This window comes from Schistocerca gregaria, chromosome 6, assembly GCF_023897955.1.
Source record: "Schistocerca gregaria isolate iqSchGreg1 chromosome 6, iqSchGreg1.2, whole genome shotgun sequence".
Lineage (NCBI taxonomy): Eukaryota > Metazoa > Arthropoda > Insecta > Orthoptera > Acrididae > Schistocerca > Schistocerca gregaria.
This window is the reverse complement of record NC_064925.1, coordinates 148,371,620-148,443,708: the sequence shown is the minus strand read 5'-3', so window position 1 is coordinate 148,443,708 and position 72,089 is coordinate 148,371,620.

Genomic DNA, 72,089 nt, shown 5'->3' with positions numbered 1-72,089 from the left:
ACAGAGATCTAAGTTTTAAATAGAATATCATGGCAATTAATCAAACACAGATACACGCTCGTACCGAAAAAAAAAACGGCATAAAGGACCTACACCACTGCTGTAAAGTGCCTACAGCCAGCATCGAATGTATCAATGGGAAAAATTAAGTAATACATTTCAGAGGTAATGATGTCCTACGATGTTGTGTTGACGTATGATGGAGGGTGCTAAAGAGCTAAGTCGTCTGCGATTAAGTCCTAACAAGTATCTCGAGTAACAAGCAACTGTCATATGGGCCTTAGTCCCGATTTACAACCGGAAGAAACAACTTCCAGGACAACTAAACTGTCTTTAAGACCAATCTTAAATTTACTTATGTAATCTAAATCTAAACAGATGTGAGCTGGTAGGGTGACAACTTACTTCAAGCAATCAGTGCAACAGACAGGGAGTAGCCGGTAATAGTCACTTAAAATAACGGCCAAATGGTTCTTTATATTAGGGGATAAACAATCAGACAGTTACCTGTATCTATTTTTGGTATGTAAGGGGAACAGTATATTATTTTAATGTTTTTAGCCGCCCACTAGATGAGGTTGATAATGCTGGTTACCTCAAGAAGAGATACATCAGAGGCAATTTTCCCTTCTGGAAAACCTTATCCCTCCCCCAACACCTCCCTATGAACCACGAACGTTACCACTGTTTGGGAGGCTTGTCAGCCTCAGCAATACAGATAGCTGTACTGTAGGTGCAACTACGACGGAGGAGTATCTGCGGAGAGGCCAAACAAATGTTTGATCCCTGAAGAAGGGTAGCACCATTTGCAGTACTTGCAGGGCAACAGTCTCGATGATTGACTGACAGGTCGACCGAAGCGTCCGATCCCACCCGTCGGCTTTGACCCGTGACATAAGGCTGTTGTGGTGTGTGACGTCACGACGGCGCGGAATTTAGTTTGTGAGAGTGGCGTGTTTGTATGTGTCGTTTTGACGCCATCGGTGATTCTCTCTGCTGGTGTCTTAGGTGATGTTTTTGGTTTAGTTTGCTAGTGTGGCGTCGTGAATGAATTTTGGTACATTGTTTTCTTTGTGTCTTTGGTAGGTATGTATATGACTGACACGGTCAACAGTTTTCGGTTGTCGGCTAAGATTTCGTTGTCGTAAAGAAATGAGGCTTACTTAAAGTTCCGGCGTCTCGGGTCAGCGACGGCTGTATGTGGAGATGTAATGATAACAGATCAAGGGAAGTTTTCGTTCCCAATGTGTGGCTGTGAATGTTGGTATTGCTATCGGAAGATGTTTCTGAGCTATATAGGTAAGGGAGGTGTGCAATTCCAGATGATAGTGTGTTTAGTGGTATTTGGGGAGTTTTGGGATGTCGATTTTTTCCGTCGTTTTGCTTGGTTTTGTATGGGGGTGGGTATCTAAGTTTGTTTATATTTAGTTTGTCCTCACCCAAAATCCCCTATTTCTGGTGCTTGTCCCGTTAGTGCGATTAGGCTTTTTGTGGAACGTGTGTGTGTTTTTTTTGATGTATTTTCGTCCTCATAATGTGTATGTAACGAATATATATGCGCCATATTGGAATCGTGGGTTATGGTCGTTTCCGCCATATTAGTTAAGTCATGGGTCAAAGCACACGGGGGGGATCGGACGCTTCCATATTTCCGACTGACTTGTCCTTGTAACGTCAGCTGGAAATGCCTTGCTGTCATGGTACTATGAACGACTGAAAGCAAAGGGAATCTACAGACGTAACATTTCCCGAGCGTATTCGGCTTTATTGTATGGACGAATGATGATGGCGTCATCTTGGGAAAAGTATTCCGGAGGTGTAAGATCCCCAATTTCGATCTCCAGGTGGGGTCTATCAGGACGACGTCGCTATCAAGAGAGAAAAAAACGGGCAGTCTACAGATCAGAGCACGGAATGTCAGATAGCTTAATCGGGCATGTAGGTTAGAAAATCTAAAAAGGGAAATGGATAAATTAAAGTTAGACATAGTGGCAATTAGTGAAGATCGATATCACGAGCAGAAAGAGCTCTGGTCAGCTGAATACAGTGTTATAAATACAAATTCGGATTGGGGCAATGCAGGTGCATGTTTAATAATAGATTTAAAATGAATAGGACGGCGGATAAGCTACTACTTAGAGCATAGTGAATGCATTATTGTAATCAAGGTAGAAAAGAAACCCACGCGTACATAGTAGTACAAGTTTATATGCCATCTACCTCTGCAGATGAAGTGATTGAAGAAATATATGATGCGATAAAATATTGAGTTAATTATGGGAGAAGAAAATTTAATAGTAATGCGTGCTGGAATTCGATATTAGAACATGGAGCAGATGGAAAAGTGGTACTTGAATGTAGAGTGAAGGTGAGGAATGAAAGAGAAAGCCGCATGGAAGAATTTTACATTTGCCTAACCTAATAGTAGCTAACACTCAGTTTAAGAATCATGACAGACGATTGTATACATGGAATGGACATGGAGACATTGGAAGCTTTCAGATAGATAGTATAATGTAAGACATTGATTTACGAACAAGGTTTTAAATCTTAAGACATTTCCGGGGGCAGATGTGGACTGACCACAATTCATGGTTATCAATTGGATATTGAAACCGAAAAACTGGAAGAAGGTAGGAATCTGCGGAGATAAGAGGTTGTGAAGACCTTCAGATCTAGCATTAGGGAAAGATTGACAACTGCAGTACAAGAAACACAGTAAGAGAAGAATGGGTAGGTTTAAGAAATGTGAGGGCAGCAGAGGATCAAGCAGTAAAAAGATGTAGGTCATTAGACATCCTTGAGTAACAGACGAGATATTGAATTTCGTTGATGAAAGGTGAAAGTAAAAATGCAGTAAATGAAACAGGTGAAAACGAATAACAACCACAGAAAAATGACCTCAACAGAAAGTGCAAAATGGCTCAGCAAGACAAGCTCGAGGTCAAATGTAAGGTCGCACAGGCATAAATCACTAAGGGTAATATAGATAATGCCTACAGGAAAATTAAAGAGACATTTGGAGAAAAGAGACCCACCTGCATGAAAATAAAGAGTTCAGATGGGAAAGCAGTTCTAAGCAAGGAAAGGAAAGCAGAAAAGTAGAAGTGATGTATAGATGGTATATGCAAGAGCGATATACTTGAGGATGTATATCAAGATGAAATTGGTGTATGATGTTGCATGAAGAATTTGACATAGCAATGGAAGAGCTAAGTCATAACAAGACCCGGGAGTAGACAACTTTACATTTGAACTACTGATGGCCTTGGTTGAGCCAGCACTGACAAAACCCTTCTGGTGTGCGACATGTATGACACCGGCGAAATACCCACAGACTTCAAGAAGAATATAATAATTCCAATCCCAAAGCAAGCAGGTGGTGGCAGGAGCGAAAATTACCGAACTATCCGTTTAGCAAGTCACAGTTTCAATATATTAACACGTATTCTTAACAGACGAATGGAATAACTGATAGAAGCCAGCCTCGGGGATGATCAGTTTGAATTCCGTAGAAATGTTGGAACACGTGAGATAATGCTGACCATACGAATTATCTAAGAAGTTAAGGAAAGGCAAACCCACTTTTCTAGTATTAATAAACTTAGAGGAAGCTTTTGACAATGTTAACTGTAATACATTCTTTAAATTCTGAGGGTGGCATGGTTGACATTCAGGGAGTGGAAGGCTACTTACAATTTGTACAGAGACCAAATGGCAGTCATAAGGGTCGAGGGGCAGAAAGGGAAGCAGTGTTTGAGAAGGAAGAATGAGACAGGGTTGTAGCATATCCCCCATGTTATTCGATCTGCATATTGATCAAGTAATAGAAGAAACAGAAGGAAAATTATGAATTAAGATCCACTGAGAAGGAATTAAAACGTTGAGATTTGCTGATGCTTTATAATTTTCTGAGAGACAGGCAAAGGACCTGGAAGAGCAGTGAAACGGAATAGACATTGTTTTCTAAGAAGGATATAATATAAGTATCAACTAAGGGAAAACAAAGATAATGGAGTGCAATCGAATTACGTCAGCTGATGTTGAGTGTATTAGATTAGGAAATGAGACACTTAAAATAATCTATGAGGTTTGCTATTTGGGAGGCAAAATCACTGCTGATGATCGAAGTAGACAGGATACATAATGCAGAATGGCTAATGCAAAGAAAGCTTTACTAAAGAAGAGAATATCATGTATAGATTTAAGTGTCAGGAATTCCAATCTCAAAGTATTTGTATGGAGGTTGGCCAGATTAAACAAGAAGATAATAGAAGCTTTCGAAATGTACTGCGACCGCAGAATGCTGAAGATTAGATGGGTACATCATGTAACTAATGAGGAAGTACTGAATAAAATTTGGGAGAAAAGGAATTTGTGGTACAACTTGTCTTAAAGAAGCGATCAGTTGATAGGATACATTCTGAGGCACCAAGGGATATACAACTTTGTATTGGAGGGATACGTGGAGGGCAAAATGTGAGAGACCAATATATGAATACACTAAGCAGGTAAGAAGGAAGCATGTAGTAGTATCTATTCGGAGATGAAATTTGCACAGAATAGAGTAGAGTGGAGAGCTGCATGAAATCAGTCTGAGTACTAAAGACAGCAACAACGACAACAACAACACCTTATGGACAGCGATAACTCACAGCCCTTTTTAAGTTTGAGAAAAGTAAGTGACCCAACACTATAAGTAACAACAGTGTCGAATACAGCCATATAGTAACGGATTGCTGCTACTGACGTTGCGAGATTTCAGTATGTGACCGCAACAAAAGATGAACAATTTTGTGGTATTCCACCTTTGAAATGAATGAGGCACAACAGTATGTGAAAAAGTCATGTGGAGGAAAATGTGTCTCAACGCAAACAAGTAATGACACAGCCAGTGAACACATGTAATAATGACGATTGCGTGGCGCCTGCGTATGAAAACACAGCCCCGAAGCGTAGCACATATGACTCACCCAAATCAGCTAGTGGCTTACCCTCAAAACTTACGAAGAACTAGCCTAAACATACCCGATTAATTGATGGTAAATGGCAAACAAACATTCATTTTTTAAGAAATTGGCAGCCACGACAGATAAATAGCCTTAGTACATAGTAAAAAAGACCACTCCTTTGTACCATTCACGGCTATGATTGTTCAGGGCGGCCGGAGTGGACGAGCGGTTCTAGGCGACACAGTCTGGAACCGCGCGACCGCTATGGTCGCAGGTTCGAATCCTACCTTGGGCATGGATGTGTGTGATGTCCTTAGGTTAGTTAGCTTTAAGTAGTTCTAAGTTCTAGAGGACTGATGACCTCAGAAGTTAAGTCCCACAGTGCTCAGAGCCATTGAAACAATTGTATGATAGTTCAGAAACTTGATGCCGTGCACGTCTGAAACATACTGCACAATACTACAATAAATATTGTGTCCCAAACGATATCATCGCCATACGCACACGCAGAAAATACAGCTGCTCACTACATGTATGAACGTATTACAATAACAAAACAAAACAACAAAACAAATTAATATGTCCTGAAACTCCACTAACGTGTGTGCTTCTTCTCTATTCAGTGTACACAACAATGGTACCTGGTGAATGCTGAGTTATTTGTTGTCAGTAAGCACAAATTTCAGTCATGGACGAGGCCACATTGCCTCTGCTCAAGGGTACTTCATTCAAACTTAAGAGCCACAAATCGCAGTTCCCAGAGTCAGCTGCCACCATCGGCACTGCCCAGCCAAACGTGTAAAACAGCCATTGCCACCACCTCTTGCCCGCAGTCACACAGCGTCACAGTTGTTTACACTCACAGCACATCTCTGGCCCCACTCCAACTATCATCTGCCAATTATCCCCATCTCTCACGCCGGTCGCCCTCCACAGAAGATGTTCAATGCTACCGCTTTTTTTACACTAACTTCTAAAGATATCTTTGTGTATGGTACACGGTACCGAGTGGCATAAACGCCACAATCAAATTCAAAAGCTACTGTATCAACGGTTTTTGATCCTTTGTAAAATAATCGCAGTTCGACTAATTTTTACTCTGAAATATCATGATCGTGAGAAGTTTCTCGTCGCAGTGATGTTTTGTGTCTAACTTGGGGACAGCACGTTCATCAGCGCTCTTGCAGAAATGTCAGACCGAAGGTGATTTTCGCAACGTATGGCGGAAAATCAAGAAACTGGAAAACTACCTGTGATCCCACCACAGGCAATGTAAAGCAGTCACAAGAAAGTGAGGCTCAGGAAAGGCCATAATAAAACCCCAGCGTGACACAGAGGGATGACTAAAAATAATGATGGATAAAATACCAGTAAAGTCGCTGTTAAAAAGTGACAAATAACGGAGGCTGGATGACGACGTAGAAATAATACGTGACCCAGCCACTCGGTGACACATTAAGATCTCACACCAAGGATTTTGAAAAGAATTCCGGACACCACACAAAACCTTAAGACACGAGCAACACTCGTCTCCTTTTTAATATTCTGTCTGGAATCTAGTACTAGCAATGCTTCCTAACAGAGGCTCTAAGCTACACATTAATAAACGTTTTTTTTTAGTTTAAAAGTCCTTTGTGATAACACTGAAGTTGCCACTGCTACGCACGTCTCTGCCCATTGTACCGTTTGGCGGCGCTGTTGAAGGACTGTGAGTATGGGGCTCCTATAAGAAGATGCCTCCCCCCATGAACCATGGACCTTGCCGTTGGTGGGGAGGCTTGCGTGCCTCAGCGATACAGATGGCCGTACCGTAGGTGCAACCACAACGGAGGGGTATCTGTTGAGAGGCCAGACAAACGTGTGGTTCCTGAAGAGGGGCAGCAGCCTTTTCAGTAGTTGCAGGGGCAACAGTCTGGATGATTGACTGATTTGGCCTTGCAACATTAACCAAAACGGCCTTGCTGTGCTGGTACTGCGAACGGCTGAAAGCAAGGGGAAACTACAGCCGTAATTTTTCCCGAGGACATGCAGCTTTACTGTATGATTAAATGATGATGGCATCCTCTTGGGTAAAAAAATTCCGGAGGTAAAATAGTCCCCCATTCGGATCTCCGGGCGGGGACTACTCAGGAGGATGTCGTTATCAGGAGAAAGAAAACTGGCGTTCTACGGATCGGAGCGTGGAATGTCAGATCCCTTAATCGGGCAGGTAGGTTAGAAAATTTAAAAAGGGAAATGGATAGGTTAAAGTTAGATATAGTGGGAATTAGTGAAGTTCGGTGGCAGGAGGAACAAGACTTCTGGTCAGGTGACTACAGGGTTATAAACACAAAATCAAATAGGGGTAATGCAGGAGTAGGTTTAATAATGAATAGGAAAATAGGAATGCGGGTAAGCTACTACAAACAGCATAGTGAACGCATTATTGTGGCCAAGATAGATACGAAGCCCACACCTACTACAGTAGTACAAGTTTATATGCCAACTAGCTCTGCAGATGATGAAGAAATTGAAGAAATGTACGATGAAATAAAAGAAATTATTCAGATAGTGAAGGGTGACGAAAATTTAATAGTAATGGGTGACTGGAATTCGAGTGTAGGAAAAGGGAGAGAAGGAAACATCGTAGGTGAATATGGATTGGGGCTAAGAAATGAAAGAGGAAGCCGCCTAGTAGAATTTTGCACAGAGCACAGCTTAATCATAGCTAACACTTGGTTTAAGAATCATGAAAGAAGGTTGTATACGTGGAAGAACCCTGGAGATACTAAAAGGTATCAGATAGATTATATAATGGTAAGACAGAGATTTAGGAACCAGGTTTTAAGTTGTAAGACATTTCCAGGGGCAGATGTGGACTCTGACCACAATCTATTGGTTATGACCTGTAGATTAAAACTGAAGAAACTGCAAAAATGTGGGAAATTAAGGAGATGGGACCTGGATAAACTGAAAGAACCAGAGGTAGTACAGAGTTTCAGAGAGAGCATAAGGGAACAATTGACAGGAATAGGGGAAAGAAATACAGTAGGAGAAGAATGGGTAGCTCTGAGGGATGTAGTAGTGAAGGCAGCAGAGGATAAAGTAGGTACAAAGATGAGGGCTGCTAGAAATCCTTGGGTAACAGAAGAAATATTGAATTTAATTGATGAAAGGAGAAAATATAAAAATGCAGTAAATGAAGCAGGCAAAAAGGAATACAAACGTCTCAAAAATGAGATCGACAGGAAGTGCAAAATGGCTAAACAGGGATGGCTAGAGGACAAATGTAAGGATGTAGAAGCTTATCTCACTAGGGGTAAGATAGATACTGCCTACAGGAAAATTAAAGAGACCTTTGGAGAGAAGAGAACCACGTGTATGAATATCAAGAGCTCAGATGGCAGCCCAGTTCTAAGCAAAGAAGCGAAGGCAGAAAGGTGGAAGGAGTATATAGAAGGTTTATACAAGGGCGATGTACTTGAGGACAATATTATGGAAATAGAAGAGGATGTAGATGAAGACGAAATGGGAGATACGATACTGCGTGAAGTGTTTGACAGAGCACTGAAAGACCTGAGTCGAAACAAGGCCCCCGGAGTAGACAACATTCCATTAGAACTACTGACGGCCTTGGGAGAGCCAGTCATGACAAAACTCTACGAGCTGGTGAGCAAGATGTATGAGACAGGCGAAATACCCTCAGACTTCAAGAAGAATATAATAATTCCAATCCCAAAGAAAGCAGGTGCTGACAGATGTGAAAATTACCGAACTATCAGTTTAATAAGCCACGGCTGCAAAATACTAACGCAAATTCTTTACAGACGAATGGAAAAACTGGTAGATGCAGACCTTGGGGAGGATCAGTTTGGATTCCGTCGAAATGTTGGAACACGTGAGGCAATACTGACCTTACGACTTATCTTAGAAGAAAGATTAAGAAAAGGCAAACCTACGTTTCTAGCATTTGTAGACTTAGAGAAAGCTTTTGACAATGTTGACTGGAATACTCTTTTTCAAATTCTAAAGGTGGCAGGGGTAAAATACAGGGAGCGAAAGGCTATTTATAATTTGTACAGAAACCAGATGGCAGTGATAAGAGTCGAGGGGCATGAAAGGGAAGCAGTGGTTGGGAAAGGAGTGAGACAGGGTTGTAGCCTCTCCCCGATGTTATTCAATCTGTATATTGAGCAAGCAGTAAAGGAAACAAAAGAAAAATTTGGAGTAGGTATTAAAATTCATGGAGACGAAGTAAAAACTTTGAGGTTCGCCGATGACATTGTAATTCTGTCAGAGACGGCAAAGGACTTGGAAGAGCAGTTGAACGGAATGGACAGTGTCTTGAAAGGAGGATATAAGATGAACATTAACAAAAGCAAATCGAGGATAATGGAATGTAGTCAAATTAAATCGGGTGATGCTGAGGGAATTAGATTAGGAAATGAGACACTTAAAGTAGTAAAGGAGTTTTGCTATTTAGGAAGTAAAATAACTGATGATGGTCGAAGTAGAGAGGATATAAAATGTAGACTGGCAATGGCAAGGAAAGCGTTTCTGAAGAAGAGAAATTTGTTAACATCGAATATAGATTTATGTATCAGGAAGTCGTTTCTGAAAGTATTTGTTTGGAGTGTAGCCATGTATGGAAGTGAAACATGGACGATAACTAGTTTGGACAAGAAGAGAATAGAAGCTTTCGAAATGTGGTGCTACAGAAGAATACTGAAGATAAGGTGGACAGATCACGTAACTAATGAGGAGGTATTGAATAGGATTGGGGAGAAGAGAAGTTTGTGGCACAACTTGACTAGAAGAAGGGATCGGTTGGTAGGACATGTTTTGAGGCATCAAGGGATCACAAATTTAGCATTGGAGGGCAGCGTGGAGGGTAAAAATCGTAGAGGGAGACCGAGAGATGAGTACACTAAGCAGATTCAGAAGGATGTAGGTTGCAGTAGGTACTGGGAGATGAAGCAGCTTGCACAGGATAGAGTAGCATGGAGAGCTGCATCAAACCAGTCTCAGGACTGAAGACAACAACAACAATAAGAAGATGCCTACCGTTTGCTGCCAAGTGTCAACACGAGTTGTCTTCTGCCACCAGCTTGGGGCCTGCAGAGACCATCGGTGGAGTGTTCTCCAGTGTAGCTATGGCTGGACATCTTTCTCACTGTCATCAAACCGTACGGAGGACTTTGTAACTGTGGGAAGTTTTCGTCCGCAGAATTATATCAATGGTCTACTTAGCTTGAACAGAGCGAGGGAGGGAAGTCAGCTACTACTTGGTCTAGGACCAGATTGCTAGGTGATCACTACTATTAAACCTGTGATGCAGAGCACCTACGTTCGCACACATACAGCATTTACCTGTGTCACTAACCCCGATAGGACACAGACGCTCGTTGATGGATATGAAATTTTCAATAAATGTGCGATGCATGGAAGGTCTCTGGAAGAAAAGAATGATGGTTTTGTGTTCTCTCACATTTCTGTCACGTTCCATACTGGTCACTGTTGTTCCGAAGTTTTTGAGGATTAACGCGACTATGCAGCTCGCCCAAGGTGCACCAGATTTTCAAACGGACGGAAGAGGCTTTACTACGAGAAGGGATTCAGCAGACGCGCCGGGACCTGGCAAGCACAGACTGTAAGTTAATGACTCTCAATATTACTATCAGAAATAGATTGTGTAGCTGTGACTGGGATAGAATTGACAGCCTGTCGCACTATTCTATTAGGAAGCATATGTTGACAACGTCTACTAGACAGAAGAAGGAATTTCCTAACTTGCAACTTAATAAGAGGATTTACCATTTAGACCCTTTCCGCATGGTTATCAATTCATCCGAACGTTCGATATCTGACGACGAACGATCACTGCTTGGAAGGGTGGAAATTTTGCCATTAGCCCGTGAGTGGTGCCGGAAGAATTAATAGTCAGTGGAGAACAGCCATTCGTAGTGTGGACAGGGTTACAGCTAAAGAAATTCGTATATAAGCTGTAAGAGTACTGTCTCGTGCAAAGGCTCCACAAAGTTATTTAACTATGGGTCAGAGGAATGCCTAAAAACATCTGAACAAGGACGATAGTAATTCTTGAAGTTTTCCCGGCGGACATAATGTTCCGTCATCTTTCGGGCGTGCACTCGGGACAGCGACAATTCTTCTTGAAATATTTCGGCTTGAAACCTCCCAGCCATCTTCAAGACGTGTCAGAGACTGAGTTCATAGCGTTTGCGCGTGCCTATTTATACGGAGAGTCACGTGATACAAAGCTACTGAGGATTGAAAGCGTTAAGGAAGCTGTAGAAATTCAACTAGCCGACAACCTGCTAAACTGTGACGAAGGATTTCATCTTGACAATATTTGGAAACCTCTTATAACACACTTTCGTCCGAAAAGAATTTCTGCATCTTCACTTCCGACCGATGTTACCACTTTTAAAGATTAATTATTTATTTACAAGCACGATGGATTCGCAGCAGAACTATTTTGTTTGGACTCTGCGCTTATATGTTTATCTTTGCTATATACATCTTATCTATGACTAGCGCAGTAGCGGCGACTTTCATATCTTTGACGCATGCGGCGGTTAACACCAGTCATAATAAGTTGACGCCCACCCTTCAATGATCAATGAAATAGAATTTCCTGTATCGAGAACTGCACTAACAGGCTCCCTATATGTAGTGAAATTAGTAAAGCGGACTCGGCCTCTAGGAATACCAATAATACTTAAAATGGCATTAGTGGTACTCCCTTAATATACCGTCAGCTATCGCATATGCTTCCCTCTCATGTATAGTCCCTTGCTACGCGTTCACACACTTTACTATTAAAAATTTTATAACTGGAAGATGCCGACTCCGGCTTCATTTATTATGTGATGCTTTCTGCCAACTAGGACCACAACGTTCCATCTACTTTGGTGAGTACACTTTAAATTCTACATACGAAGCACTAAAACTTCTAAATGGCTTAAGATTTGTGGCTAGTCACAAAACAGCACTCGAAAGTGGTTCCTAGGATGCACTCTTTCAAGGATATTTTCAACTACTTGCTTTTCGCTAGAACACAAACACAAGCTTCTAGCGATGTCTTTTATTCTATTAGTATAACATTCTAGCAGCACGTTAGCGTGGGCTCGCAGTGGTGTGAATTCATAATATCTTCCTGAACTTCCACATGCGTGAGGTACTTCAAATGTATTACCGTATTTGGACTGGGACAGAGCACCAATGACGTCACAGTTGGCAACGCGGCTATTTGACGGCGAGACCACGGCGATACATGAGTAACGCATAATTCGACAATGGCTGAGAGAGGTAGGTCGAAAGCTCGTGGGATTTTAAGGACCTGAATTGGTGGACGCCCAAGAAGAATTTGCTAAGCCATTCTAACTGTTCTTCATGTCGATGCATCTCAAAATAACGCTTGCCGGTTATCTTATGTCCAGCAAGGGCATGTAGAATATTTTGACGAATTAGCTCCCAGAATTCATTAATGATAGTCTGCACTGCGTGGCCTCAGACAAAGCCTGCTGGAAACTCCGATCTATCAAGGGACTCAACAAGTGTTAATCTTCAGTAATTAACTCAAATAATTCACCTACACCAATCAGTTCCAAAGTAGTAACAAAAAGCCCTGTGCACTTCCTTGGTAGCGTCTACCGACAATATATTACCGTCACGCGACAACCTATGGGGTTGACAACTTGCCAACCACATCAGCCATACCTATAGCACGCGACAACCTATGGTGTTGACAACTTGCCAACCACATCAGCTATAGCTGTAGCATGGAAAACATGACGAGTTTGCTCTCATATGTTGACTGCAGAGTGTGCTTAATTTTACTTTGGACAACTTCCCCACTTGTGCTAATATACACTGCACAGAACCAGAACTCTGATATCACAATGAAAAATGTGGGCTCGAATTATATATAACTGTGTGTAATTTCCGTTCTGTAATCTCCTCAACGTTAGCGAACCAACTCTTCTGAAGCATTCTTAATGCTGGAGATCGTTCACCTCTGCTTTTTGCAAGTCTGGCAGGACCCAGGAAAGTGCAACACCAAATGGACAGAGACCACCTCGAGCACATGGCCCATCATGTCATTGCCATCAATCTTTAACATGTTAAATAAACTCTTCTCTCCACACCTCCTCGACACTGGGAACCTCCCATGTTGGAACACAGCAGTAACAAGAAATTTACGCTATATGAAATTAGTCTAAATAGTCTATTCCAAACAGCGCACACAACTCGCTACTCTCTAACCACGCTCTGCTACCACAGTGTTATGAAAGAAGTGCATGGAAGGGCTAGGCTGAGGTGGATATGATACATTTCTCCAAAACATTTTACACTTTTGTTTAAAAACCACCATTAAAGAAAATCAACAACATTCATCTTGACAACTTTCCCGGCAATTAAAAATTGAACTACAACAATTTCTGAAAGACTTTGTAACAGAATTAATTCAAGAGGAAAAATTTAAGAATACCCAATTACAGGTGGATGAAAAATACTGCTATGACATGAATTACACTAAGCCTCAACAGGACGAAAAAGTTCTTCCTTCACATAAACAGTGCTCCCCGTTTATCAACACAGCTTATTATACTTGCTAAAACTTTTGAATAAAATTTCTACTATTTGACTGTCAAGATCGTTTACGAAACTGTACGGTCATGATTTTGAGCATTGGCTATTTTCAAATACCATAATATAGGAAATAATCATACTTTTATTGCCTAAGCAATCTTGGAAATATATTTCACTTTGTTATATAATGCAGGTGTCAAAGAAAACATGTTTAATATACATTTCTCGAAATGCACCAACGTTTACGTCTGCTGCCTTTGGCACTTTCTGTTCTTAAGTGGCGGTTGCCCACAGTACCACTGCTCCACATTACCTGAAAGATTCAATTGCGGAATGTGTGAATTAAAATTTGTGAGTAGCTTCGATTGCGTTTCGTCATGACGACCTTGCTATACTGGATAGTCCCTTTTTGTGGTTGGGATTTGTCTTTAATACTATGGTACACGAAGAGCACAAAGAGCCAACTGATAGTCTTGTGATAGCCTTTAAGCCTAACGCCCCAGAGGGCATTTATGGTCGCTAATCGCCCTGCTCGAGGATGAAAGGGACGCTGCACGGATATGTACTGATTGTAAATGCCCCCAAAATAGTTTAAAAGTAGCTCATGAAAGGATGGAGCTGCATTGTATTGCTGTAAGAAGGCCAGTCTCACTGAAACCGGGGAATGGGCATTAGGTAAGCAGTTATGGCGCCGTAAGAGGAGGTGCAAAGATATGGGAAATCTCTTCACCAGACATTAGGGCATGCTTAGGTTCTACGCTTACTGACTTCATTTATCTTGATTGTAAGTAATTCCAAAAACTAAAATAAAACACACATTAAATGCAGTGTAGTTCAGTAAGTACTGTTACTCTATAAACCTAGCTCTAATGGTTCAAATGACTCTGAGCACCATGGGACTTAACGTCTGAGGTCATCAGTCCTCTAGAACTCAGAACTACTTATACCTAACTAACCTACGGACGTCACACACCCATGCCCGAGGCAGTATTTGAAACTGGGACAATAGCGGTGGCGCGGTTCCAGATTGGAGCGCCTAGAACCGCTTGGCCATCAAGTTCGGCTATCTATATTGTCTCTGCAAACTACTCATAAGTAACATGAATTCTTTCCACACTTTTAGTAGCTAGTTAGTCTTTAGATTAGGCCAAAGTTTTGAGAACATGATATTTTAAATTTTTGGAGTTGACTGGATACATAAGTCACATAGATAACATTGTTACTAAATGAAGTTGGGAAAAGAATACCTAAATTTTGGGAACAACTTAAAAAAGAGATTACTGAGCCTGCAGCAGACATTATGCCTTTTAGAAAGAAATGGAAACTTACTTGGTGATACTATGACAGTGATGAACTAACTGCGAAGAGACAACAAACTTTGAATGACTAGAACACAAATGAAAGAAATGAAAGTAAAAGGAAAAATTATATAGAAGCGAGAAAACATGCGTTGTAAGATATCAGAAATATCACAGTACAACATATAATAGATCAGTTAAAGTCATCTGAGTCACACTTTAAGATGAACAACGAAACGAACTTTCATAAGACATTGAAGAGCAATTTAATGAAGTACACATCACCAAATTTACAGTTCATAGATACAAGAACACCGAAAATTGTATGTAATGACACTGAGGACTTCACAGAACTACACAACTGCGATCCACGAAAGGAAAAATTAATTTTGATAACGTAATCCAAATACAATCAGACTCGTAGCTACCAACATGAGAGGAAATCAGGGAAATCACAAAAGCAAATTAAAAATAACAAAACGTCGGGAGAAAACAATATGGCTGCTGATTTACAGGTAACCTCTAGTGACAACTTTAGTTTATGTCTAAAAGAAATCATTAATGAAAATTGGAGAAACAGCTTACTATGAGAATCGACGTCGGCACTAATACAGACACTGCATAACTGATCCTAACTATCATAGAGGTCTCTCCTTCTTGCCGCCGACATATAAGATCTTGACAAAAAACATCCAAAACAAAAACTTCTTCGAAGAGAAACCTGAGACACTACCAACGAGTGGTCAGGCCTGAAACATTGCAGGCATCAAAATCCCTTAAACTAACAAGATTTGGGGATCTCGAAAAATTGTAGAAAGTTGAAAGAAGTGTTCTAAGGGAATTACTGGGACGTAGAAGTACTAGCAATATTGAATGCAAAATTAAGATCAAACAGACAGCTCTATATGAAAATGGGAAAGCCATCTGATACAATGTGGAAAAGAAGACTACAGATTATCAATTTACTGAACAACTGCAAACTCAAACACACATGGTTCAACGGAATTGAGAAACACATGGAAAACACAGGGATTGTAAATGACTTAATAGATCACACAATACTTTTAAGAGAAGCAACATAAGATCATGATTCTAGGAAAGAAGGAGGTCTGGAAAAGAAAGAAAGTGGATTCAAGGAGAAAAGGAACGACACTCCCAAAGAATAATGGAACTCCGGGACCAACGAAAATTAAACACAAAGAAGCAAGACCGAATTTAATTTATCGAATCATCCAAAAGCTTTATTCGAATAAATAAATAAGTAAAATATCTGGATTATAGTTTATTCTGTATTGTGGGGCAGCAGTTTGCATGGGGTACTCCCTCCCCAACCCCGCCATCGCAGCCTACAGTTCAAGCGGTGTAGAGAATGTCGACACAGAAGTCGGCAATTTTCTGGTGCATTGGAAAGCCAGCTATGTCCCCAGCCTGCTAGACGAAGCTGGTTAGTTCAAGTGAAAAAACGAGTCATTTCCAAACTCAGGTTGACGATTGTTTAGACGATGATAACACAGGGGAATAGTTTAGATTTCGACACGAGAGTTGCCAGAGTTTAAATTTTGTGCAGCTGTGCTAGCGAGATTTTTAAATTCGAGGACTGTTATCCACCAATTTTTGAAGTGAATGGAATTGAACCTGAATCTGAAATAACACGATTCTGTATTACATATACGTGAGGAATCGTATTTTTTAATGTTTTATCATTTGAAACTTAGTACACAACGCCATCTTGGATTCGGACTTCAGCATGTTTGTAAGTAGCACACCGAAAAAATTAACCAGAACCACACAAAACTGAAGTCAGTAATTTCGTCTTCTTTCAGAGAAATAGAGTAATAAAGTGTTTCAAGTGTTTACTTTCTTATACATGTGGTAATTAAAGATTTTGTTCTGGGTAATGAAGCAGATAACAAAAGAACAGTTTGATGGAGAATATTTATATCATATCTCACAGAATTAAGTATATTCCTTATAGCTGATACATGCTCTCTACTTAGCCACTACTCAACAGGTACGTAGCTGCAACTTACATTTAACCTGACTGATATGTTCTTTTATTTTTCATGGTGGTTCAGACGAAGTCTGGAAAGTTCACTAAAAGGTCCCATAAAAACAAAGGGTACAAGAGCTACAAATAGAATGCCCGTCCTGGCCTTCAAAATGATCACCACTAGCTACAACGCATATCTGATGTCATTTGTAATGCTGTTGGGGACTGTTCTTGCAGAAGCGCTTTAAGCACCATGGCCACATGTTTGTGAAAACTCGTGAATACATTGCTTGCATTGTCTTTTCAAATCTTCAGCTCTCATTCTCAAGGATAGCGGCTGAACCTCAGCAAGCATCCATCGCACTCGTTCGATGTCGACTGGGATGGTTCATGTTAATTTGCACACGGCTCATGGTCGACAAAGTCCTTCCAGTCTCTGACGTGTTTAGACTACTCAGACACACACTTTTCACTCACTGCTTCAACACCGTACACTTGAATCAACATTCCATGTCTCTGCTGACTCTTTCTCTATTTTTAAACAGTACTTCATGTGAATGCGTTGCTCTATTTTGCAGTGGTACGAATGTACCGGCGCTTGCGGACGATCTGTGGCTGTGTTTTAGAATGAGAGCTGAAGATAAGCAAATACAATATGTGCTCTATTGTTGACGGATGTACGCAGCCGTTGCGGATATCCATCAATGCGTGGTCTTGTGGCTTCCCACGATTCAACAAGAAGCGTTTGGTGATAGTTTCCAACAGCGTGTATTGCAGCTGATGGTAGAAATTATGAAGGCCATTAAAGGTATTTTGTTTGTAACTCATGCCTGCTACATTTTTTGCAACTATTTCCTGACCTTACCAGACACAGCTCGTACATTTAGTCCAGATGGCGAAATCCTTCGGATCTTTTCCCTGTCTTCAGTGTCGATCGGTAAACTGACAAATTACATTAGTTCCCTAGCGATTTACTAAAACATTTTGCTTGCCAGACCCAATAGCCGGATGGATGGACTACATGGAATGGACACTGGAATCAATGCTGTTTGATTGCTTTAATTCTTCATGCGATGTAGTTAAGAGCTCTAAACACCATTTTATGTAGAATCATCTTCGTTACTGGAATCTAAAGTTTCAGTTGACGTTGCTTTGCCTCAGAATTAAGAATTATTAGTTTATTTCCCGCACGACGAAAACAGAAGGTGGGTGTCCCAGAATTTTCGACAGACCCAAAAAAACTTCTGTTGTAAATTAAAAATTTAAGCTACTAAACGTATTATAAAACATCGTAACATACAGGGTGAAGCGAAATTCGCACACACGGGATTTGCAGTGCGACTTGCCACATGGCAGCGATAAAAAATGTCTCTCCCAAAATTTAGTTTGGTGAGTACATCGGGCACAAAAATGACGGTAAAGAGTGGCAATCTGGCAACACTGTAACCACATGTATGGTGTCTGCCTATGCCAGGACAAATCTCTTGTATTGTGAAGCTGGTGCCGCGTTAAGGGTTAGCACGCAGGAAGTCGAGGGTTCGATCGTGAGGTGCGACGTATTTTTTTGTTTTTAATTTGCTAATCTCTTTCTTCCACTTTATTCTGTAATATACATCATTTCTTGTGTCATGAGTATCCTAATTTGAAGATATTTTGTAACGCTGAACATTACAAATACGTGTTTAGACAAATAAGCAATACACAGTTGAAACAATTGACCTGCCATAGGACAGAATATCTACAAAAACTATTTCAGTTTCGAAATGCCAAAGGTTACAGCACAGTACGCTAACACAACATCTACTTGTCATTTATACTACATGTAATAAGAGCGCTCAGTCCGAGCACAGTAGCAACCTGTGACAATAATAGTGTCCATATTATTGATCACATAAGCTTCACAACAGAATACGTTTCCTCAGAACAACAGAAGCTCAAAGCAACTTCCTTCCACGTCCAAATATTGCGCAACTTACTGCAACATACAGGTGTGGTCCCTTCGCACCAAAGGTGCATCCACAGTAACAAGAGCAGCATGAACACTCACGCACAACCAATTCTTCCACATTCGTTGGCAGAGTAGTGTATTTGTGCTCCTTCAGGTGTCCCCGCAGGAAGAACTCAAGGGGATTTAGGTCAGATAACAGCGGTGGGCATACAACTGAACCACTACGTCCAAGACATTACCCTGGAAATGTTCTGTCCAAATACTGTCACACAGTAATTACAGAGTGTGGAGGTGCACGATCATGTTGGAACCATATCCTTCGCCGAATATGTAGTGAAAAATCGTTCAGCTCCTAAGGCAGATAGTTCGCGAGGATTGAGTAATACCTTCGTGCAGTCAGCCGGTTTGGCAACATGTTGGGGCCCAAACACCTGTCGCCCAGTACTCTGGCATAGACGTTGATAACAAAGCGAAATTGATATCCACAGTCATGGGTGATGTGTGGGTTAACCTCACACCAATGATGGGCATTGTGCATATTCAAGACACCCTCACAAGTGAATGCTGGTTCATCAAACCATATTACGGTGTTAACTAAGTCATCGTTGGCTTCCTGTTGTCGTTGGAACCATTGACAGAATTGCATCCGCTGATGGCGATGTTGCAGGATGCAGCTGTTGTGTGAAAGGATAATGATAGGGGTGTAGTCCATACTCGTGCAGCATGTTAACGACCGTGATTTGCAAGACACGCAGGTGTTTTGCTACGCTACGTGTACTTCGCAGGTGTTCTTGGTCTATAACCCCAGAATAGCTTCCTCAGTAGCTGAATAACGGCGAGTAAGTGCATGACCTCTGTCACACGATGGTGGAAGGAGAGAACCTGACTCCCGAAGGCGCAGCTCCAGATGACAAAACCCTCTTTTTCCTGGATGGCGTCGACGGCGATATCTAGCCTCATATTCACGAGTGGCAACACCAGTCCGGTTATCAGATGCCCCAAGCACCGGAAGCATATCCACACATTCATCGTTTGTCTATGCCATATGTCTGCCACTCTGATTTAGAGATTTACAATGAGAAAATTTCATATGTGTAAGCATGTACATTGGAGTCTGTCACGGGAGCGTTACACCGCTCGCAACTAGTCCCTGTCCCGTGGACAGCGCATACAGTATAAACACGCTGTCAGTCCTATGCTATATTGTACCTAATGCACAGCACCCTCTGACAGACACTGTTCTGTATGATTCATCCCGACACCGCTAAGTGTGAAATGTTCGGTTCCGAATTACACTGTTACCCTAACGGAAATAGACGCGATGTTTCCACAATCCTATCGACAGAACAATAATAATAATAATAATAATAATAATAATACCGTGGAGGCCCGGGAAAAGTATAGGCCTCCGGTATGTTCTTCCAGTCGTAAAAGGTGACAAAAGAACCAACCACTAATGGGGCTAACCCCCCGTTTTAGGGTGATTAGTTGGTTCAGGACAGAACTAATGAAGCCTCGGACAAGCGCTGTCATAGTCGAGGACGACGCTTGAACACTATGCCCGTCCACAATGGTAACGACACTGCTAGCCACACGGAAAACGATTTAAATCCAAATAGTGGTGTTTTGCAGGATATGCTTCCTGCAACCACCCTAGAAGGAAAACAAAGACAGAGGATGAGAGGGTCAGATGAAGTTAACCGACACCTCATGTTCTGTTATTACCAAGCAACAAACTTAGAACCCACACAACTGGATACAGATCATAAGAATACACAACATTTATTACCAGATACCCAGAATTAAAATTTTTAACGGAACAACGACTTTCTGATCAGATCCGTGTAATAATCAGAACTAACAGGACACCCAGTCAGAATTAGAAAACATCAAACAACAAGTACAACAAATACTGGAACAAAATAATATGCAGTCAGGAGAAGAAGAAAATACGGGAATGGTCTCAAATATCCCAGAGCAAACAAACCAAGAACAAAACACATCAATTAAACAATCAGAGAAAAACGAAATCTTCAGACAGCCACCAGAACAAGCACAAATAGAACACGAAGTTACACACATGCTAGATATAGAAGAAAAATTTCAGCTGACATCTATAGGGTACAAAGACACAAATACAGATATTAGACCATTCTTGCATAGACCACCAAATAACCTAAAAGTCGTAACGTCAATAACAACTATCAACACAATCATACACAACAAAATAAATGAAAATACAACTATGGGAGAGTTACAACTACTGGTTTATATAGGAGCACTCACTATACTAAATATACACACTAGGCAGAGATCAGAACCAACCAACACACAGAAGGAACCCACAAAACCAGCATGGCAACACAGGCTATAGATCAGAATAGAAAAACTGAGAAAAGACATTGGACAGCTAACACAATTTATAAGAAATGAAAAATCTGACAAAAAACAAAAAGGTTAGGTAAAAGCTCACAACAAGAAGCGACACAGCAATTACATGAAAAGAAGCAGAAATTACAACCATTGACCAAACGACTTAGAAGAGACAAAAAAGTGAAAATAGAAGGAAACAAAACCAAACATTCAACAGAAACCATAAGAGATTTTACCAGATAATAGACGACACACACATTAGAACAGACAATCCACCAAACATAACAGATGTGGAACATTTCTGGAGCAACATATGGTCAAACCAAGTGCAACATAACAGATATGCATGGTGGGTACAGGCAGAAACAGACACATACAAGTTGATAACACAAATCCCTGAAGTGATAATTTTGGAACATGAAGTCACCCAAGCAATTAATTCTATGCACAATTGGAAAGATCCAGGAAAAGATAAAGTAGCAAATTTCTGGCCAAGGAAGTTCACCTCAACACATTCACATCTAACTGAATTATTTAACAGTTACATTGCAGACCCATACACATTCCCCGATACACTTACACATGGAATTATGTATCTGAAATATAAAGATCAAGCAGACACAACAATATAAAAAATATTAACTTCAGTCATTAGACAGAAATTAATCTCACATACAACACAGAACAAAATTATAAATGAAGAACAAAAAGGCTGTTGCAAAGGAGCACGGGCATGTAAAGAGCAACTGATAATAGATGCAGAGGTGACATATCAAGCTAAAACTAAACAAAGGTCGCTAGACTAGCCATACATTGATTACCAAAAAGCTTTTGATAGTGTACCACACTCATGGTTACTACAAATATTGGAAATATACGAAGTAGATCCTAAATTGATACAGTTCATAAATACAGTAATGAAAAATTGGAAAACCACACTTCATATCCAAACAAATTCAAATAATATCACATCACAGCCAATACAGATCAAGTATGGAATATATCAAGGAGATTCATTAAGTCCTTTCTGGTTCTGCCTTGCTCTGAACCCACTATCCAACATGCTAAACAATACAAATTATAGATACAACATTACTGGAATATACCAACACAAAATCACACACTTGGTATACATGGATGATCTAAAAGTAATGGCAGCAACAAATCAACAACTCAACCAGTTACTAAAGATAACAGAAGTATTTAGCAATGATATAAATTTGGCTATTGGAAAAGACAAGCAATGATATAAATATGGCTTTTGGAACAGTCAAATGTAAGAAAAATAGCATAGTCATGGGAAACCACACTAAAAAGGAAGATTACATATTGGATAACCTCAGTGACTGCATAGAAGCGATTAAAAAAACAGATGCCTATAAATATCTAGGATACAGACAAAATAAAAGAATAGATAATACAAATATTAATGAAGAACAAAAGAAAAATATAGACAAAGACAAACAAAAATACTGAAAACAGAATTGACAGCAAGAAACAAGACAAAAGCTATAAATACTTATGATATACCAATACTGACCTACTCATTTGGAGTAGTGAAATGGAGAAACACAGACCGTGAAACACTCAATACAGTTTCACGACCGCAATGCCACAACTATAAAATACATCACACACATTCAGCAACAGAAAGATTTACATAAAGCAGAAAGGAAGGAGGAAGGAGATTTATCGACATAAAAAACCTTCATTATGGACAGGTAGACAATTTAGGAAAATTCTTTATAGAACGATCAAAAATTAGCAAAATACACAAAGCAAATACACCTATAAATACATAGGCGACACCATTGCAGTTTCATAATCATTTGTTCACCCTTTATATCACGTAACATCAACAGATACGAAGAAAGTAAATTAGAAAAATAAAACACTACATGGCAAGTACCTGTATCATCTAACACAGCCACACATCGATCAAGACACATGGCTAAGAAAAAACAATATATACATTGAGATGGAAGGATTCATGATTGCAATACTGGATCAAACAATAAACACCAGATGTTACAGCAAGCATATTATTAAAGACCCCAATAAAACAAAATATTAATGCAGACTATGCAAACAACCAATAGATACAGTAGACCACATCACAAGCGGATGTACAATACTAGCAAATACAGAATACCCCAGAAGACATGACGATGTAGCAAAAATAATACATTAACAACTTGCCATATAACATAAACTAATAAAACAACACGTTCCCACATATAAGTATGCACCACAAAATGTAGTGGAGAACGATGAATACAAATTATACTGGAACACAACCATTATAACAGATAAAACAACACCACATAACAAACCTGACATCATACTCACCAATAAAAAGAAGAAATTAACACAACTAATTGAAATATCCATACCCAATACAACAAATATACAGAAGAAAATAGGGGAAAAAATTGAAAAATACACGCAACTGGCTGAGGAAGTCAAGGACATGTGGAATCAGGATGAAGCTGACATTATAACAATTACACTATCAACTACAGGGGTCATACCACACAATATCCACCAGTACATCGACACAATACAGCTACATCCAACTGTATATATACAACTACATAAATATGTCATTATTGATACTTGTTCAATTACCCGAAAGTTCCTAAATGCAATGTAACATACACCGTACAGTTAAAAGGAAGTCACGCTTGATCAAGCTCCGCGTAACATACCATTTTAACCAGACATAATGCCTAAGATTATCCAAATAATAATAATAATAACAATAATAATAATAATTTGGACATTATTCACAAAGTACGTTGTTAGTTCTACTGGTGACGTAAGGCATTAACGAAATGTAATGGACCTGAAAGAGGCAAGATAGTTTGTACTAATATATGGGACCATTGGAGGAGGAGGGTACAAAGAAATTCAGATTTGGCATTTAGTAGATGAATTGGTGAAAATAAATTCACGCCCATGATGTGGAAAGGGCTTCATCCAAAGCTGACAAGACTTCCAATTCTGCGATTGTAGTATGTAAGTGTAAATGTTTTCTAGAGGACCCGCTGCAATCGCTGTAGACAATTATGATCCCAGATACCGTACCACCTGGACTACATTCACCAAATAAAAAACATATGCGTCAACATAGGATCGAATCCTCGATCTCTTGCATGCTAACCCTCGACTCTATACACAGCAGCCGCTGCACAGTACAACAGACTAGTGTTGACAGAGGTAGTCACCATACATATGGTTACAGTGTTGCTAGATTGTCACTCTTTAACGTCTTTTCTGCCGGATGTGCTCCCACACAAAATTTTGAGAAATACTTTTTTTATAGCTCGTTTGTGAGGAATCGCGCTGCGAAGCCAGAGTGCGCGAATTTCGCTTTTGCCTGTATAATGTCGAACTGTTTGTCACTCATTTATAGCACACCTCATTCCTAACAATTCTGGTAGCATCAGTATACAAAATACTTAATGCTGGAGGAGAAGATAACTTAAGAACTCTATGTGTCTCGCACTGTCAACAGAGTCAACGAATTAGGGGCAGGGTTCCTTAATCTCCATGTTCTGACCAACATAGATAAGAGTTGCGTGCGAAGCACTGTGTGTCAAGCGCTGCAGCAAGATATCTGGCTCGCTGGCTATCTAGTTTTTTCCAAAAGGAAGGGCGTGTCCCGTAAATCCTTGCCGCTTCACACACGTTTTTCTTCATTTCTAAACTTACTTCAATGAGTGGTGCAGGTGTCCTACGAAGCTGTGTATTTCTTTCAAGAATACACTACATCCACAAACGGAGATGTGGCAACTGATTCACTTGTTTCTTTCTACATATGAATACAATGACCATCACGAAAGTGTCTCTCTTCCCTCGAATATTGACTTGTGAATAATCGGCATTGGATCAAAAGTTATTTGTCGTCTATGTTTGTCTCTTGTCACTATTTTAGCTACCCAACAGCTGACTAATGAGCACTAGTGTGAAAAAAACAGTACTCGTACAAGGAAACTACAAATGTGAATGTGAATCGTGGGTACCCAAAAATCCAGACCGTTTCCTTGGCTGCACAACATCAGTAACATTTCACCACCACAACAGCGACGCCAAGAAGAAACCAACCGAGAACTGACATAGTTGCATCATCCAGTCCCCCAAGACCTTCCAAATTACACAATCTTAAATGACCCTCATCCAGACAGTTACACATCACGCAAAATACTGTGGCGTAATGAAAGAAAATGGCTCTGAGCACTATGCTCTGCATCAGTCGTCTAGAACTTAGAACTGCTTAAACCTAACTAACCAAAGGACATCACACACATCAATGCCCGAGGCAGGATTCGAACCTGCGACCGTAGCGGTCACTCGGATCCAGATTGTAGCGCCTAGAACCGCACGGCCACGCCGGCCGGTGATGAAAGAAACAACGAAAAGTTTAACATTAAAGAAGAGCTGGGCAAGATACGAAATACCGCAATAAAACAGCAAGATTTTTGAGATCGATGTGCCAGTCTGCCAGTATTTGATCTGAAGGGAAGTAAGTGAACAAGACTGAACAGAATAACAACTGCTCAGGTGAGAAGCAATGCTGTGTTACATTACTGCAGACTCGGAAACTCTCCAGCCTCCGTTTGGGGAGCCTAAGAACAAATCATCCATCATATTGTCAAACACTGCGCTCTATGAAAGTATCGAGGACCTATCAGTGACAATTAATCCTGCTCCCTCTGCTAAAAAATGATTTCTTCACGTGGTGCTGAACTCTGATTAAATGCATCTATTTTAATTCACAGTCTTAATTTTAAAGTACAAATTACGTGATTTTAGGTATTATTATAGAGTCAACTTCCAGAAGTAGATCATAATAGCTTTAAGTCTAATTCCTGAAATGTATAATCGCAAGTTATTTCTTAATACTTCCTGTTAATGTCGTACATTAAATAAGTAAGTTGCAATAATTTATGTAATGGAGCCTTCGTGTGTAATAACGTTCGTTGCTTCCTACTGCCGCACTATTAACTGAGTATAATGGATTATCACGAGGTATAATTCTAAACGCAATAAGGATAAGTGAGATAGAATGCCTCTCATATTTACTGCAGTATCCAGATTTTAAAATACATTTTCTGTCTGTCCTACATACGTCAAAAAAAGTTTTGCGTCACTCCGGTTCCCAGAACTTCTGAAGACAGATGTTCACTGTGGATTTTGTACCACAGACACAATCCGTTTGACGTTCAGATATGTCCCTATACCAGCCCAAAGATATAAACAACCATGCATAAGCTGAACGTCTTACACGGAGGGGGTCTGACAGCCGACCAGTTCCAATCATTCCACAGGGAAGAGGTACACGTGTCGTGTTGGCTGTAGTTCAGTCATGTCTAGACGGTCGATACCAAGGTTCGATCACGTCCGCATTGTTACTTTGTGCCAGGAAGCACTCTGAACGAGGGAAGTCTCCAGTCGTCTTGGAGTGAACCAAAGCGATAATTTTCGTACCAAGAGGAGATACAGAGAGACAGGAACTGACGATGACATGCCTCGCACAATCCCCCCAGGGATACTACTGCAGTGGATGTCCGCTACGTGCTGATTATGGTTCAGAGGAACGCTGACAGCAAAGCCACAATGTTGAATGATGCTTTCCGTGCAGCCACAGGACGTCGTGTCACGACTCACACTGTGTGCAATAGTCTGCATGATGCTCAGCTTCACTCCCGACGACACCGTGCAGCGCGGCCCAACAACATGCCGAATTGACCGCTCAGGATTGGCATCAAGCTCTCCTCAACCAGACAATCGTCGGAGACGTGTTTGAACGCAACGCGGTCAGACTGACGCCTTACTTGTTAGACACACGGTCCAGCGAGTGAAGCAAGGTGGAGGTTTCCTGTTTTTTTGGGGTTGCAATATGGGGGGTCGACGTACGCCACTAGTGATCATGGAAGGTGCCGTAAGGGCTGTACGGTACGTGAATGCCATCCTCGAATCGACAGTGCAGCCTTATCGGCAGCATATTGTTGAGGTATTACTTCTCATGGACGACAATTCGCGCCCCCCATCGTGAACATCTAGTGAATGACTTCATTCAAGATAACGACATCGTTCGACTAGAGTGACCAACATCTTTTCCACACATGAACACTATCGAACATGCCTGGGATAGATTGAAACCGGCTGTTTATGGAAGACGTGACCCACCAACTATTCTGAGGGATCTACGCCGTACCAACGTTAAGGAGTGGGACAATCTGGACCAACAGTGCCTTGATGAACCTGTGGATAATATGCCACGACGGATACAGGCAGCCTTCTATGCAAGATGACGTGCTGCTGGATATTGGTGGTTGTACAGCAGTCTGCACCAGCACCCCCGAAGGTCTCGCTGTAAGGTGGTACAACATGCAATGTGTGGTTCTCATTAGCATTAAAAAGGGCGGAAATGATGTTTATGTTGACCTCTATTCCAATTTTGCGTACAGGTTCCAGAAGTTAGGTGAGGCAAAACATTTTTTGATATTTTTATATCTGACTTTTTAGTAACTTATGTGAAGTTATTGTATCTCACGGGTATCTAAGAGCCAATGTAATGTACAGTTCACCTTACAGACAAAAATCGAGTACGAACATTCGATACGGCCCATCACACTGCCATACCTAGCTATGTACAGTGTCTTAACATATTTACTAAACTATTTTGGATATTTTAGAACTTACTTCGTAAAAAGTTCTATGTACTATTTTAATACACTGTCTGGAGGTAATACTTATCAATAATATTACTCGACTGTACATGGGTTTGTGTTTCGCTCGCGTTTTAAATGTCTGTTTACAATTACTACAAGGCTCCCTTCTCAGTTTCGTAACTATAGAAAGAGACATTATGTGACAATACGTTTGCGCTGACATGCAGATGGATCTTAATTTCAACTCCCCGCAATTCATTTTTTTCCGTCGAAGTTGTCAGAAAACTATATTTGTTAAGTCGGCTTACACCGCTTAGTATGGATTAATCCGTATTTTCGGAAGATATTTGAATGTATATTTATTTCTCATAGCTGTTACTAACTACGAAAGTGTTACTAATTGACCTCGTGTTCGATGTGTTTCATTTCGGACGATGGGGGTGGCGAAATCATTCATTCGTAATTTCCAGAATGTTCTTCGAACCAATAGCAAAGAATTGTTTCCCGGTGACATTCCGCATTCTCATGGGAATATTAGGTCCACGAATGGCTGCAAATGGTCTCCGACTAGCTGAAAATAAGCATCTTCAGTCAATTATAGGTGCAGCTAGACCAGAAAACACAATCAGTTCCATGTAGACACAGACCACAACATCATGGAGTTACAACCAGATTGAGAAGAGCCTTGTTGATTGCTTGGGTGCATCGCTTTGTGTTTACTGAGCTACACTAGATCTCTACCATAGTCTCTTTTTCATGGGTATATAAAGTCCAAGAAAGGCGGTAAATGGCCACAAGTAGACGAACTTAAACATTTCCAGTCAATTATAGGTTCAGTTAGATCAGAAGACCTAGTCAGTTCCATGTAAACACGGACCACAACGTTATGGAGTTACAATCAGCTTGCGCAGAGCCTTGTTGACTACTTAGGTGCATCGCTTTGTGGCGTCTGAGCTACACCCTTTCCCTACAAAAAGCTCTTACCAACTGACATCTGGACACACCTGAGGAACACACGGTTTCCAGTCTTCTAGGGTCCAACTGATATGGTGACATGAAAAGGAGAGGGCTGTAAGCGATGTAGTTCTTTTAGAAAGCCGGCAGCGGTGGTCTAGCGGTTCTAGGCGCTCAGTCTGGAACCGCGGGACTGCTGCGGTCGCAGGTTTCAATCCTGCGTCGGGCATAGATGTGTGTGATGTCCTTAGGTTAGTGAAGATTAAGTAGTTCTAAGTTCTAGGGGACTGATGACCACTGACGTTAAGTCCCATAGTGCTCAGAGCCATTTGAACCATCTTTTAGAAAAGGGACTTCCGTCGGTCTCTGCTGTCGTATCCCAAAAGCCACATTTTGCCTAACTGAACAAATGGATACGTTCGTCGTGGGTCCCACATTGCTTTCTGCGCTCATTTCACAAAGTGTTGCGTTTGTATTAGCACCGACAGCTCCAAATAAACGCCGCTATTGTCGGTCGTCAAGTGAAGGGTGTCAGCGACGTCAAATTTGGTCTATTCGCCACACCCCTGACACCGTGGGTCTTGTAACGTGTAATTCCATAATTATTTCCAAAACAGAATGTTCGACGTGTTTAGCTCTATCATTAAGCATTCAAAGTATGTTTATTAATGTCGCGCGGCCGTAATCATGTCGGAAACATTTTCGCATGAATCACCTAAGCACAAATGACAGCACCGCCGAGGCAGTGCCGTTATATACCTTATGTAAGCCATCTCTTTATATACTTGTCAATGTCCCATCACTTCTCAATGTAGTGTGGCTCAGCATATAAGCAAAATAAAGATTTGTACTACGCAGCCCAAAACAAGTTTACGATACATGTTTCAGTATATGCGAGTCTCCAAGGTCATGAGAGGTAACTGTAGGTATGATTTGGTGAATCTACGTGGAAGTTGGTAAGTTTCAATTACTTTCCGCTCAAATTTTTTGTATTTTTGTGCATGTATTGCCTCTAAATGACTGTACAAAATACTCCTGTAATGGCTAACATCACTGATTAAGCTCTACTAAGTTTCTGTTATGGATGCCATGTAGTAATATGTTAGGTCACATAGAAATGTTCAATAAATATTACAACCAGTTTTGAGTGAATTTTAGTTCAGTTATTTTATGGGTCGCATGTTTTGCGACATTTCGCAACAGAAATGAACTATCAGTCTTAGTCAACTGACATTCGAAAACAAATTAGAAAATGAAAGACTTGCCTTATATATGAAACTACTGACTTTTTTACCAATGGTTTATCCTGTCAAGCCCGATGCGACTCTCGTTATTATAATTATAAACACGCCAATACCACTTTGGCATTGTGAAATTCTTGGAAATTCTCTTTCATTATTTACCGTGCTGTAGCTATTTAATTTACCATCCCAAATAGCATCAACCAAGCACTGATTGTAACGTTTGCTTTAACAAGACCGTCTCTGCACTGCTGACCATAGTCGCCGAACGACTACGCCAACAATAGGTATTTGTAGCAAATAGCGTGTACCGTTGCCTAGAAACAGTCTGAGGCTAGCTAACGAAGAAAGCGGTTTGCTCGTAGCCAAGTTCTTCTTGCCTTGCCTGTGAAGACTCTTCTAGTGCGAGGTAAGCGTCAAATATTTCTCGATTATTTGACTGCCTAGGATTTCGATAGTTATTTTCACTCATAGGCTTGAGCTGTAAAACAGTTTGATGAGAAGCGACATCAGTCCGTGTTTCATAATACAGAAGACGTACTTCTGAAATACTACTACAGGTCGCTTGTAGATAATTTGCTTCTGAGCTATGAAGCAAGACTTACAATGCAGGCGCAAACGGATCTACGAAAATTTTACAAATACTTAAGTATCGCTTAAAATATTATGCTGTCATAGATCCTTGTTATGTTATGCTCAAGTTTGGAGTAAGATACCGGAAGCACTCCACAGTAGCCTGCTTGCGTGTTGGGACTCGCGACACAATGTAGAACTTAGTAACAGTGGCATCAGTTAGCATGATTTTTAATACTGGCTCAGAAATTGAATAAACAGGTGTGTTAGCTAAATGAATGAATTTGAACGATTGATTTTTTCGTTGAATTGTGGATTTTCATCGGAAGAGATATAGAAATTACTCATAATGCCTTGTGGTAGAAGAGGCAGCTTTTTAGCTATTTATCTGTTCCTTTGTGATTGAAGTTCCTTCTGAGGTTGATAGATGATCTACAATTGCTATGACCTGACGTCATTAAATAGGACGACTGCTGTGTTTACCTGATTACACCAGCTACCTATGCGGACGCTCTTGGAAGCTGTCGTTCCGTCAGGATGTCGTCTGTGAACCGTAATTACCTAAATTTTTCACAAGTGTACTACATTTACCACCATTTTCTTCCTTTCTATGTGTGTTTCATACGTACGGCATTTCGTCTTTGCTTTATCATGACGTAATGGTTTTCTCACGCTAGAAAGTTAGTTCCTCAACGTTTGATATCGGACGTCATTCATTAACGTGTACATTCATATCGTATAATTACAGAAGTAAGAACTTTATTTTAGTACATTAACCCACCTGTGTCGAAGCCATACTAACAGTTTTGTAGATTTATTTACGGACTGTCCACTAATTTTTTGATCAAACAAATGAAAAGGAATTGACTGCCGTAACCCACATTGTTATAATGCAATTCACATTAAGGGTACAAAATTTTGTTTTACTGTGTGAGTAGGATTCATCAAAAGTTTTTTTTCCTGTTTTAATAACAATACCCTTAAAGTAAGACTCAAATACCTGGTCCCCTGCGCAGAATGTGCCTCAGTAATACATTTCCTTCAAATTCTGGAAGGCATCTTTCGAAGAGGCCGAAATTCCAAATGGAAAAGTACGATGGCTTAAATACCAAACAGTATCCAAATAATTATTTTCTCTGACACATAACGAATCACCAATTATTTTAAATGGATGAATTAATTTCTATGACCCAGTTCTCAACTACTTGAAGAGATTCAAATATACGTGATTCGAAGAACGGCTTAAGAATGTAACATCTATGGTAGTATTTCAATGAATCGAATAATTTGTCAGCGGTCCGTATGTACCTCCTAAATATTTTAGCTCTCCATTAGAAAACATTGGGATTCTCTATGGCAACGAAAGGTCTTCGGAAATCTGAAGAAAGTTGCAAAAAAAAAATACACAATTTGCAACAGTCTTTGGTGTTGTAACGAGTGGGAACTGAATAGTCCAATATAACGCCTCTGCACAGATGTCATGCGCAATCGATATCTCGTAGGACTGGTCACAAGTTCCAGAAGATGGATCCGTGCAGTATTTCTAAGTATGACCTCAGTGCAATTTAAGGTGCATCCACCACGACATAAGAATACACATGGTAAATACTTCTGACACACTTCCTAACGTGTCAATGCTCTTCAGAATGTGGTGTATAAATATGAATATTTTGTATTGAATGATTTTTTCTTCGGTGATCATACATTACTTGCAATTATGTTTCTATTTTCTTTCAAATAACGTAAACACATTAATTTCATTATTTCTTTGAACTCCGCCTCATCTTTCGAATCTGACTTTCTTTATTGTTTGTATTCTCGCAGTTCTTTCCACTATGCTACTGCATCGAAATGTATTCTCCTTAACATATCTGTTGATTCCATTTTGTTGTTTTAGAGAACCACCGTTTTATATCTATTGTTCCCGAAAAGAAGAACTACTTATAACTCTCAGCCTCTATCGGCAAAACGGCGGGTTTATTATGGGTCAGTAGAGTCCTCACGCAGAAATAGTCATTAGCAGATGATCGATCTTTCTGAGAGACCAGTAATACATCTAGTCCTGGTGGTGGTAGCGTTTGAATTCTTCCGCTGTCTGTAATGTTCATCACTTACTTCCTCACAAAGGAATCGACTACAACTTTTACGGCAGATAGCTTGATGGAATCAACGTATCGAATGGACAATGGCATCAAGGCTGGCTGTTGCAATTAAACCTTCATATGATGTAGTTAAGCACATACTTCACCTTTCTTTATAGATTCACCTTCATTACAAGAACGTAAACATTGAATGATGACGTTACCACTCAGAACTAAAAACTCATATTTCTTCAGAGCTATGAGGTAAGCATAATATGTATCTCCAAAGAACATCAACGAACTCTTTAAAATAATTATAAAAACTGAAGGAACTAGTCACATTAACGAGACATGGTACCATTCAACTGTCAACTGTTACTGAAACATTAATGATATACGTCAGTTCCTGAGAACTGCGGTCGCCAAAATATGCAAAATACGCAACGCTGGAGGAGAATCTGAAACCATGAGAACCCTATGTATCCGACAATGTCAGTAGAGACAGATGCACAGACAGGACGCGTTAAAACCCAAAGCGTGTGACATGACTTGGGCACATGACTCCATGTGTCGAGCCTTCCAGAAGGATTACGAAAGGTCCAGTTCACGCTTCCGAGGGGATGGATGGGTTCTTCTTGGACCCCTTCTAGACAAGTTGTCATACGAGGCTGGACGTTGTGGCTGGTAAGTTCTAGGCGCTTCTGTCCGAAATTGCGTTGCTTCTACGGTCGCAGTTTCGAATCCTGCCTCGGTCATGGATGTGTGTGATGTCCTTAGGTTAGTTAGGATTAAGTAGTTCCAAGTCTAGGGGACTGATTACCTCAGATGTTAAGTCCGATAGTGGTCAGGACCATTTGAACCATTATTGTGCCATATGAAGTACGACTGATAGCACCAAGTAAGATGTGGTACGAGCGTCTGTTAAGGCAATCCCAGACAACAATATTACGTCTTCAACTGACGTCTATAAAATACCTCAGTTAACGTTGGACGAAATGTAATTTCATTTATTTTCTTGTTCGTATTAGCTTCGTAAATTCAAAACTAATAAGTGAAGCTAGTGCGGATAGTACACGAAAGAACAAAAAATGTAAGATCAAGCCACTTACTTTGATTCCGATGACGACTCCTCGCAAGTCCGGCGCAACTATCAGCATGGTTACTTGCAATACGTTCATGATATTTGCAGTAAACAGGAGCAATACTACTTTGTAAATACGAAAGTGGTGGAAATTGCCTTTATGATTGTACCAAGCGTTGCCTCTAATATGTGAATTAAGAACACCGTTTCTCTGCTGCTAAATTAAGGCGACGAGCAAAGACATCAACAATAGGAACTCGTAGAAAGCGACGTGTGACGTTGCCTAGAATCAGCCCAAGGCTGTATAAGGAAGAAAGCGGTTTTCTCGAAGCCAAGTTTTTCTTGTCTTGCCTGTGAAGATTCTTCTGGTGTGAGGTAAGCATCAAATACCTCTCGTTTCATTGACTTCCTAAGCTGTGTATGCATATTATCACTGATAGACCTGAGGTGTAAAACCGTGTGATTAGAAAATGTTCTAAGCCGAATTGCGTGAAGCAAGACACATAGTTCTGAATGCTCAGTACCATATCGCACATAGATAAATTAGTGTTTTCTTTTGAGTTTTTTGTAGAAACCAAAAATTTACGCGTATACGAATGTGTGAAAATTTAATAAATAATTACCTATCACTTACAATACTACAGTATTAGTTATCTGTGATGTTAGGGTAAGTTGTGGCAACCCACGCATTCGTGTTGCATGTTGAGAATCGCGACACATTTGGAATTTAGTGCAAGTGATATCAGATGCCATAATTTCAGCTGCAAACTAGGAAACGTACGTATACTGAAGTGTCAAATTGACGGAGCTAATCACGACACCAGCTCTTATGCCATCGTGAGTGTCTCTGTCGTAAAACATATTAATTACGATTCTGTATCAGAATCATTTTCAGTTCTGTACCGAACTGCGGCAAAATTTGTCGTCATGCTTTGCGACGGTAGAGTCAGTCATCGAGGTAGTGTACATTCATTTCTGATTAAACATGTATAAAACGTTATTCTGAGGCTGTAGCTGCTTTACTACGTGACAGGTTGGCTCCTCTAGGGGTTGTAACTATATAAACATTGCTCGATCATTACATTCTCTTTCTTAATAATCTCCCTTTTCACATTTGTCAGATACATATGATACTTCGTTTTCTTCCATTATCACGTCGTAGGGTTTTACCCACATTAAAACGTACTTCCGCCGTCTATTATATAAGACACACTTCATCTCTGTGAACATTCATATCGCATTATGAATTAATGAAATAATTACAATAAGTTAGCTATAAAGTGATAACTGTATTTTAGTGCTGTAACGTAAGTAATGCAATATCAAACCCTGTGTCGGAGCCATGCTGTCATACCACCACTTCTCCAAAACAGTTCTTCAGATTTTTTTCATCGCTCCGAGGAAACGAATTAAAAGGAATAGACTGATATAACTCGCACTTCTGAGTTTTTGTAGCAACTTCACGAAAATAACACCCAAAGAATTTGTCAAAAGAGGAAAATTACTTCTTTAAAGTTTTTCGGCGTTTCACTATATTACGCCAATTCAATATTGTTAAAAACTATTTCTCGTACTGACGAACATAACATGTTTTTACCAAGGACTCCATGTCTTTGTATAGTTATGGATGCCCAATAATCATACATTTGCATTTTCGAATTGAGATGAGATGTTAGTATGTTCATATTAATACAAATTTTCTGGGACCCTTCCAAGTAGAAATAGTAACACAACAGCTCTAAAGCCTCTTTTCATCACGGCATTACTGTCACATGATTCTACATTGAGCGAGTGGCACATGATTTTCAGATCTTTCAGTTAGCAGAAAAGAGTGCAGTAAACCCAAATCGATTTTAGAAACAAAATTGTACAGAGGATAATAATGTCAGCTTACTCCGTTCATCATTTAGTGTATATTGGAGGCTGTGAAATGAATAATCGAACCCTAGAACCGTGTTACAGGCTGTTGAAATCTACAGACAGATTTTGACATTCAATGCATTGAAAAAGCTAGAGTACACATGATTGTACAGTAGACGGAAGTCAACAAATGTAATGTTTTGCAACAATATCAAAGATAAAAACTTTCGAGATACAAACTACAATAAATGAATTTCTGAACTATTTGCACAGAGAAACCCACTCCTCATCTTAAATGAGACCGAAAAGGTTTTCCACTACTCGATGTGAATTATGTTAGGGAGCAAAATGTTACCCTACTTGGACAAAATCTATTGTATTTTTCAATCGCTGGTCGCTCAGATAGTGTCATAACTGGTTTCCAGTTACAAATATTCATTAGGGAGATCTGTTTAAAGAAAAGACAAATGTGATTGTTCAAGTAATAGTAAACTAATTTACGAAGTCAGATTCACATCCATCCACGTATGTACGCAGTTCGGTACGTCACACAGCAACGGTCCATTTCCGTTGTCCTTGGACGACTGACTACGAAACGCATTCAAGTATATTTATATAGAAGTTACTTTTATTTTGTGAATAGTTCATCCATATTCACTACTCCTATCTCACGTCTTATTAAAGAAGTCATCTGATGACGATCTGACGAAACCGGTATTTATTTAATTTGAGTGAGCCAAGGCTGAAAAATGCAATAAATGTAAAAAAAATTATATACATTACTTTTGCGACAATTTCTAACAGGTGGTCGTCCTTGTTTAGTATACAAGGTTCGCAGGCATCAAGAAAGGTCATTAGGAGCCATCATTTAATTTGTGAAAAAATTCCAGACACAGTCACAGACAATAATTTTATGTTCCAGACCTGTGTATAATAATTCCAGTTTCGCTTAACTTTAGTTACAAACGGTATGATTGCAGGTATTCGCCATAAGGTACAGTTACCAGGGAGTCTGGATTTCCGATACGGTCGTTTAATTACTCTCATTTTAGTTTAAGGGTGTCTTGCAATCTTTGCAGCAAACTCTGATCACTTAAAATTTGTCCAGACATCCTAACAATGTTCTAAGTATCTGCCCTCCATGCGTAATGCCATCGAAGAAAAGAAACACGTATAATTTTTCTTACAACATGTACGTATGCCGTTGACAGTAATAACAGAATCACTTTAAGCACCTTAAATCTTACGTCCGCTACAGGTGAAAATGACATCAAATTAATAGATACAACCCTAATTTTTTGTTGGAAGCATCTATTCTTGCACACAGATAGAAAATTTCTAGAGGAGGAGAGGCACGGTTTCTCTATGATCTGCACACTTTTCTGTATGCAAATTAACAATCGGAATAATCATGAAATTGTGACAGTCGACTGACCTACATCACGATATTTTCCGTTACTGATTTCTAAGAGGCAAACAATGTCACTCGCTCTAGTTATTTCTCAAAGATTCGGCACTCATCTCGCCTGCTTTGAAATGATATGAGGCAAAGTAATCTGCAGCCTAATAGAACAAATCAACGTTTTACGCCATTACATAGCTTGTGATACATGCCTCTGATTTCACAGATGTTTCGGAGTATGTTGCGGAGTTTGCTGTGCAAGAAAGGAGGATGCTGCCTCTGGGTGTTCCTCAGGCGTAGGCAGCCCTTCTATGAGGATGACGATGACGAGATGATCTGCGACCCGGGCATGAACATCGCGATGTCCCATTGGTGCGGTGCCTCGCTGTGTGAAGAGGTATGTCACAACGCTTGTGCAAAACAGTCATACTGCGGTAAAAGTTGTGTTTTACATACTATATCAAGTTAACGTTTGATATAAAGTGCAAAGTCATATCTCCCTAACTCGTATTTCTATAGTAGGATCAAGAATTAAATACGGAAGTAAATATTTGTTACTAATAACTCTCGTATTACACTCATACTTGAATAGGCTAAATGTGCGGGCGTGTGCTCTCTCCACGTACGCGCACATTTTAGAGCTCTAAACAAACGGCAGGATGATCTTCCAATAAAATTGTAGTAAGCAGGGCATACACGATGATAAAGGTCTTCACTGCGTTTTATTTGAACTATCTGGCACCGTCATTTTAACAGACAATCCATAGGAATATCAGAGGCATCTGAATCATCTGTTCAGAAATTTGTAAGATTATGCAGCAATAAAGGTTAATAGATTAACTTTCGGACATTTTTGAACACATTATGGCAGGTTGTATTACACGTTACTGCTTAGCAAAACAAAAATTAGCAAAAACTCTGCAATCAAGGCACACGCTTACTTGTGTTCTAATGGCCAATCCGGTTTGTGTTGTGAATGACAGTCAGTAATTTTTCGAGGATCTAGAATTTATCTGGGTTATCACACTTGTATATAGACGTTGAAAAATTATATGATTTTCAGTGTTCGTTTTACTTAATGACCATTTTTTTTTCAGGCGCCCATTTGGTATGAGTGTACTCTTGGAGAAGTATATGAGCACAAATCAACGATCAGTGACGGCAGTGACTTGACAGCGCACATCTATGAGGACGCTGTCGCGAATATAGAAAAGTTAGTGGCAGAAGAAAGGAGTACGTCCCGGCTATTGGCATGCAGGGATCTGTGCACCATTTATGGACGTGTTACTCCCACAGTAAGAGGTAATTAACCAAATTTGACGAACAGAATTTTCGAATCTAATCAAAAATTACACCTCTGTAGCCAACTATTATATTAAAATCAGTTGTTTTCATGTTTCTTTCTTTTCCAGAACACCTAGGTGAAATATATCATCGCCTGTGTGTTGATGATGATTTGCTAGTGCGTAGAATGGCACTGTCTATGTTCACTGATATAGCTGAAGAAGCTGATGTCACATTCTATGCTTCACACCTTGTGCCTATTTTGGAGACGTTTCTGGAAGATAAGGTACATAACGATATTTGTTATCCACATACTTTCCTTAACTACGACATACAGTAGTAAATCAATTTCTACAACCTACGTGAATTGTTACAGATTGGCCTTCGCTTGGAGGCGACAAAGCTTTTAATCGCCTTGTTTAAATCTATGAAACTATCCGATGATATATACTGGCACCTTCTTCCAGTGTTCTACAAATATGCGGTGGATCCGTATTGGCAAGTTCGGTACTTGATTGCCAGCAGCATTAATGATGTAAGTATGTCAAACATTTGTTTTTATTAGCGTTGGATACTTACCTATAACCTATACAACTCTTGTTTTGTATAACCACGACACTCGTTACCACATTGTAAAATTTCAAACATTCAGATTCAGGTCAGGAAGGCCTTGATAGAACTGTAGTGCTATGAAGTTAAGTTGTGGCTGTTAAACGGAACAACTGTATTTCGCTATTCGGATTTAAATCATTTTCGGTTCACCGAAGATAATATTTCGGCATCACAGTTTAGAAAATAAATTACTTACTCTGAACTTTTTCCTGTAGGATGCAGCACTTATACTATTAGTGCCACCTTATCGATCGTATTATGTACGATGACTAAGGAACATGTCAGGTGTAAGAACACAGTCTCACAAATAAGTCTTTAATTTGAGAGACCACAAAACTTCTTACTGTTACAAATCTGTACGGACAACTAAGTTTTTCGATTCCTAGCGGGGATAGCTCATACAACAAACGTTTTTAATATTATATTCCAACAATTGCACTTGTTAGCACTAAATAATAAGTTGATAAAATTATGTCATTATTACAATACCGTATATCTTCTTTCGTAGGTTCACAAATCGGTGAAGTCACGCTGCTTGAAATCATGCTTCAGCCTACTGATGCAGAAATTCTTGAAGGATGCAGAAACCAGGGTGCGATCGGCGGCGGGTCGGCAGTTTCAAAGTGTTTGAATTATTTGGTGACGTGAAGTGGGGTGTAGGTGTCCTGAACTTTATTCTGGCACACATCGAGGGAAATTCGCTGCAGTAACATTTCCGAGTTAACGCCACATCAGAGCCTGTTACGTGGGGCCCAGTTTACTAAAGTACAAGTGACAATCTAATTAGTTGATTATGCAAATTTTTGGCAATAAACCAAATTTTAAGCACCTACTGAGCAATTTTTTATTGTAGAAAATAGCAGCAGTTCGCAAACCATGATGCAGATTGTGTTAAACATAATTTTCATATTAAGTTAATTATAAGCCCTTTTAAAGAAGTATTTCCTCGAAATTCAGTTGCACTATCACAGTTCAGCATGAATTCTACCCATATTTTTCGTCCATTCTACAACCACTGGTGAAAGTCGAACAAGACAAAAAAACTGAGCAAAAAAAACGAGTTGAAAAAACCAGCAAAAAAACCAACCAAAAAAAGCGAGCCAAGCAAAAAAAACTAGCGAAACAAACTTGCCAAACAAACTAGCCAAACGAGCTAGCCAAACAAACTAGCCAAACATACTAGCCAAACTTACTAACTAAACATACTAGCCAAACAGACTAGCCAAACAGACTAGCCAAACAGACTAGCCAAACAGACTGGCCAAACAGACTGGCCAAACAAACTAGCCAAACATACTAGCCATACAAACTAGCCACAAAAACTAGCCACAAAAACTAGTCACAAAAAGTAGCCAAGTAAACAAGCCAAACAAACGGTCCACTACCTTATGTTAGTAGTGCATGTAGTACTTATTAGGTTTTCGGGATGCATATTGATACAGCCTCACCATCATCTACCGACAAAGTCTTTCTACGTTATGTATCCACATAGGGCATGTGTATTAGTGACAGGTATAATAACAAGAAAGAAGCATTTGTACATACGATGAGACATAATAGCAGATAAAGAAATGCTGTAAATGCAGTGTCATGACAATGTTCACTCTTTGGCCGAAAACTGAGGTAATTTAGTAAAACTTCTGACAGCTGCAGATGACGTAGCTATCTAAATACATCTTTCATTAAACATATTGCAGCTATGGAGTGCCAAATTAATAAAATAAACTTACGTTCATATATCATGATGCACAAAGTTGTGTTCTTGTGGCCGCAAACATTTATCGTGTTTCACGTGTAGGGTGCTTGAGTCTTCTTACACAGCAAAATGAGTATCCACGATTATCAACCTTCTTAACATGAAACTACTAAAAAAGTTTTTTCTGAATATTACTATATCCAGAGAATTCTCGTTCAACGATACCATCTCAATTAAGTGACTATGACGAAATATTCGTCATTACAGTAGACAAATCAGGAGCATTTAGAGACTGCACGTGAGTTAGATTACATATTTCGGCTATTACATTGTATGCTGATAAATATCATGGGAAGTAAATAACCTATTTCTCTACTGGGAGGTATGTGACAACCCTAAAAACAACCCAGTAGGGTATAAAGTAAAAATCAAATGTCAGCATCGTTATCGGTTTTTCTTTATTTTGCACCTCTTTCTTCGTGTAGTACTTGTTAGTGGAAATAGGTGTGACCAACTATGCGAACGAAATGAGCCTCTCGAATTAATGCTTTCCCTAAGATTGCTTGACTATCAGTTATTGTCAAGATTACATCAGTTTCATTTGGATTTTAGATGTTATAAAATGTTTTATTTCGTTTACATTCTGTGAATTGTATGCTTTCTTTCATTCCCGCTCCCCCCCTCTTCAGCAAAATGCAAAAGTTCATCTATAGATAGACCGCTTATATTTTGATACTTTGTCACATTAAAAGTTCAAGCTGTTCTATTCCAAGGTATAGTTGGCAATACACACGTTCCCATTTCAGTCGTATCAGAAATTTCGATTTTAAATGTAATACATATGTACAGTTGCATCTATTCTCTGAAAAGCACTGTCCAGTTGGTGGGCTTGTGATGTTTGTGCATGAACCAGTATTATTATATAACTAATTAGGCAGAAGGCAGAATGCAGTTCCAAGCTATCGAGTCAAGTAAACATTTTCTCTCCAAGAGTCACGGTAGTGCAACTTTGTCCTTGACTACAGAGATCTAAGTTTTAAATAGAATATCATGACAATTAATCAAACACAGATACACGCTCGTACCGAAAAAAGACGGCATAAAGCACCTACACCACTGCTGCCAAGTGCCTACAGCCAGCATCGAGCGTATCAATGGGAAAAATTAAGTAATCCATTTCAGAGGTAATGATGTCCTACGATGTTGTGTTGACGTATGGCGGAGGGTGCTAAAGAGCTAAGTCGTCTGCGATTAAGTCCTAACAAGTATCTCGAGTAACAAGCAACTGTCATATGGGCCTGAGTCCTGATTTACAAAAGGAAGAAACAACTTCCAGGACAAATAACTGTCTTTAAGACCAATCTTAAATTTACTTATGTAATCTAAATCTAAACAGATGTGAGCTGGTAGGGTGACAACTTACTTCAAGCAATCAGTGCAACAGACAGGGAGTAGCCGGTAATAGTCACTTAAAATAACGGCCAAATGGTTCTTTATATAAGGGGATAATATATTATATATTATATGTTATATATTATATGTTATATATTATATAAGGGGATAAACAGGGGATAAACCTGTATCTATTTTTGGTATGTAAGGGGAACAGCATATTATTTTAATGTTTTTAGCCACCCACTACATGAGGTCGATAATGCTGGTTACCTCAAGATGAGATATATCAGAGGCAATTTTCCCTTCTGGAAAACCTTATCCCTCCCCCAACACCTCCCTATGAACCACGGACGTTACCACTGGTTGGGAGGCTTGTCAGCCTCAGCAATACAGGTAGCTGTACTGTAGGTGCAACTACGACGGAGGAGTATCTGCGGAGAGGCCAAACAAATGTTTGATCCCTGAAGAAGGGTAGCACCATTTGCAGTACTTGCAGGGCAACAGTGTCGATGATTGACTGACAGGTCGACCGAAGCGTCCGATCCCACCCGTCGGCTTTGACCCGTGACATAAGGCAGTTGTGGTGTGTGACGTCACGACGGCGTGGAATTTAGTTTGTGAGAGTGGCGTGTTTGTATGTGTCGTTTTGACGCGATCGGTGATTTTCTCTGCTGGTGTCTTAGGTGATGTTTTTGGTTTAGTTTGCTAGTGTGGCGTCGTGAGTGAATTTTGGTACATTGTTTTTTTTATGTCTTTGGTAGGTATGTATATGACTGACACGGTCAACAGTTTTCGGTTGTCGGCTATGATGGGGTGGTCGTGAAGAAATGAGGCTTACTTAAAGTTCGGGCGTCTCGGGTCAGGGACGGCTGTATGTGGAGATGTAATGATAACAGATCAAGGGAAGTGTTCGATCCCAATGTGTGGCTGTGAATGTTGGTATTGCTATCGGGAGATGTTTCTGAGCTATATAGGTAAGGGAGGTGTGCGATTCCAGATGATAGTGTGTTTAGTGGTATTTGGGGAGTTTTGGGATGTCGATTTTTTCCGTCGTTTTGCTTGGTTTTGTATGGGGGTGGGTATCTAAATTTGTTTATCTTTAGTTTGTCCCCACCCAAAATCCCCTATTTCTGGTGCTTGTCTCGTTAGTGCGATTAGGCTTTTTGTGGAACGTGTGTGTGTGTGTTTTTCGATGTATTTTCGTCCTCATAATGTGTACGTAACGAATATATATGCGCCATATTGGAATCGTGGTTTATGGTCGTTTCCGCCATTTTAATTAAGTCATGGGTCAAAGCACACGGGCGGGATCGGACGCTTCCGTATTTCCGACCGACTTGGCCTTGTAACGTCAACTTGAAATGCCTTGCTGTCATGGTACTATGAACGACTGAAAGCAAAGGGAATCTACAGACGTAACATTTCCCGAGCGTATGCAGCTTTATTGTATGGACGAATGATGATGGCGTCATCTTGGGAAAAGTATTCCGGAGGTGTAAGATCCCCAATTTCGATCTCCAGGTGGGGTCTATCAGGACGACGTCGCTATCAAGAGAGAAAAAAACGGGCAGTCTACAGATCAGAGCACGGAATGTCAGATAGCTTAATCGGGCATGTAGGTTAGAAAATCTAAAAAGGGAAATGGATAAATTAAAGTTAGACATAGTGGCAATTAGTGAAGATCGATAGCACAAGCAGAAAGAGCTCTGGTCAGCTGAATACAGTGTTATAAATACAAATTCGGATTGGGGCAATGCAGGTGCATGTTTAATAATAGATTTAAAATGAATAGGAGGGCGGATAAGTTACTACTTAGAGCATAGTGAATGCATTATTGTAATCAAGGTAGAAAAGAAACCCACGCGTACATAGTAGTACAAGTTTATATGCCATCTACCTCTGCAGATGAAGTGATTGAAGAAATATATGATGCGATAAAATATTGAGTTAGTTATGGGAGAAGAAAATTTAATAGTTATGCGTGCTGGAATTCGATATTAGAACATGGAGCAGATGGAAAAGTGGTACTTGAATGTAGAGTGAAGGTGAGGAATGAAAGAGAAAGCCGCATGGAAGAATTTTACATTTGCCTAACCTAATAGTAGCTAACACTCAGTTTAAGAATAATGACAGACGATTGTATACATGGAATGGACATGGAGACATTGGAAGCTTTCAGATAGATAGTATAATGTAAGACATTGATTTACGAACAAGGTTTTAAATCTTAAGACATTTCCGGGGGCAGATGTGGACTGACCATAATTCATGGTTATCAATTGGATATTGAAACCGAAAAACTGGAAAAAGGTAGGAATCTGCGGAGATAAGAGGTTGTGAAAACCTTCAGATCTAGCATTAGGGAAAGATTGACAACTGCAGGAAAAGAAACACAGTAAGAGAAGAATGGGTAGATTTAAGAAATGTGAGGGCAGCAGAGGATCAAGCAGTAAAAAGATGTAGGTCATTAGACATCCTTGAGTAACAGACGAGATATTGAATTTCGTTGATGAAAGGTGAAAGTAAAAATGCAGTAAATGAAACAGGTGAAAACGAATAACAACGACCGAAAAATGACCTCAACAGAAAGTGCAAAATGGCTCAGCAAGACAAGCTCGAGGTCAAATGTAAGGTCGCACAGGCATAAATCACTAAGGGTAATATAGATAATGCCTACAGGAAAATTAAAGAGACATTTGGAGAAAAGAGACCCACCTGCATGAAAATCAAGAGTTCAGATGGGAAAGCAGTTCTAAGCAACGAAAGGAAAGCAGAAAAGTAGAAGTGATGTATAGATGGTATATGCAAGAGCGATGTACTTGAGGATGTATATCAAGATGAAATTGGTGTATGATGTTGCATGAAGAATTTGACATAGCAATGGAAGATCTAAGTCATAACAAGACCCCGGGAGTAGACAACTTTCCATTTGAACTACTGATAGCCTTGGGAGGGCCAGCACTGACAAAACCCTTCTGGTGTGCGACATGTATGACATCGGCGAAATACCCACAGACTTCAAGAAGAATATAATAATTCCAATCCCAAAGCAAGCAGGTGGTGGCAGGAGCGAAAATTACCGAACTATCCGTTTAGCAAGTCACAGCTTCAATATATTAACACGGATTCTTAACAGACGAATGGAATAACTGATAGAAGCCAACCTCGGGAATGATCAGTTTGGATTCCGTAGAAATGTTGGAACACGTGAGATAATGCTGACCATACGAATAATCTAAGAAGTTAAGGAAAGGCAAACCTACTTTTCTAGTATTAATAAACTTAGAGGAAGCTTTTGACAATGTTAACTGTAATACATTTTTTAAATTCTGAGGGTGACATGGTTGACATTCAGGGAGCGGAAGGCTACTTACAATTTGTACAGAGACCAAATGGCAGTCATAAGGGTCGAGGGGCAGAAAGGGAAGCAGTGTTTGAGAAGGAAGAATGAGACAGGGTTGTAGCATATCCCCCATGTTATTCGATCTGCATATTGATCAAGTAATAAAAGAAACAGAAGGAAAATTATGAATTAAGATCCACTGAGAAGGAATTAAAACGTTGAGATTTGCTGATGCTTTATAATTTTCTGAGAGACAGGCAAAGGACCTGGAAGAGCAGTGAAACGGAATAGACAGTGTTTTCTAAGAAGGATATAATATAAGTATCAACTAAGGGAAAACAAAGATAATGGAGTGCAATCGAATTACGTCAGCTGATGTTGAGTGTATTAGATTAGGAATCGAGACACTTAAAATAATCTAAGAGGTTTGCTATTTGGGAGGCAAAATCACTGCTGATGATCGAAGTAGACAGGATACATAATGCAGAATGGCTAATGCAAAGAAAGCTTTACTAAAGAAGAGAATATCATGTATAGATTTAAGTGTCAGGAATTCCAATCTCAAAGTATTTGTATGGAGGTTGGCCAGATTAGACAAGAAGATAATAGAAGCTTTCGAAATGTGCTGCGACATCAGAATGCTGAAGATTAGATGAGTACATCATGTAACTAATGAGGAAGTACTGAATAAAATTTGGGAGAAAAGGAATTTGTGGTACAACTTGTCTTAAAGAAGCGATCAGTTGATAGGATACATTCTGAGGCACCAAGGGATATACAACTTTGTATTGGAGGGATACGTGGAGGGCAAAATGTGAAATGTGAATACACTAAGCAGGTAAGAAGGAAGCATGTAGTAGTATCTATTCGGAGATGAAATTTGCACAGAATAGAGTAGAGTGGAGAGCTGCATGAAATCAGTCTGAGTACTAAAGACAGCAACAACGACAACAACAAAACCTTATGGACAGCGATGACTCACAGCCCTTTTTAAGTTTGACAAAAGTAAGTGACCCAATACTATAAGTAACAACAGTGTCGAATACAGCCATATAGTAACGGATTACTGCTACTGACGTAGCGAGATTTCAGTATGTGACCGCAACAAAAGATAAACAATTTTGTGGTATTCCACCGTTTGAAATGAATGAGGCACAACAGAATGTGAAAACGTCATGTGGAGGAAAATGTGTCTCAACGCAAACAAGTAATGACACATCCAGTGAACACATGTAATAATGATGATTGCGTGGCGCCTGCGTATGAAAACACAGCCCCGAAGCGTAGCACATATGACTCACCCAAATCAGCTAGTGTCTTACCCCCAAAACTTACGAAGAACTTGCCTAAACATACCCGATTCATTGATGGTAAATGGCAAACAAACATTCAGCGTTTAAGAAATTGGCAGCCACGACAGAGAAATAGCCCGCAACACATAATAAAAAATACCACTCCTTTGTACCATTCAAGGCTATGATGGTTCAGTCCGGCCGTAGTGGACGAGCGGTTCTAGGCGATACAGTCTGGAACCGCGCGACCGCTATGGTCGCAGGTTCGAATCCTACCTTGGGCATGGATATGTGTGATGTCCTTAGGTTAGTTAGCTTTAAGTTGTTCTAAGTTCTAGAGGACTGATGACCTCAGAAGTTTAAGTCCCACAGTGCTCAGAGCCATTTGAACAATTGTATGACAGTTCAGAAACTTGATGCCGTGCACGTCTGAAACATACTGCATCAGTTACACACCTGAAACAAACTGCACAATACTACAATAAATATTGTGTCCCTAACGGTATCATCGCCATACACATACGCATAAAATACAGCTGCTTACTACATGTATGAACGTATTACAATAGCAAAACAAAACAGTCAAACACATTAAAATGTCCTGAAACGCCACTAACGTCTGTGCTTCTTCTCTATTCAGTGTACACAACAATTGTACCTGGTGAATGCTGTGTTATTTGTTGTCAGTAAACACAAATTTCAGTCATGGACGAGCCCACATTGCCTCTGCTCAAGGGTACTTCATTCAAACTTAAGAGGAAAATGTGTCTCAACGCAAACTAGTAATGACACAGCCAGTGAACACATTCAATAATGACGATGTCGTGGCGCCTGCGTATGAAAACACTGTGGGAAGTTTTCGTCCGCAGAATTATATCAATGGTCTACTTAGCTTGAACAGAGCGAGGGAGGAGTCAGCTACTACTTGGTCTAGGACCAGATTGCTAGGTGATCACTACTATTAAACCTGTGATGCAGAGCACCTACGTTCGCACACCTACAGCATTTACCTGTGTCACTAACCCCGATAGGACACAGACGATCGTTGATGGATATGAAATTGTTGACCACCCAGTATCAGGAGGTGCCTTTTGCCACTGACAGAACCGGTAGGCTGATGTTGGTCCATACAACTGTCCAGAATATTCGTGGAGATTACTGTTCAACGGGATTTGGACAGGGAATCCCTTCCCAGTGGGTCACAAAATTCTTGGTCGTGCTTACCGGCGGCTGCAATATGTCAGTCCGTAAATAGCTCACTGCTAGATAGAGCTCCAGAACGTGTTTCAGTTTAAAATTCAGGCCACTAACCTCAGGAGAGGGATCAAGATTCACTGGACGCACTAAGGGAAACATCCGAGATGTAAAGGTTTATTAGTTCTGATCGATTGTCAGAATGATGCGCCGAATACATAAAACGGACGCCTTCCTCTTAACGTCTGAAAGCACCAGTCCATCGACGGATCATGGGTTCGCCACTACCTCTTGTTGCAAAGAGAAGCTACGAAGCTTCCTTAAAATAACGACCGGACAACAGGTGCAATTTCTTAGTGGGAAACCTTGCAGAACACATACGTATCCATAATCTGCTCATTCTGATTAATGTAAGGGTGTGTCATTCATGTTTCAGTTCCCTGGTTCTTATCAGAAAACAATTTCCAACTGAGAGCCGCGATGTCGGGCGGACAAGAATCAATAACGATTGCGAGTGACATATGTCGAACCACAACAGCCGCCCACATGATTCCTGTTTCACCGAAAGCCAGTAAATAAAGCAGTTTACTTTCGCTCTTGCTAAGTCCCGCTCCAAAGATACGGCACTAATCATCAATGATCGCATTCAACAATGATATCTCAGTACGTTGACCGCACATCAGGGTATTCGGCCGCAGGGGTAAGAAAAGAGCGACGAGGGAGGGAACTCTGTTGTTTACGCCGACGTCAGTTGCCAGCAAGGTACAAATCATGCGATGTACCGACCTCGCCACTGTCTCATATTCAAGATTCCGTAAAGTGGGACGGCGAATATTATCAACAGAGTTACGACAAGGATTCTTAGGTAAAACCGAAACTTGTCTCAAGATGAATGGAGGGCGCACAACTCCACCCCTTATCACCTCCTCCAACATGCATATAAATACGATGCACAAGCGGCGCCAAAGACGGGCATAAAAGGGAAGTAACAATAAAATCAAACACATCAACTCTTCAAGACGCGGCGCTCTGTGTTCTGTCCACGCGTTAGTGGTCTACCTATGGTCCCAATAGCCAGCTCGAAAAGAAAGTGGCTAGGTGTATCCATGACGTAAAGATGCAGTTTGAAACCGGACGTTTTCCATCCCTTCGGCCACGGCATAAAAGCCCGCAACATTTTATTAATTGTGACAATTCCTGCAGCGAAAGTTTCCATCTTATAATCAGATGCCTCTACGGGGAGTATTTTCAATAAATGTGCAATGCATGGAAGGTCTCTGGAAGAAAAGAATGATGGTTTCGTGTTCCCTCACATTTCTGTCACGTTCCATACTGGTCACTGTTGTTCCGAAGTTTTTGAGGATTAACCGACTATGCAGCTCGCCCAAGGTGCACCAGATTTTCAAACGGACGGAAGAGTCTTTACTACGAGAAGGGATTCAGCAGATTCCCCGGGACCTGGCAAACACAAACTGTAAGTTAATATCTCTCAATATTACTATCAGAAATCGATTGTGTAGCTGTGACTGGGATAGAATTGACAGCCTGTTGCACTAATCTATTAGGTAGCATATGTTGACAACGTCTACTAGACAGAAGAAGGAATTTCCTAACTTGCAACTTAACAAGAGGATTTACCATTTAGAACCTTTCCGCATGGTTATCAATTCATCCGAACGTTCGATATCTGACGACGAACGATCACTGCTTGTAAGGGTGGAAATTTTGTGCTTAGCCCGTGAGTTATGCCGACGGAAGAATTAATAGTCAGTGGAGAAGCAGCCATTCGTAGTGTGGACAGGGTTACAGCTAAAGAAATCCGTATATTAGCTGGAAGAGTACTGTTTCGTGCAAAGGCTCCACAAAGTAATTTAACTATGGGTCAGAGGAAAGCCTAAAAACATCTGAACAAGGACGATAGTAATTGTTGAAGTTTTCCCGGTGGACATAATGTTCCATCATCTTTGCACTCGGGACAGCGACAATTCTTCTTGAAATATTTCGGCTTGAAGCCTCCCAGCCATCTTCAAGACGTGTCAGAGACTGAGTTCATAGCGTTTGCGCGTGCCTATGTATACAGAGAGTCACGTGATACAAAGCTGCTGTGGATTGAAAGCGTTAAGAAAGCTGTAGAAATACAACTAGCCGACAACCTGCTAAACCGTGGCGAAGGATTTCATTTTGACAATATATGGAAACCTCTTACATCACGCCTTCTTTCGAAAAGCATTTCTGCATCTCCACTTCTGACCGATGTTACCACTTTCAAAGATTAATTATTTATTTACAAGCACGGTGGATTCGCAGCAGCACTATTTTGTTTGGACTGCGCGCTTATATATTTATCTTTTCTATATCCATCTTATCTATGACTATCGCAGTAGCGGCGACTTTGATATCTTTGACGAATGCGGGGGTTTACACCACTCATAATAAATTGAAGCACACCCTTCAATGATCAATGAAAAAGAATTTCCGGTATCGAGAACTGCACTAAGAGGCTCCCTATATGTAGTGAAATTAGTAAAGCGGACTCGGCCTCTAAGAATACCAATAATATTTAAAATGGCATTAGTGGTACTCCCTTAATATACCGTCAGCTATCGCATGTGCTTCCCTGTCATGTATAGTCCCTTGCTACGCGTTCACACACTTTACTATTAAAAATTTTATAACTGGAAGATGCAGACTCCGGCTTCATTTAATATGTGAAGATTTCTGCCAACTAGGACCACAACGTTCCATCTACTTTGGTGAGTATACTTTACATTCTACATACAAAGCACTAAAACTTCTAAATGGCTTAAGATTTGTGGCTAAGCACAAAACAGCACTCGAAAGTGGTCCCTAGGATGCACTCTTTCAAGGATATTTTCAACTACTTCTTTTCGCTAGAACACAAACACAAGCTTCTAGCGATGTCTTTTATTCTCTTAATATAACATTCTAGCAGCACGTCAGCGTGGGCTCGGAGTGGTGTGAATTCATAATATCTTCCTGAACTTCCACATGCGTGAGGTACTTCAAATGTATTACCGTATTTGGACTGGAACAGAGCACCAATGACGTCACAGTTGGCAACGCGGCTATTTCACGGCGAGACCACGGCGATACATGAGTAACGCATAATTCGACAATGGCTGAGAGAGGTAGGTCGAAAGCTCGTGGGATTTTAAGGACCTGAATTTCGTGGACGCCCAAGAAGAATTTGTTAAGCCATTCTAACTGTTCTTCATGTCGATGCATCTCAAAATAACGCTTGTCGGTTATCTTATGTCCAGCAAGGGCATGTAGAATATTTTGACGAATTAGCTCCCAGAATTTATTAATGATAGTCTGCACTGCGTGGCCTCAGACAAAGCCTGCTGGAAACTCCGATCTATCAAGGGACTCAACAAGTGTTAATCTTCAGTAATTAACTCAAATAATTCACCTACACCAATCAGTTCCAAAGTAGTAACAAAAAGCCCTGTGCACTTCCTTGGTAGCGTCTACCGACAATATATTACCGTCACGCGACAACCTATGGGGTTGACAACTTGCCAACCACATCAGCTATAGCTGTAGCATGGAAAACATGACGAGTTTGCTCTCATATGTTGACTGCAGAGTGTGCTTAATTTTACTTTGGACAACTTCCCCACTTGTGCCAATATACACTGCACAGAACCAGAACCCTGATATCACAATGATACATGTGGGCTCGAATTATATATAACTGTGTGTAACTTACGCTCTGTATTCTCCTCAACGTTAGCGAACCAACTCTTCTCAAGCATTCTTAATGCTGGAGATCGTTCACCTCTGCTTTTTGCAAGTCTGGCAGGACCCAGGGAAGTGCAACATCAAATGGACAGAGACCACCTCGAGCACATGGCCCATCATGTCATTGCCATCAATCTTTAACATGTTAAATAAACTCTTCTCTCCACACCTCCTCGACACTGGGAACCTCCCATGTTGGAACACAGCAGTAACAAGAAATTTACGCTATATGAAATTAGTGTAAATAGTCTATTCCAAACAGCGCACACAACTCGCTACTCTCTAACCACGCTCTGCTACCACAGTGTTATGAAAGAAGTGCATGGAAGGGCTAGGCTGAGGTGGATATGATACATTTCTCCAAAACATTTTACACTTTTGTTTAAAAACCACCATTAAAGAAAATCAACAACATTCATCTTGACAACTTTCCCGGCAATTAAAAATGGAACTACAACAATTTCTGAAAGACTTTGTAACAGAATTAATTCAAGAGGAAAAATTTAAGAATACCCAATTACAGGTGGATGAAAAATACTGCTATGACATGAATTACACTAAGCCTCAACAGGACGAAAAAATTCTTCCTTTACATAAACAGTGCTCCCCGTTTATCAACACAGCTTATTATACTTGCTAAAACTTTTGAATAAAATTTCTACTATTTGACTGTCAAGATCGTTTACGAAACTGTACGGTCATGATTTTGAGCATTGGCTATTTTCAAATACCATAATATAGGAAATGATCATACTTTTGTTGCCTAAGCAATCTTGGAAATATATTTCACTTTGTTATATAATGCAGGTGTCAAAGAAAACATGTTTAATATACATTTCTCGAAATGCACCAACGGTTACGTCTGCTGCCTTTGGCACTTTCTGTTCTTAAGTGGCGGTTTCCCACAGTACCACTGCTCCACATTACCTGAAAGATTCAATTGCGGAATGTGTGAATTAAAATTTGTGAGTAGCTTCGATTGCGTTTCGTCATGACGACCTTGCTATACTGGATAGTCCCTTTTTGTGGTTGGGATTTGTCTTTAATACTATGGTACACGAAGAGCACAAAGAGCCAACTGATAGTCTTGTGATTGCCTTTAAGCCTAACGCCCCAGAGGGCATTTATGGTCGCTAATCGCCCTGCTCGAGGATGAAAGGGACGCTGCACGGATATGTACTGATTGTAAATGCCCCCAAAATAGTTTAAAAGTAGCTCATGAAAGGATGGAGCTGCATTGTATTGCTGTAAGAAGGCCAGTCTCACTGGAACCGGGGATTGGGCATTAGGTAAGCAGTTATGGCGCCGTAAGAGGAGGTGCAAAGATATGGGAAATCTCTTCACCAGACATTAGGGCATGCTTAGGTTCTACGCTTACTGACTTCATTTATCTTGATTGTAAGTAATTCCAAAAACTAAAATAAAACACACATTAAATGCAGTGTAGTTCAGGAAGTATTGTTACTCTATAAACCTAGCTCTAATGGTTCAAATGACTCAGAGCACCATGGGACTTAACGTCTGAGGTCATCAGTCCTCTAGAAGTCAGAACTACTTATACCTAACTAACCTAAGGACGTCACACACCCATGCCCGAGGCAGTATTCGAAACTGGGACAATAGCGGTGGCGCGGTTCCAGATTGGAGCGCCTAGAACCGCTTGGCCATCAAGTTCGGCTATCTCTATTGTCTCTGCAAACTACTCATAAGTAACATGAATTCTTTCCACACTTTTAGTAGCTAGTTAGTCTTTAGATTAGGCCAAAGTTTTGAGAACATGATATTTTAAATTTTAGGAGTTGACTGGATACATAAGTCACATAGATAACATTGTTACTAAATGAAGTTGGGAAAAGAATACCTAAATTTTGGGAACAACTTAAAAAAGAGATTACTGAGCCTGCAGCAGACATTATGCCTTTTAGAAAGAAATGGAAACTTACTTGGTGATACTATGACAGTGATGAACTAACTGCGAAGAGACAACAAACTTTGAATGACTAGAACCCAAATGAAAGAAATGAAAGTAAAAGGAAAAATTATATAGAAGCGAGAAAACATGCGTTGTAAGATATCAGAAATATCACAGTACAACATATAAAAGATCAGTTAAAGTCATCTGAGTCACACTTTAAGATGAACAACGAAACGAACTTTCATAAGACATTGAAGAGCAATTTAATGAAGTACACATCACCAAATTCACAGTTCATAGATACAAGAACACCGAAAATTTTATATAATGACACTGAGGACTTCAGAGCACTACACAACTGCGATCCACGAAAGGAAAAATTAATTTTGATTACGTAATCCAAATACAATCAGACTCGTAGCTACCAACATGAGAGGAAATCAGAGAAATCACAAAAGCAAATTAAAAATAACAAAACGTCGGTACAAAACAATATGGCTGCTGATTTACAGGTAACCTCTAGTGACAACTTTAGTCTATGTCTAAAAGAAATCATTAATGAAAATTGGAGAAACAGCTTACTATGAGAATCGACGTCGGCATTAATACAGACACTATATAACTGATCCTAACTATCATAGAGGTCTCTCCTTCTTGCCACCGACATATAAGATCTTGACATAAAACATGCAAAACAAAAACTTCTTCCTGGAAGAGAAACCTGAGACACTACCAACGAGTGTTCAGGCCTGAAACATTGCAGGCATCAAAATCCCTTAAAGTAACAAGATGTGGGGACCTTGAAAAATTGGAGAAACTTGAAAGAAGTGTTCTAAGGGAATTACTGGGACCTAGAATTACTAGCAATATTGAATGCAAAATTAAGATCAAACAGACAGCTCTATGTGAAAATGGGAAAGCCACCTGATACAATGTTGAAAAGAAGACTACAGATTATCAATTTGCTGAACAACTGCAAACCCAAACACACATGGTTCAAAGGAATTGAGAAACACGTGGAAAACACAGGGATTGTAAATGACTTAATAGATAACACAATACTTTTAAGAGAAGCAACATAAGATCATGATTCTAGGAAAGAAGGAGGTTTGGAAAAGAAAGAAAGTGGATTCAAGGAGAAAAGGAACGACACTCCCAAAGAATAATGGAAGTCCGGGACCAACGAAAATTAAACACAAAGAAGCAAGACCGAATTTAATTTATCGAATCATCCAAAAGCTTTATTCGAATAAATAAATAAGTAAAATATCTGGATTATAGTTTCTTATTTATTCTGTATTGTGGGGCAGCAGTTTGCATGGGGTACTCCCTCCCCAACCCCGCCATCGCAACCTACAGTTTAAGCGGTGTAGAGAATGTCGACACAGAAGTCGGCAATTTTCTGGTGCATTGGAAAGCCAGCTATGTCCCCAGCCTGCTAGACGAAGCTGGTTAGTTCAAGTGAAAAAACGAGTCATTTCCAAACTCAGGTTGACGATTGTTTAGACGATGATAACACAGGGGAATAGTTTAGATTTCGACACGAGAGTTGCTAGAATTTAAATTTTGTGCAGCTGTGCTAGCGAGATTTTTAAATTCGAGGACTGTGAGCCACCAATTTTTGAAGTGAATGGAATTGAACCTGAATCTGAAATAACACGATTCTGTATTACATATACGTGAGGAATCGTATTTTTTAATGTTTTATCATTTGAAACTTAGTACACAACGCCATCTTGGATTCGGACTTCAGCATGTTTGTAAGTAGCACACCGAAAAAATTAACCAGAACCACACAAAACTGAAGTCAGTAATTTCGTCTTCTTTCAGAGAAATAGAGTAATAAAGTGTTTCAAGTGTTTACTTTCTTATACATGTGGCAATTAAAGATTTTGTTCTGGGTAATGAAGCAGATAACAAAAGAACAGTTTGATGGAGAATATTTATATCATATCTCACAGAATTAAGTATATTCCTTACAGCTGATACACGCTCTCTACTTAGCCACTACTCAACAGGTACGTAGCTGCAACTTACATTTAACCTGACTGATATGTTCTTTTATTTTTCATGGTGGTTCAGACGAAGTCTGGAAAGTTCACTAAAAGGTCCCAGAAAAACAAAGGGAACAAGAGTTACAAATAGAATGCCCGTCCTGGCCTTCAAAATGATCACCGCTAGCTACAACGCATATCTGATGCCATTTGTAATGCTGTTGGGGACTGTTCTTGCAGAAGCGCTTTAAGCACAATGGCCACACGTTTGTGAAAACTTGTGAATACATTGCTTAGATTGTCTATTCAAATCTTTAGCTCTCATTCTCAAGGATAGCGGCTGAACCTCAGCAAGCATCCATCGCACTCGTTCGATGTCGACTGGGATGGTTCATGTTAATTTGCACACGGCTCATGGTCGACAAAGTCCTTCCAGTCTCTGATGTGTTTAGACTACTGAGACACACACCTTTCACTCACAGCTTCAACATAGTTCACTTGCACCAACATTCCATGTCTCTGCTGACTCTTTCTCTAGTTTTAAACAGTACTTCATGTGAATGCGTTGCTCCACTTTGCAGTGGTACGAATGTACCGGCGCTTGCGGACGATCTGTGGCTGTGTTTTAGAATGAGAGCTGAAGATAAGCAAATACAATATATGCTCTATTGTTGACGGATGTACGCAGGCGTTGCGGATATCCATCAGTGCGTGGTCTTGTGGCTTCCCACGATTCGACAAGAAGCGTTTGGTGATAGTTTCCAACAGCGTGTATTGCAGCTGATGGTGGAAATTATGAAGGCCGTTAAAGGTATTTTGTTTGTAACTCTTGCCTGCTACATTTTTTGCAACTATTTCCTGACCTTCTCAGACACAGCTCGTACATTTAGTCCAGATGGCGAAATCCTTCGGATCTTTTCCCTGTCTTCAGTGTCGATCGGTAACCTGACAAATTACATTAGTTCCCTAGCGATTTACTAAAACATTTTGCTTGCCAGACCCAAGAGCCGGATGGATAGACTACATGGAATGGACACTGGAATCAATGCTGTTTGATTGCTTTAATTCTTTATGCGATGTAGTTAAGAGCTCTAATCACCATTTTATGTAGAATCATCTTCGTTACTGGAATGTAAAGTTTCAGTTGACGTTGCTTTGCCTCAGAATTAAGAATTATTAGATTATTTCCCGCGCGACGAAAACAGAAGGTGGGTGTCCCAGAATTTTCGACAGACCCAAAAAAAACTTCTGTTGTAAATTTAAAATTTAAGCTACTAAACGTATAATAAAACATGGTAACATACCGGGTGAAGCGAAATTCGCACACTCGGGATTAGCAGTGCGACTTGCCACATGCCAGCGATAAAAAATGTCTCTCCCAAAATTTCGTGTGGTGAGTAGATCGAGCACAAAAAGGACGTTAAAGAGTGGCAATCTGGCAGCACTGTACCCACATGTATGTTGTCTACGTGTGTCAGGACAAATCTGTTGTATTGTGTAGCTGGTGCCGCGTTAAGGGTTAGCACGCAGGAAGTCGAGGGTTCGCTCCTGAGGTGCAACGTATTTTTTTCTTTTTAATTTGCTAGTTTCATTCTGCCATTTTATTCTGTAATATACATCATTTCTTGTGTCATGAGTATCCAAATTTGAAGATATTTTGTAACGCTGAACATTACAAATACGTGTTTAGACAAATAAGCAATACACAGTTGAAACAATTGACCTGCCATAGGACAGAATATCTACAAAAACAATTTCAGTTTCGAAATGCCAAAGGTTACAGCACAGTACACTAACACAACATCTACTTGTCATTTATACTACATGTAATAAGAGCGCTCAGTCCGAGCACAGTAGCAACGTGTGACAGTAATAGTGTCCATATTAATGATCACAAAACCTTCACAACGGAATACGTTGTCCTCAGAACAACAGAAGCTCAAAGCAACTTCCTTCCACGTCCAAATATTGCGCAACTTACTGCAACATACAGGTGTGGTCCCTTCGCACCAAAGGTGCATCCACAGTAACAAGAGCAGCATGAACACTCACGCACAACCAATTCTTCCACATTCGTTGGCAGAGTAGTGTATTTGTGCTCCTTCAGGTGTCCCCGCAGGAAGAACTCAAGGGGATTTAGGTCAGATAACAGCGGTGGGCATACAACTGAACCACTACGTCCAAGACATTACCCTGGAAATGTTCTGTCCAAATACTGTCGCACATTAATTACAGAGTGTAGAGGTGAACGATCATGTTCGAACCATATCCTTCGCCGAATATGTAGTGAAAAATCTTTCAGCTCCTAAGGCAGGTAGTTCGCGAGGAATGAGTAATACCTTCGTGCAGTCAGCCGGTTTGGCAACATGTAGGGGCCCAAACACCTGTCGCCCAATATTCTGGCACAAACGTTGATAACAAAGCGAAACTGATATCCACAGTCATGGGTGATGTGTGGGTTAACCTCACACCAATGACGTGCATTGTGCATATTCAAGACACCCTCACGAGTGAATGCTGGTTCATCAAACCATATTACGGTTTTAACAAAGTCATCGTTGGTTTGCTGTCGTCGTTGGAACCATTGACAAAATTGCATCCGCTGATGGCGATGTTGCAGGATGCAGCTGTTGTGTGAAAGGATAATGAAAGGGGTGTAGTCCATACTCGTGCAGCATGTTAACGATCGTGCTTTGCAAGACACGCAGGTGTTTTGCTACGCTACGTGTACTTCGCAGGTGTTCTTGGTCTATGACCCCAGACTAGCTTCCTCAGTAGCTGAATAACGGCGAGTAAGTGCACGACCTCTGTCACACGATGGTGGAAGGAGAGAACCTGACTCCCGAAGGCGCAGCTCCAGATGACAAAACCCTCTTTTTCCTGGATGGCGTCGACGGCGATATCTAGCCTCATATTCACGAGTGGCAACACCAGTCCGGTTATCAGATGCCCCAAGCACCGGATTCATATCCACACATTCATCGTTTGTCTATGCCATATGTCTGCCACACTGATTTAGAGATTTACAATGAGAAAATTTCATATGTGTACGCATGTACATTGGAGTCTGTCACGGGAGCGTTACACCGCTCGCAACTAGTCCCTGTCCCGTGGAAAGCGCATACAGTATAAACACGCTGTCGGTCCTATGCTATATTGTACCTAATGCACAGTACCCTCTGACAGACACTGTTCTGTATGATTCATCCCGACACCGCTAAGTGTGAAATGTTCGGTTTCGAATTACACTGTTATCCTAACGGAAATAGACGCGATGTTTCCACAATCCTATCGACAGAACAATAATAATAATAATAATAATAATACCGTGGGGCCCCTGAAAAAGTATAGGCCTCCGGTATGTTCTGCCAGTCGTAAAAGGTGACGAAAAGAACCAACCACTAATGGGGCTAACCCCCCGTTTTAGGGTGATTAGTTGGTTCAGGACACAACTAATGAAGCCTCGGACAAGCGCTGTCATAGTCGGGGACGACGCTTGAACACTATGCCCGTCCACAATGGTAACGACACTGCTAGCCACACGGAAAATGATTTAAATCCAAATAGAGGTGTTTTGCAGGATATGCTTCCTGCAACCACCCTAGAAGGAAAACAAAGACAGAGGATGAGAGGGTCAGATGAAGTTAACCGACACCTCATGTTCTGTTATTACCAAGCAACAAACTTAGAAACCAACACAACTGGATACAGATTATAAGAATACACAACATTTATTACCAGATACCCAGAATTAAAATTTTTAACGGAACAACGACTATCTGATCAGATCCGTGTAATAATCAGAACTAACAGGACACCCAGTCAGAATTAGAAAACATCAAACAACAAGTACAACAAATACTGGAACAAAATAATATGCAGTCAGGAGAAGAAGAAAATACGGGAATGGTCTCAAATATCCAAGAGCAAACAAACCAAGAACAAGACACCTCAATTAAACAATCAGAGGAGAACCAAATCTTCAGTCAGCCACCAGAACAAGCACAAATAGAACACGAAGTGACACACATGCTAGATATAGAAGAAAAATTTCACCTGACATCTATAGGGTACAAAGACACAAACACAGATATTAGACCATTCTTGCATAGACCACCAAATAACCTAAAAGTCGAAACGTCAATAACAACTATCAACACAATCATACACAACAAAATAAATGAAAATACAACTATGGGAGAGTTACAACTACTGGTTTATATAGGAGCACTCACTATACTAAATATACACACTAGGCAGAGATCAGAACCAACCAACACACAGAAGGAACCCACAAAACCAGCATGGCAACACAGGCTATAGATCAGAATAGAAAAACTGAGAAAATACATTGGACAGCTAACACAATTTATAAGAAATGAAATATCAGACAAAAAACAAAAAGGATAGGTAAAAGCTCACAACAAGAAGCGACACAGCAATTAGATGAAAAGAAGCAGAAATTACAAGCATTGGCCAAACGACTTAGGAGAGACAAAAAAAGTGAAAATAGAAGGAAACAAAACCAAACATTCAACACAAACCATAAGAGATTTTACCGGATAATAGATGACACACACATTAGAATAGACAATCCACCAAACGTAACAGATGTGGAACACTTCTGGAGCAACATATGGTCAAACCAAGTGCAACATAACAGAGATGCATGGTGGGTACAAGTTGATAACACAAATCCCTAAAGCGATAATTTTGGAACATGAAGTCACCCAAGCAATTAATTCTATGCACAATTGGAAAGGTCCAGGAAAAGATAAAGTAGCAAATTTCTGGCCAAGGAAGTTCACCTCAACACATTCACATCTAACTGAACTGTTTAACAGTTACATTGCAGACCCATACACATTCCCTGATACACTTACACATGGAATTATGTATCTGAAATATAAAGATCAAGCAGACACAACAATATAAAAAATATTAACTTCAGTCATTAGACAGAAATTAATCTCACATACAACACAGAACATAATTATAAATAAAGAACGAAAAGGCTGCTGCAAAGGAGCATGAGGATGTACAGAGCAACTGATAATAGATGCAGAGGTGACATATCAAGCTAAAACTAAACAATGGTCGCTACACTAGGCATACATTGATTACCAAAAAGTTTTTGATAGTGTACCCGACTCATGGTTACTACAAATATTGGAAATATACGAAGTAGATCCTAAATTGATACAGTTCCTAAATACAGTAATGTAAAATTGGAAAACCACACTTCATATCCAAACAAAGTCAAAATAATATCACATCACAGCCAATACAGATCAAGTGTGGAATATATCAAGGACATTCATTAAGTCCTTTCTGGTTCTGCCTTGCTCGGATCACACTATCCAACATGCTAAACAATACAAATTATAGATACGACATTACTGGAATATACCAACACAAAATCACACACTTGGTATACATGGATGATCTAAAAGTACTGGCAGCAACAAATCAACAACTCAACCAATTACTAGAGATAACAGACGTATTCAGCAATGATATAAATTTGGCTTTTGGAACAGACAAGCAATGATATAAATATGGCTTTTGGAACAGACAAATTTAAGAAAAATAGCATAGTCAAGGGAAACCACACTAAACAGGAAGATTACATATTCGATAATCACAGTGACTGCGTAGAAGCCATTAAAAAACCGGTGCCTATAAATATCTAGGATACAGACAAAATATAGGAATAGATAATACAAATATTAATGAAGAACAAAAGAAAAATATAGACAAACAAAATACTGAAAACAGAATTGACAGCAAGAAACAAGACAAAAGCTATAAATACTTATGCTATACCAATACTGACCTACTCATTTGGAGTAGTGAAATGGAGAAACACATACCTCGAAGCACTCAATACAATTTCACGACCGAAAAGCCACAAATATAGAATAGATCACACACATTCGGCAACAGAAAGATTCACATAAAGCACAAAGGAAGGAGGAAGGGGATTTATCGACATAAAAAACCTACATTACGGACAGGTAGACAATTTAAGAAAATTCTTTATAGAACGAGCAAAAATTAGCAAAATACACAAAGCAATAATTCATATAAATACACTCCTGGAAATTGAAATAAGAACACCGTGAATTCTTTGTCCCAAGAAGGGGAAACTTTATTGACACATTCCTGGGGTCAGATACATCACATGATCACACTGACAGAACCACAGGCACATAGACACAGGCAACAGAGCATGCACAATGTCGGCACTAGTACAGTGTATATCCACCTTTCGCAGCAATGCAGGCTGCTATTCTCCCATGGAGACGATCGTAGAGATGCTGTGCAACGGCTTGCCATGCCATTTCCACCTGGCGCCTCAGTTGGTCACCGTTCGTGCTGGACGTGCAGACCGTGTGAGACGACGCTTCATCCAGTCCCAAACATGCTCAATAGGGGACAGATCCGGAGATCTTGCTGGCCAGGGTAGTTGACTTACACCATCTAGAGCACGTTGGGTGGCACAGGATACATGAGGACGTGCTTTGTCCTGTTGGAACAGCAAGTTCCCTAGCCGGTCTAGGAATGGTAGAACGATGGGTTCGATGACGGTTTGGATGTATCGTGCACTATTCAGTGCCCCTCGACGATCACCAGAGGTGTACGGCCAGTGTAGGAGATCGCTCCCCACACCATGATGCCGGGTGTTGGCCCTGTGTGCTTCGGTCGTATGCAGTCCTGATTGTGGCGCTCACCTGCACGGCGCCAAACACGCATACGACCATCATTGGCACCAAGGCAGAAGCGACTCTCATCGCTGAAGACGACACGTCTCCATTCGTCCCTCCATTCACGCCTGTCGCGACACCACTGGAGGCGGGCTGCACGATGTTGGGGCGTGAGCGGAAGACGGCCTAACGGTGTGCGGGACCGTAGCCCAGCTTCATGGAGGCGGTTGCGAATGGTCCTCGCCGATACCCCAGGAGCAACGGTGTCCCTAATTTGCTGGGAAGTGGCGGTGCGGTCCCCTACGGCACTGCATAGGATCCTACGGTCTTGGCGTGCATCCGTGCGTCGCTGCGGTCCGGTCCCAGGTCGACGGGCACGTGCACCTTCCGCCGACCACTGGCGACAACATCGATGTACTGTGGAGACCTCACGCCCCACGTGTTGAGCAATTGGGTGGTACGTCCACCCGGCCTCCCGCATGCCCACTATACGCCCTCGCTCAAAGTCCGTCAACTGCACATACGGTTCACGTCCACGCTGTCGCGGCATGCTACCAGTGTTCAAGACTTCGATGGAGCTCCGTATGCCACGGCAAACTGGCTGACACTGACGGCGGCGGTGCACAAATGCTGCGCAGCTAGCGCCATTCGACGGCCAACACCGCGTTTCCTGGTGTGTCCGCTGTGCCGTGCGTGTGATCATTGCTTGTACAGCCCTCTCGCAGTGTCCGAAGCAAGTATGGTGGGTCTGACACACCGGTGTCAATGTGTTCTTTTTTCCACTTCCAGGAGTGTACATCGGCTACACCATTGCAATTTCATAATCATTTGTTCACCCTTTATATCACGTAACATCAACAGATACGAAGAAAGTAAATTTTGTAAAAGAAAACACTAAATGGCAAGTACCCGTATCATTTAACACAGCCACACATCGATCAAGACGCATCCAACACATGGCTAAGAAAAGACAATATATACATTGAGATGGAAGGATTCATGATGCGGATGTACAATACTAGCAAATACAGATTACCCCACAAGACATGACGATGTAGCAAAAATAATACATCAACAACTTGCCATATAACATAAACTAATAAAACACGTTCCCACATATAAGTATGCACCACAAAATGTAGTGGAGAACGATGAATACAAATCATACTGGAACACAACCATTATAACAGATAAAACAACACCACATAACAAACCTGACATCATAATTAAATTAACACAACTAATCGAAATATCGATACCCATTACAACAAATATACAGAAGAAAATAGGAGAAAAAATTTAAAAATACACGCAACTGGCTAAGGAAGTCAAGGACATGTGATATCAGGATGAAGTTGACATTATAACAATTACACTATCAACTACAGGGGTCATACCACACAATATCCACCAGTACATCGACGCAATACAGCTACATCCAACCGAGTATATACAACTACAGAAATCTGTAATTATTGATACATGTTCAATCACCCGAAAGTTCCTAAATGCAATGCAGTTAAAAGGAAGTCACGCTTGATCAAGGTCCGCGTAACATACCATTTTAACCAGACATAGTGCCTCAGATTATCCAAATAATAATAATAATAATAATAATAATAATAATAGTAATCCATTGACATACGTACTAATCAGCATGCGATTACCTGACCAAATGTTGAAAGGTATAATTAGTGGGGCCATTGTGATAGCACATACAAATACTAAACGAATTTGTACACTATTCACAAAGTACGTTGTTAGTTCTACTGGTGACGTAAGGCATTAATTAAATGTAATGGACCTGAACGAGGCAAGATAGTTTGTAGTAATATATGGGATCATTGGAGGAGGGTACAAAGAAAACAGATTTGGCATTTAGTAGATGAAGTGGTGCAAATAAATTCACGCCCATGATGTGGAAAGGGCTTCATCCAAAGCTGACAAGACTTCCATTTCTACGATTGTAGTATGTAAGTGTAAATGTTTTCTAGAGGACCCGCTGCAATCGCTGTAGACAATTATGATGCCAGATACCGTACCACCTGGACTACATTCACCAAATAAAAAACATATGCGTCAACATAGGATCGAATCCTCGATCTCTATCATGCTAACCCTCGACTCTATACACAGTAGCCGCTGCACAGTACAACAGATTAGTACTGACAGAGGTAGTCACCATACATGTGGGTACATTGTTGCTAGATTTTCACTCTTTAACGTCCTTTTCTGCCGGATGTGCTCGCCACACGAAAATTTGAGAAATACTTTTTTTATCGCTCGTTTGTGAGGAATCGCGCTGCGAAGCCAGAGTGCGCGAATTTTGCTTTTGCCTGTATAATGTCGAACTGTTTGTCACTCCTTTATAGCACACCTCATTCCTAACAATTCTGGTAGCTTCAGTATACAAAATACTTATTGCTGGAGGAGAATATAACTTAAGAACTCTGTGTGTCTCGCACTGTCAACAGAGTCAACGAATTAGGGGCAGGGTTCCTTAATCTCCATGTTCTGACCAACAAAGATAAGAGTTGTGTGCGAGGCACTGTGTGTCAAGCACTGCAGCAAATATATCTGGCTCGCTGGCTATCTAGTTTTTTCCAAAAGGAAGGGCGTGTCTCGTAAATCCTTGCCGAATTACATGAAGTACACACGTTTTTATTCATTTCTAAACTTACTTCAATGACAGGTGCAGGTGTCCTACGAAGCTGTGTATTTCTTTCAAGAATACACTACATCCACAAACGGAGATGTGGCAACTGATTCACTTGCTTCTTTCTACATATGAATACAATGACCATCACGAAACTGTCTCTCTTCCCTCGAATATTAATTTGTGAATAATCGACATTGGATCAAAAACTATTCGTCGTCTATGTTTGGCTCTTGTCACTATTTTAGCTACCCAACAGCTGACTAATGAGCACCAGTGTGAAAAAAACAGTACTCGTACAAGGAAACTACAAATGCGAATGTGAATCGTGGGTACACAGAAATCCAGACCGTTTCCTTGGCTGCACAACATCAGTAACATTTCACCACCACAACAGCGACACCTAGAAGAAACCAACCGAGAAATGCGATAGTTACATCACCCCGTCCCCCAAGACCTTCCAAATTACACAGTCTTAAATGACCCTCATCCAGACAGTTACATATAATGCAAAATACTGTGGCGTAATGAAAGAAAATGGCTCTGAGCACTATGCTCTGCATCAGTCGTCTAGAACTTAGAACTGCTTAAACCTAACTAACCAAAGGACATCACACACATCCATGCCCGAGGCAGGATTCGAACCTGCGGCCGTAGCGGTCACTCGGATCCAGACTGTAGCGCCTAGAAACGCACGGCCACGCCGGCCGGTGATGAAAGAAACAACGAAAAGTTTAACATTAAAGAAGAGCTGGGCAAGATACGAAATACCGCAACAATAAAACAGCAAGATTTTTGAGATCGATGTGCCAGTCTGCCAGTATTTGATCTGAAGGGAAGTAAGTGAACAAGACTGAAGAGAATAACAACTGCTCAGGTGAGAAGCAATGCTATGTTACACTACTGCGGACTCGGAAACTCTCCAGCCTCCGTTTGGGGAGCCCAAGAACAAATCATCCATCATATTGTCAAACACTGCGCTCTATGAAAGCATCGAGGACCTATCAGTGACAATTAATCCTGCTCCCTCTGCTATAAAATGATTTCTTCACGTGGTGCTGAACTCTGATTAAATCCATCTATTTTAATTCACAGTCTAAATTTTAAAGTACAAATTACGTGCTTTTAGGTATTATTATAGAGTCAACTTCCAGAATTAGATCATAATAGCTTTGAGTCTAATTCCTTAAATATATAATCGCAAGTTATTTCTTAATACTTCCTGTTAATGTCGTACATTAAATAAGTAAATTGCAATAATATATGTAATGGAGCCTTCGTGTGTAGTAATGTTCGTTGCTTCCAACTGCCGCACTGTTAACTAAGTGTAATGGATTATCACGAGGTATAATTCTAAACGCAATACAGAGTCGGATAAGTGAGATAGAATGCCTCTCATATTTACTGCAGTATCCAGATTCTAAAATACATTTTCTGTCTGTCCTACATACGTAAAAAAAAAATGTTTTGCGTCACTCCGGTTCCCATAACTTCTGAAGATAGACGTTCACTGTGGATTTTGCATCACAGACACAATCCGTTTGACTGTTCAGAGATGTCCCTATATCAGCCCAAAGATGTATACAACTATGCATAAGCAGAACGTCTTACACGGAGGGGGTCTGACAGCCGACCAGTTCCAATCATTCCACCAGGGAGAAGTACACGTGTCGTGTTGGCTGTAGTTCAGTCATGTCTAGACGCTCGTTACCGAGGTTCAATGGCGTCTGCATTGTTACTTTGTGCCAGGAAGCACTCTGAACGAGGAAGTCTCCAGGCGTCTCGGAGTGCACCAAAGCGATAATGTTCGTACCAAGAGCAGATACAGAGAGACAGGAACTGACGATGACATGCCTCGCACAATCCTCCCAGGGTTACTACTGCAGTGGATGTCCGCTACGTGCTGATTATGGCTCAGAGGAACGCTGACAGCAAAGCCACAATGTTGAATGATGCTTTCCATGCAGCCACAGGTCGTCGTGTCACGACTCACACTGTGTGCAATAGACTCCACTCCCGACGACACCATGCAGCGCGGCCCAACAACATGCCGAATTGACAGCTCAGCATTGGCATCAAGCTCTCCTCAACCAGACAATCGTCGGAGACGTGTTTGAACGCAACGCGGTCAGGCTGACGCCTTACTTGTTAGACACACGGTCCAGCGAGTGAAGCAAGGTGGAGGTTCCCTGTTGCTTTGGGGTTGCATTATGTTGGGTCGACGTACGCCACTAGTGATCATGGAAGGTGCCGTAAGGGCTGTACGATACGTGAATGCCATCCTCGAATCGACAGTGCAGCCTTATCGGCAGTATATTGTTGAGGCATTACTTCTCATGGACGACAATTCGAGCACCCCATCGTGAACATCTAGTGAATGACTTCCTTCAAGATAACGACATCGCTCGACTAGAGTGACCAACATCTTTTCCACACATGAACACTATCGAACATGCCTGGGATAGAAAGAAAAGGGCTGTTTATGGAAGACGTGACCCACCAACTATTCTGAGGGATCTACGCCGTAGCAACGTTGAGGAGTAAGACAATCTGGACCAACAGTGTCTTGATGAACCTGTGGATAATATGCCACGACGGATACAGGCAGCCTTCTATGCAAGATGACGTGCTGCTGGATATTGGGGGTACCGGTGTGTACAGCAGTCTGCACCAGCACCTCCGAAGGTCTCGCTGTAAGGTGGTACAACATGAAATGTGTGGTTCTCAGTAGCATTAAACAGGGCGGAAATGATGATTTTGCGTACAGGTTCCAGAAGTTAGGTGAGGCAAAACATTTTTTGATATTTTTATATCTGACTTTTTAGTAACTTATGTGAAGTTATTGTATCTCACAGGTATCTAAGAGACAATGTAATGTGCAGTTCACCTTACGGAAAAAAAATCGAGTAACAACATTCGATACGGCCCATCACACTGCCATACCTAACTATGTACAGTGTCTTAACATATTTACTAAACTATTTTTCATATTTTAGAACTTACTTCGAAAAAATTTCTATGTACTATTTTTATACACTCTCTGGAGGTAATACTTATCAATAATATTACTCGACTGTACATCGGTTTGTGTTTCGCTCGCGTTTTAAATGTCTATTTACAATTACTGCACGGCTCCCTTCTCAGTTCCGTATCTATAGAAAGATACATTATGTGACAATATGTGTGCGCTGACGTGCAGATGGATCTTAACTTCAACTCCCCGCAATTAAATTTTTTTCCGTCGAAGTTGTCAGAAAACTATATTTGTTAGGTCGGCTTACACCGCTTTGTATGGATTAATCTGTATTTTCGGAAGATATTTGAATGTATATTTATTTCTCATAGCTGTTACTAACTACGAAAGTGTTACCAGTGCAGCATTTTGCGTACTAATTGACCTCGTGTTCGATGTGTTTCATGTCGGACGATGTGGGTGGCGAAATCATTCATTCGAAATTTCCATAATATTCTTCAAACCAATAGCAAAGAATTGTTTCCCGGTGACATGCCACATTCTCATGGGAATATTAAGTCCACGAATGGCTGCAAATGGTCTCCGACTAGCTGAAAATAAGCATCTCCAGTCAATTATAGGTGCAGCTAGACCTGAAGACACACTCAGTTCCATGTAGACACAGCCCACAACATCATGGAGTTACAATCAGCTTGCTCAGAGCCTTGTTGACTACTTGGGAGCATCGCTTTGTGGCGTCCCAACCAAAAGCTCTTACCAACTGACATCTGGACACACCTGAGGAACCCACGGTTTTCTAGTCTTCTAGGGTCCAACTGATATGGTGACATGAAAAGGAGAGGGCTGTAAGCGATGTAGTTCTTTTAAAAAGCCGGCCGCGGTGGTCTAGCGGTTCTAGGCGCTCAGACGGGAACCGCGGGACTGCTGCGGTCGCAGGTTCGAATCTTGCGTCGGGCATGGATGTGTGTGATATCCTTAGGTTAGTGACGTTTAAGTAGTTCTAAGTTCTAGGGGACTGATGACCACTGATGTTAAGTCCCGTAGTGCTCAGAGCCATTTGAACCATCTTTTACAAAAGGGACTTCCGTCGGTCTCTGCTGTCGTATCCCAAAAGCCACATTTCGCCTAACTGACCAAATGGATACGTTGGTCGTGGGTCGCACATTGCTTTCTGCGCTCATTTCACAAAGTGTTGCCTTGGATTTGCACTGACAGCTCCAAATAAACGCCGCTATTGTCGGTCGTCAAGTGAAGGGTGTCAGCGACTGCTTTGTCCGTGGTAAGACGTAATACGTCAAATTTGGTCTATTCGCCACACCCTGACACCTGGGGTCTTGTAACGTGTAATTCCATAATTATTTCCAAAACAGAATGTTCGACGTGTTTAGCTCTATCATTCCGCATTCAAAGTATGTTTACTAACGTCGCGCGGCCGTAATCATGTGCGAAACATTTTCGCATGGTTCACCTGAACACAAATGACAGCACCGCCGAGGCAGTGCCGTTATATACCTTATGTAAGCCATCTCTTTATATACTTATCAATGTCCCATCACTTCTCAATGTAGTGTAGCTAAGCATATAAGCAAAATAAAGATTTGTGCTACGCAGCCCAAAACAAGTTTACGATACGTTTTTCAGTATATGCGAGTTTCCAAGGTCATGAGAGGTAACTGTAGGTATGATTTGGTGAATCTACGAGGAAGTTGGTAAGTTTCAATTACTTTCCGCTCATTTTTTTTTTTTTTTTTTTGTATTTTTGTATATGTATTGCTTCTAAATGACTACAATATACTCCTGTAATGGCAAACATCACAGATTAAGCTCAACTAAGTTTCTGTTATGGATGCCGTGTAGTAATATGTTACGTCACAGAGAGATGTTCAATAAATATTGCAACCAGTTTTAAATGAATTTTAGTTCAGTTATTTTATGGGTCACATGTTTTGCGACATTTCGCAACAGAAATGAACTATCAGTCTTATTCAACTGACATTCGAAAACAAATAAGAAAATGATTGACTTGCCTTATATATGAAACTAGTGATTTTTTATTAGTAGTTTCTTTTCTCAAGCCGGATGCGACTATCGTTATTATCGTACTCGATGCATCGATGATAATAACTATAAACACGCCAATACCACTTTGGCAATGTGAAATTCTTGGAAATTCTCTTTCATTATTTACCGTCCTGTAGCTATTAAATTTACCATCCCAAATAGCATCAACCAAGCACTGATTGTAACGTTTGCATTAAAAAGACCGTCTCTGCACTGCTGACCATAGTCGACGAACGACTACGCCAACAATAGGTATTTGTAGCAAATAGCGTGTACCGTTGCCTAGAAACAGTCTGAGGCTAGCTAACGAAGAAAGCGGTTTGCTCGTAGCCAAGTTCTTCTTGCCTTGCCTGTGAAGACTCTTCTAGTGCGAGGTAAGCGTCAAATATTTCTCGATTATTTGACTGCCTAGGATTTCGATAGTTATTTTCACTCATAGGCTTGAGCTGTAAAACAGTTTGATGAGAAGCGACATCAGTCCGTGTTTCATAATACAGAAGACGTACTTCTGAAATACTACTACAGGTCGCTTGTAGATAATTTGCTTCTGAGCTATGAAGCAAGACTTACAATGCAGGCGCAAACGGATCTACGAAAATTTTACAAATACTTAAGTATCGCTTAAAATATTATGCTGTCATAGATCCTTGTTATGTTATGCTTCAGTTTGGAGTAAGATACATTAAGCACTCTACAGTAGCCTGCTTGCGTGTTGGGACTCGCGACACAATGTAGAACTTAGTAACAGTGGCATCAGTTAGCATGATTTTTAATACTGGCTCAGAAATTGAATAAACAGGTGTGTTAGCTAAATGAATGAATTTGAACTATTGATTTTTTCGTTGAATTGTGGATTTTCATCGGAAGAGATATAGAAATTACTCATAATGCTTTGTGGTAGAAGAGGCAGCTTTTTAGCTAGTTATCTGTTCCTTTCTGATTGAAGTTCCTTCTGAGGTTGATAGATAATCTACAATTGCTATGACCTGACGTCATTAAATAGGACGACTGCTGTGTTTACCTGATTACACCAGCTACCTATGCGGACGCTCTTGGAAGCTGTCGTTCCGTCAGGATGTCGTCTGTGAACCGTAATTACCTAAATTTTTCACAAGTGTACTACATTTACCACCATTTTCTTCCTTTCTATGTGTGTTTCATACGTACGGCATTTCGCTTTGCTTTATCAAGACGTAATAGTTTTCCCACGCTACAAAGTTAGTGCCTCAACGTTTGATGTCGGACGTCATTCATTAACGTGTACATTCATATCGTATAATTACTGAACTAAGAACTTTATTTTAGTACATTAACCCACCTGTGTCTAAGCCGTACTAACCGTTTTGTAGATTTGTTTGCGAACAGTCAATTAATTTTTTGATCAAACTAATGAAAAGGAATCGACTGGCGTAACCCACATTGCTGTATTACTTTGGCAAATTCAAAATGGGAAAATAACAACTGAAGGTGCTGCCGAAAGTAAACTAATTCTTTTTTAATTTTTGTAACCATTTTCGCGTAACAGTTCGATTCAATATTGCAAGAAAGAACTGAACTTGCTGACAATATGCAGCCCTAATTTTTTATCATTACGTACGTGCTGGAAAAATAGGTTTCCGACTTCGAATGTAATGCATTTCACATTAAGGATACAAAATTTTGTTTTAACTGTGTGAGTGGGATTCAACAAATGTTTTCTTCCTGTACTAATAGCAATACCCTTATTGTAAGCCTCAAATACGTGGGCCCCGCGTAGAATGTGCAACAGTAATACATTTCCTTCAAATTCTGTAAGCTATCATGAGAAGAGGCCGACATTCCAAATTGAAAAGTACGTTGGCTTAAATACCAAACAGCACCCAAATAATTATTCGGAGATAGTATTCTTTGTCACATAACGTTACACAAATTATTTTAAATGGATGAATTCATTTTTATGATCCAGCTACCCACTACTTGAAGAGATTCAAGTATATGTGACTCGACGAACGGCTTACGAATGTAACATCTATCGTGGTATTTCAATGAATCGAATAATTTCTTACTACAAGACGTCCGTATGTAGCTCCTAAATATTTTAGCTCTACGTTAGAAAACAATGGGATTCTGTATGGCGACGAAAGATCTTCGGAAAACTGAAAAAGGTTGCAAAAAACAAACTCAATTTGGAACAGTCTTT